Source organism: Triticum aestivum, chromosome 5A (assembly GCF_018294505.1).
Source record: "Triticum aestivum cultivar Chinese Spring chromosome 5A, IWGSC CS RefSeq v2.1, whole genome shotgun sequence".
NCBI lineage: Eukaryota > Viridiplantae > Streptophyta > Magnoliopsida > Poales > Poaceae > Triticum > Triticum aestivum.
The window spans coordinates 397,014,525-397,086,613 of NC_057806.1; positions in this window are offsets into that span (position 1 = coordinate 397,014,525).

Here is a 72,089-nt window from a genome sequence, read left to right on the forward strand (position 1 = left end):
ACTTTGGGGCACTCTTTGAGGTCCTATGTGTTGGTTGAATAGATGAATCTGAGATTGTGTGATGCATATCATATAGTCATACCCACAGATACTTGAGGTGACATTGGAGTATCTAGGTGAAATTAGGGTTTTGATTGATTTGTGTCTTAAGGTGTTATTCTAGTACGAACTCTAGGGCTGTTTGTGACACCTATAGGAATAGCCCAACGGATTGATTGGAAAGAATAACTTTGAGGTGGTTTCGTACCCTACCATAATCTCTTCGTTCGTTCTCTGCTATTAGTGACTTTGGAGTGACTCTTTGTTGCATGTCAAGCGATAGTTATGTGATCCAATTATGTTAGTATTATTGAGGAAACTTACACTAGCGAAAGTATGAACCCTAGGCCTTGTTTCTTATCATTGCAATACCGTTGACGCTCACTTTTATCACTTGCTACCTTGCTGTTTTTATTATTTCAGATTACAAATACCTTTATCTACTATCCATATACCACTTGTTTCACCATCTCTTCACCGAACTAGTGCACCTATACAATTTACCATTGTATTGGGTGTGTTGGGGACACAAGAGACTCTTTGTTATTTGGTTGCAGGGTTGCTTGAGAGAGACCATCTTCATCCTACGCCTCCTACGGATTGATAAACCTTGGGTCATCCACCTGAGGGAAATTTGCTACTGTCCTACAAACCTCTGCACTTGGAGGCCCAACAACGTCTACAAGAAGAAGGTTGTGTAGTAGACATCAAGTACCATACCGAGTTCTGGAACGTATGGCAGAAGTTTCCTACAAGTTGGAGTTACCCAAAGGATTGTCACGAGTTCACGATGTGTTCACGTTTCCCAGTTGAAGAAGTGCCATGCTGAGATGGCCGATATTCCCCTAAGAGATACAGTGCCCCTGGAAGCAATTCAGTTGGATAGTGACCTAACCTACGAGGAGAAACCCGTCAAGATTCTCGAGTTTTCCAGCCGAGTTACACGCAGCAAAGTTATCGTGTTTTGCAAAGTTTAGTGGAGCCACCATACCGAGGACGAAACCACCTGGGAACGGGAAGAAGACCTACGGAAAGACCACCCACACCTATTTTCTAGCCAACCTGAATCTCGAGGGCGAGATTCCTCTTAAAGGGGGAAGGTTTGTGACATCCCAATTTTCAATTTGGATGTTATACATAGGTCATCATATGCATATCATATTTTTTATTTGCATTTTGGTTGTGATCCCAGAAATCTTAAGCACGTAAAGGACCCAAGGAGAGAGTTGGAGATTTCATAAATTTTCATATTTGATTTTTTTTCAAATTTGAAAAGAGGATCAATTTGGTTTTAATATTTTTCCTCTCTGAATATTTCCAATATTAAAAATAAAAGAGAGAAGATAATACAACTTCTTCATAAGAGAGGAATATTGGAGGAAACTTTTTAAAATCAAATATATATTTTACTTGAGATTTTATTTGAATAAGAAAAATGTGCATTTTTGAAAATTGCATTTTTAGGCCAGAAAAATGTTCACTTTATTCTAAATATTTTATTTAGACACTGAAAATTGTTTTTGGCATTCTTAGAATTTTTTAATATTTTATTAGGATTTTTATTCGGGCGGAATCTTATTTAAAAAAACCTTTTCCCGCCCGACTGGGCCGAAGGCCCAGCCGAGTTGGCTGGCCCGCCTCGCGCCACCGCCTTCCTACGCTCGCCGCCGTGCAAGGCACGGACGCCAAGGGGAGTCCGAGCCAGACTCCACCCCGCGCCGCCCCCTTCTCCAAGCCGCCCCCGGCCCTTTATATGCGCCACCCCTCCATCGCCTCCACCCCGTCCCACCACCACTGCAGCCGCCCGCCGCCGCCACTGCAGTCCCGTCGCTGCCGCTTCTGGCCGCCGCCTGCCACTTGCGCGCGCCGCCCCGCCTCGCTGTTGGCCGCCGCCGCCGGAGATCTCGCCGGATCTCGCCGCCGCCCAGTTTTTTTTGGTTTTCATTTAGATCGGTTTTTTCGAGTTCGTTAATTAGTGAATGTTCACTCGAACGTCTCTGTTAGCGAACGTATTCGCTCGTTTGTCCCTGATAGCGAACGTTCGTTTGATATTCTTTTTATTTTATTTTATTTTCGGCCAGGGACCTATCCGTGATTATTTTTATCAAAGATTAGCCCTGATCTTCAAACGCTCACAACTTTTATCTCGCTCATCCAAATCTAGTGAAATCACTGCCAAAATCTTCGTCTCGAACCCCTCTTTCCAGTTAACCAACTTGAACATGGTTTTGAAAATTTAAAATTTGGTTGCAAATAGATTTTAATTCAAACTTATTTTGATCGTAGTTTGGGTTTCGTAGCTCCGTTTTGATTGATTCTTTTTTCATATCAAAACTCTTGAGTTGTGCTTACAGTTTGGACTGTCTCATCTGAGCTTTACCCTTGCATCTTATGCTTGAGTGCTTATGTATGTTATTGTCTGTTTGCGATAGAGTTTCCGGAGTGCGAAGCGTGCTACTACGAGTCACTGGGGTTTTTAGATCGTCAGCAAGGCAAGTAACACTTTGATCATACCCCTTTATTACCCAGTTTTATTCATTAGTTCAATCCTCCAACATTGCATGGTTAGGATTTGTTAACATGTGGGTTTTGGGAAGTAGATGATAAGATAGAACCTATTGTCCTTTATTACAAAACCTTGGGAGTTACTTCTACATTATGCTTATACTTCTATGCTATGCTCATAGACGTGGATTGGTTGAGTGTATCTATGACAGATGTGAGAGTTGTTAATTAATGGTTAACTTAAGGTGGCTACTTCAAATACACATCTGGGTGGATTGGTTGAGGCACCCTGGAGCACCCAGTGGTTGTCTGGGCACCTGGAGCAATCCAGCGCTGTCCTGGGATATCCTGGAGTACCCGTGTGATCATCCTATGGTTCGCCACCCAGGCTCAAAGGGATCATAAGATTATTCATGCTAGAAACTTCTGTGTGTAGCCACAAGCCATTATGGACTCTGGCATAGTTGAGTAAGTTGTGGGAATCCTTTTCGTGATGGGCTAGCAGATGTAGGGGATTGTAGGTGTACCGGCCTATCTATCGGTTAAGGGGACCTCTTCGGAAAGACTGTGTCTCAGTCATCCGTTTCTCAAACACCATGTAGTGCAAGAAATACAACGGAGAAGATCGAGTCTTGTGGGGAAAAGTGTGCAAACCTCTTTAGAGTGTATAAACTAATCATGGTTAGCCGTGTCCACGGTTATGGACATCTTGAGTATCTGGTACTTGAATTTTTGATTTGATCTCATCACTCTTAATTAATTTTGTTGGGTTATTAATATTGTTTAATTGGGATTGAGTTGGAGGAACCTTCTCAATATTTAACAACCAACTTGTTAGTTAAATAAAATATATTCCTTTGCAGTAGGGAAAATCTGGCTTTACGCAAAAATGATAACCATAGAGCCTCCACCAGCCATATTTGCATGTAGTGATAGCAGTTATCTTGTTCATTGCTCTACAGTGTTATTTTGCCAGCATATTCCATGTGCTGACCCATTTCGGGTTGCAACGTATTATGTTGCAGACTTTTCAGACGAAGAGTAAGGTGCGCTAGGTCGTCGTCGTGCACTCAGCTATGCCGTTGGAGTTGATGGACTCATTTTACCTTCGAAGCCTTCAGCTGTTATCTTCATTAGATAGCCTTCAGCCATATTACGGTAATAAGTTCTCTTTTGAGACACTCGATGTAATAAGTGTGTGATTGAACTCTATTATAGATCCTTCAAGTAATGTGTCTGTCAGCATTACCGATCCAGGGATGACACTTATGCACAGAGATTTCACCGTTTGAGGTCGGATCGCTACAAGATGGTATCAGAGCACACGCTGACTGTAGGACGCGACCACTAAGATAAGCCATAGGTCACTCTTCTCTACTCATTTCTGTCTCTTCTCCACTTTCCACTCTATAGATGGCGGACCCAAGGAACAAGTTTGCTCAACCGGATGAAGACGCACCTTTTGGACGACACTTGAAGGAAACCACTAGATACCCGAACATCGGAATGCCAAGCTTCACCGGGACCTACACCGCCACTCTACCAGAAGAAGAGCGCTGGACCATTCGAGTACATGTTCCAGGAAGGACATTCGCGCCAGTTACTGAGCCCATAGAGTTTTCCTTTGGTGCACCAACCTGGAGTCTAGGAAAGAGCATGGCAGCCCACATCGCCATGGGACGCATTGGTGAAGTATACAACAAGGATCTTAAGGACACCATCTACCAGATATGTGGACGCCGAGATGAGCAATTGGAGATGATCAGCACCAGGAGGGACAAGTCCATTGCAGCCTACATACAGGAGTTAAACCAACACATTCATCGTCAGGACAACCAAATGTGCGCCAGCATGATAGATCTGAAGAACGTGATGACCGGGAACATGGAACTTGAAGAGGAACTTAAGTCTACACGCGATGGATATGAAGAGGAAATTGCAGTACTACTGGAGAAGAATGAAGATCTAAAGAAGAAGCTAGGAGTATTCATAGGAGACCCTGCGCCAGGAGGTGACGACCACCCCGAAGACTACATAATCATCGACGACACTGACTCAGACCCTGACAGTGATGATTGAAGGAAAGATGCCCTAGAGGCAATAATAAAGTTGTTATTTATATTTCCTTATATCATGATAAATATTTATAATTCATGCTAGAATTGTATTAACCAGAAACTTAATACATGTGTGAATACATAGACAAACAGATTGCCACTAGTTTGCCTCTACTTTGACTAGCTCATTGAATCAATGATGGTTATGTTTCCTAACCATAGACATGAGTTGTCATTTGATTAATGGGATCACATCATTATAGAATGATGTGATTGACGTGACCCATCCATTAGCTTAGCATGATGATCATTTAGTTTGTTGCTATTGCTTTCTCCATAACTATAAATGTTCCTATGACTATGAGATCATGCAACTCCCGAATACCGGAGGAACACTTTGTGTGCTACCAAACGTCACAACATAATTGGTTGATTATAAAGGTGCTCTACAGGTGCCTCCGATGGTACTTGTTGAGTTGGCATAGATCAAGATTAAGTTTTGTCACTCCGATTGTCAGAGAGGTATCTTTGGGCCCTCTCAATAATGCACATCACTATAAGCCTTGCAAGCAATGTAACTAATGAGTTAGTTGCGGGATGATGCATTACGGAACGGGTAAAGAGACTTGCCGGTAACGAGATTGAACTAGGTATTGAGATACCGACGATCAAATCTCGGTCAAGTAACATACCGATGACAAAGGGAACAACGTATGTTGTTATGCGGTTTGACCAATAAAGATCTTCGTAGAATATGTATGAGCCAATATGAGCATCGAGGTTCCACTGTTGGTTATTGGCCGGAGATGAGTCTCGGTCATGTCTACATAGTTCTCGAACCCGTAGGGTCCGCACGCTTAACGTTCGGTGACGATCGATATTATGAGTTTATGTGTTTTGATGTACCGAAGATTGTTCGGAGTCCCGGATGAGATCAGGGACATGACGAGGAGTCTTGGTCATGTCTACATAGTTCTCGAACCCGTAGGGTCCGCACGCTTAACGTTCGGTGACGATCGATATTATGAGTTTATGTGTTTTGATGTACCGAAGGTTGTTGGGAGTCCCGGATGAGATCACGTACATGACGAGGAGTCTCGAAATGTTTGAGATGTAAAAATCGATATATTGGAAGGCTATATTCAGACATCGGAAAGGTTCTGAATGGTTCGAGTATTTATCGGAGTACCAGAGAGTTACGGGAATTCGCCGGGGAGTATATGGGCCTTATTGGGCTTTAGGGGGTAGAGAGAGAGAGCGGCTGCCTAGGGCAGGCCGCGCGCCCCCAAGGCCTAGTCCGAATTGGACTAGGGGAAGGGGCGGCACCCCCTCCTTCCTTCTCTCCTACTCCTACTACATGGAAGGGGGGAATCCTACTCCCGGTGGGAGTAGGACTCCCTAGGGCACGCCATAGTAGAGGGTTGGCCCTCCCCCTCCTCCACTCCTTTATATACGGGGAGGGGGCACCCCATGAACACACAAGTTGATCATTCATCTTTTAGCCGTGTGCGGTGCCCCCCTCCACCATAGTCCACCTCGGTCATATCGTAGCAGTGCTTAGGCGAAGCCCTGTGTCGGTAGCTTCATCAACACCGTCATCATGCCGTCGTGCTGATGGAACTCTCCCTCGAAGCTCTACTGGATTGTGAGTTCGTGGGATGTCACCGAGCTGAACGTGTGCAGATCGCGGAGTTGTTGTACGTTCGGTACTAGGATCGGTCGATCGTGAAGACGTACGACTACATCAACTGCATTGTCATAACGCTTCCGCTTATGGTCTACGAGGGTACGTGGACGACACTCTCCCCTCTCATTGCTATGCATAACCATGATCTTGCGTGTGCGTAGGAATTTTTTTGAAATTACCCCCAACAGTGGCATCCGAGCCAGGTTTATGCGTAGATGTTATATGCATGAGTAGAACACAAAGGAGTTGTGGGCGTGGGTATATACATATTGCTTGCCATCACTAGTTGATTCTTGATACGGCGGTATTGGTGGATGAAGCGGTTCAGACCGACATTACGCGTACGCTTACGCGAGACTGGTTCTACCGACGTGCTTCGCACACAGGTGGCTAGTGGATGTCTGTTTCTCCAGCTTTAGTTAAATCGGATTCAATGAACATGGTTTTTTTTGAAGATCAAAAAGCAATCACCATACCGTGTTGTGGTTTTTGATGCGTAGGTAAGAACGGTTCTTGCTCAGCCCGTAGCAGCCACGTAAAACTGGCAACAACAAAGTAGAGGACGTCTAACTTATTTTTGCAAGGCATGTTGTGATGTGATATGGTCAAGATGTGATGAGATATAAGTTGTTGTATGAGATGATCATGTTTTGTTGAAGTTATCGGCAACTGGCAGAAGCCTTATGGTTGTCTCTTTATTGCATAAGATGCAAGCGCCAAACAATTGCTTTACTTTATCGCTATGCGATAGCAATAGTAGCTAGAGCAATAGTTTGCGAGACGACCATGTGACGACACATTGATAGAGATCAAGATGATGGAGATCATGGTGTAATGCGGTGACGATAGAGATCATGACGGTACTTTGGAGATGGAGATCAAAGTCGCAAGATGATCATGGCCATATCATGTCACATATTTTGATTTCATGTGATGTTTATCCTTTATGTATCTTATTTTGCTTAGTTCGGCAGTAGCATTATAAGATGATCTCTCACTAAATTTCAAGGTATAAGTGTTCTCCTTGAGTATGCACCGTTGCGACAGTTCGTCGTGTCGAGACACCACGTGATGATCGGGTGTGATAAACTCTACGTTCACATACAATGGGTGCAAGCCAGTTTTGCACACGCGGAGTACTCGGGTTAAACTTGACGAGCCTAGCAGATGCAGATATGGCCTTGGAACACTGGAGACCGAAAGGTTGAGTGTGAATCATATAGTAGATATGATCAACATAGTGATGTTCACCATTGAAAACTACTCCATCTCACGTGATGATCGGACATGGTTTAGTTGATTTGGATCACATGATCATTTAGATGACTAGAGGGATGTCTATCTAAGTTGGTGTTCTTAAGTAATATGATTGATTGAACTTTAATTTATCATGAACTTAGTCCTGATAGTATTTGCATATCTATGTTGTAGATCAATAGCTCGTGATGAAGGTCCCCGTTTATTTTTATATGTTCCTAGAGAAAAACTAAGTTGAAAGATGATAGTAGCAATGATGCGAACTGAGTCCGTGATCTGAGGATTATCCTCATTGCTGCACAGAAGAATTATGTCCTTGATGCACCGCTAGGTGTACCACCCGCACCGGCAACTGCAAACATTTTGAATGCCTGGCAGTCGCGTGTTGATGACTACTCGATAGTTCAGTGTGCCATGCTTTACAGCTTAGAACCGGGACTTCAACGACGTTTTGAATGTCATGGAGCATATTAGATGTTCCAGGAGTTGAAGTTAATATTTCAAGCAAATGCCTGAATTGAGAGATATGAGGTCTCCAATAAGTTCTACAGCTGCAAAATGGAGAATAGTTCTATCAGTGAACATATACTCAGAATGTCTAGGTACTTCAATCACTGGAATCAAGTGGGAGTTAATCTTCCAGATAAGATAGTGATTGACAGAGTTCTCTAGTCACTATCGCCAAGTTACTAGAACTTCGTGATAAACTATAATATGCAAGGGATAAAGGAAACGATTCCTAAGCTCTTCGCGATGCTGAAATCGACGAAGGTAGAAATCAAGAAAAGCATCGAGTGTTGATGGTTGACAAGACCACTAGTTTCAAGAAAAGGGCAAATGGAAGAAGGGGAACTTCAAGAAAAATGGCAAGCAAGTTGTTGCTCAAGTGAAGAAGCCCAAGTCTAGACCTAAGCCTAAGACAAAGTGCTTCTACTACAAAGGGACTGGTCACTGGAAGCAGAACTGCCCCAAGTATTTGGCGGATAAGAAGGATGGCAAAGTGAACAAAGGTATATTTGATACACATGTTATTGATGTGTACTTTACTAGTGTTTATAGCAACCCCTCAGTATTTGATACTAGTTCAGTTGCTAAGATTAGTAACTCGAAACGAGAGTTGCAGAATGAACAGAGACTAGTTAAGGGTGAAGTGATGATGTGTGTTGGAAGTGGTTCCAAGATTGATATGATCATCATCGCACATTCCCTATACTTTTGAGATTAGTGTTGAACCTAAATAAATGTTATTTGGTGTTTGCGTTAAGCATGAACATGATTTGATCATGTTTATTGCAATACGGTTATTCATTTAAAGTCAGAGAATAGTTGTTGTTCTGTTTACATGAATAAAACCTTCAATGGTCATACACCCAAGGCGAATGGTTTATTGAATCTCAATCGTAGTGATACACATATTCATAATATTGAAGACAAAAGATGCAAAGTTAATAATGATAGTGCAACTTATTTGTGGCACTGCCGTTTAGGTCATATTGGTGTAAAGCGCATGAAGAAAATCCATGCTAATGGGCTTTTGGAATCACTTTATTATGAATCAGTTGATGCTTGCGAACCATGCCCCATGGGCAAGATGACTGAGACTCCATTCTCCGGAACAACGGAGCGAGCAACAGACTTGTTGGAAATAATACATACTGATGTATGCAATTCGATGAGTGTTGAGGCTCATGGCGGGTATCGTTATTTTCTTACCTTCACAGATGATTTGAGCAGATATGGGTATATCTACTTAATGAAACATAAGTCTGAAACATTTGAAAAGTTTAAAGAATTTCAGAGTGAAGTGGAAAATCATCGTAACAAGAAAATAAAGTTTCTGCGATCTGATCGTGGAGGAGAATATTTGAGTTACGAGTTTGGTCTTCATTTGAAATAATGCGGAATAGTTTCACAACTCACGCCACCTGGAACACCACAGCATAATGGTGTGTTTGAACGTCATAACCGTACTTTATTGGATATAGTGCAATCTATGATGTCTCTTACCGATTTTCCACTATCGTTTTGGGGTTATGAATTAGAGATAGCTGCATTCACGTTAAATAGGGCACCAACTAAATCCGTTGAGACGACACCATATGAACTGCGGTTTAGCAAGAAACCTAAGCTGTCGTTTCTTAAAGTTTGGGGCTATGATGCTTATGTGAAAAAGTTTCAACCTAATAAGCTCGAACCCAAATCAGAGAAATGTGTCTTCATAGGATACCCAAGGAGACAGTTGGGTACACCTTCTATCACAGATCCGAAGGCAAGATATTTTCTTGCTAAGAATGGATCCTTTCTAGAGAATGAGTTTCTCTCGAAATAAGTGAGTGGGAGGAAAGTAGAACTTGATGAGGTAACTGTACCTGCTCCCTTATTGGAAAGTAGTTCATCAGAGAAATCTGTTCCTGTGACTCCTACACCAATTAGTGAGGAAGTTAATGATGATGATCATGAAACTTCAGATCAAGTTACTACCGAACCACATAGGTCAACCAGAATACGTTCCGCACCAGAGTGGTATGGTAATCCTGTTCTGGAGGTCATGTTACTTGACCATGACGAACCTACGAACTATGAGGAAGCGATGATGAGCCCAGATTCCGCGAAATGGCTTGAGGCCATGAAATCTGAGATGGGATCCATGTATGAGAACAAAGTATGGACTTTGATTGACTTGCCCGATGATCGGTGAGTCATTAAGAATAAATGAATCTTCAAGAGGAAGACAGACGTTGATAGTAGTGTTACTATCTACAAAGCTCGAATTGTCGCAAAATGTTTTCGACAAGTTCAAGGTGTTGACTATGATGAGATTTTCTCACTCATATTGATGCTTACAAGTCTGTTCGAATCATGTTAGCAGTTGCCGCATTTTATGAAATCTGGCAAATGGATGTCAAAACTCTATTCCTTAATGGATTTCTTAAAGAAGAGTTGTATATGATGCAACCAGAAGGTTTTGTCGATCCTAAAGGTGCTAACAAAGTGAGCAAGCTCCGGCAATCTATCTATGGACTCGTGCAAGCATCTCGGAATTGGAATTTATGCTTTGATAAAGTGATCAAAGCATATGGTTTTATACAGACTTGTGGTGAAGACTGTATTTACTAGAAAGTGAGTGGGAGCACTACGACATTTCTGATAAGTATATGTGAATGACATATTGTTGATCAGAAATAATGTAGAATTTTCTGGAAAGCATAAAGGAGTGTTTGAAAAGAGTTTTTCAAAGAAAGACCTCGATGAAGCTGCTTACACATTGAGCATCAAGATCTATAGAGATAGATCAAGACACTTGATAAGTTTTTCTCAATGAGTACATACCTTGACAAGACTTTGAAGTAGTTTAAAATGGAACAGTCAAAGAAGGAGTTCTTGCCTGTGTTGCAAGGTGTGAAGTTAAGTAAAGACTCAAAACCCGACCATGGCAGAAAATAGAAAGAGAATGAAAAGTCATTCCCTATGCCTCAGCCATAGGTTCTATAAAGTATGCCATGCTATGTACCAGACCTATTGTATACCCTGCCCTGAGTTTGGCAAAGGAGCACAATAGTGATCTAGGAGTAGATCACTAGACAAACGGTCAAAATTATCCTTAGAGGACTAAGGAAATATTTCTCGGTAATGGAGGTGATAAAAGAGTTCGTCATAAAGAGTTACGTCGATGCAAGCTTTTTACATCGATCTAGATGACTCTAAGCATTGATCTGGATACATATTGAAAGTGGGAGAAATTAGCTAGAGTAGCTCCGTGCAGAGCATTGTACACATAGAAATTTGCAAAATACATACGGATCTGAATGTTCCAGACCCGTAGACTAAACTTATCTCACAAGCAAAACATGATCACTCTATGGGTGTTAATCACATAGCGATGTGAACTAGATTATTGACTCTAGTAAACCCTTTGGGTATTAGTCACATGGAGATGTGAACTAATCACATAAAGATGTGAACTAGATTATTGACTCTAGTGTAAGTGGGAGACTAAAGGAAATATGCCCTAGACGCAATAATAAAGTTGTTATTTATATTTACTTATATCATGCTAAATGTTTATTACTCATGCTAGAATTGTATTAACCAGAAACTTAATACATGTGTGAATACATAGACAAATAGATTGTCACTAGTTTGCCTCTACTTGACTAGCTCGTTGAATCAATGATGGTTATGTTTCCTATCAAAGACATGAGTTGTCATTTGATTAACAGGATCACATCATTAGAGAATGATGTGATTGACTTGACCCATCCGTTAGCTTAGCACGATGATCGTTTAGTTTGTTGCTATTGCTTTCTCCATAACTATACATGTTCCTATGACTATGAGATCATGTAACTCCCGAATACCGGAGGAACAGAACACTTTGTGTGCTACCAAACATCACAACATAACTGGGTGATTATAAAGGTGCTCTACAAGTGTCTCTGATGGTACTTGTTGAGTTGGCATAGATCAAGATTAGGATTTGTCACTCCGATTGTCGAGGAGGTATCTCTGGGCCCTCTCGGTAATGCACATCACTATAAGCCTTGCAAGCAATGTAACTAATGAGTTAGTTGCGGGATGATGCGTTACGGAACGAATAAAGAGACTTGCCGATAACGAGATTGAACTAGGTATTGAGATACCAATGATTGAATCTCGGGCAAGTAACATACCGATGACAAAGGGAACAACGTATGTTGTTATGCGGTTTAACCGATAAAGATCTTCGTAGAATATGTAGGAGCCAATATGAGCATCTAGGTTCCGCTGTTGGTTATTGACCGGAGATGAGTCTTGGTCATGTCTACATAGTTCTCGAACCCATAGGGTCCACACGCTTAACGTTCGGTGACGATCCGTATTATGAGTTTATGTGTTTTGATGTACCGAAGGTTGTTCGGAGTCCCAGATGAGATCAGGGACATGATGAGGAGTCCTGAAATCTTCGAGACGTAAAGATCAATATATTAGAAGGCTATATTCGGACACCGGAAAGGTTCTGAGTGATTCGGGTATTTATCGGAGTACCCGAGAGTTATGGGAATTCGCCGGGGAGTATATGGGCCTTATTGGGCTTTAGGGGAGAGAGAGGGACTGCCTAGGCAGATCGCGCCCCCCCCCCCAAGGCCTAGTCCGAATTGGACTAGGGGGAGGGGCGGCGCCCCCTCCTTCCTTCTCTTCTCTCTTCCCCTTCCTTCTCTCCTACTCCTACTACATGGAAGGAGGGAATCCTAGTCCCGTGGAAGTAGGACTCCTAAAGGCGCGCCATAGTAGAGGGCCGACCCTCCCTCTCCTCCACTCCTTTATATACGGGGAGGGGCACCCCATGAACACACAAGTTGATCATTGATCTTTTAGCCGTGTGTGGTGCCCCCCTCCACCATAATCCATCTTGGTCATACCGTAGCGGTGCTTAGGCGAAGCCCTGCATCGGTAGCTTCATCAACACCGTCATCATGCCATCATGCTGACGGAACTCTCCCTCGAAGCTCTATTGGATCGTGAGTTCGTGGGACGTCACCGAGTTGAATGTGTGCAGATCGTGGAGGTGTCGTACGTTCGGTATTAGGATCGGTCGATCGTGAAGACGTACGACTACATCAACTGCGTTGTCATAATGCTTCCGCTTACGGTCTACGAGGGTACGTGGACGATACTCTCCCCTCTCGTTGCTATGCATCAGCATGATCTTGCGTGTGCATAGGAATTTTTTTTGAAATTACTGCGTTCCCCAACAATGATGATTATGAAGACGAAGCTGGAGCAGACATCATGGAGACTTCTTTCGATCAAAAATTTTAGTCGACAACCATTTTATTGGTAGTATTTCCCCATGTATATAGTAGTAGTCTAAGTATTTTGTAACGGTAGCTAGATCGATTGTATGCCCTTGTTTGAATTGAGTGGTGTGAAATCATGTGTTTGTCTCATGTGCATATGGGTAGTAATTTTCTCTTTAGACCCCACTCTATTCTAATCTCTCCCTCTAAAACCATCAGATGCCTCCGAGACGTGACCCCGGATTTGTCTTCCCACCGGAGCTCACTCAGTTGATCCAACAGCAGAATGCCTTGATGCAGCTACTAGTCCAGAACAAAGGCAGCAACAATAGCAGCAGCAACAACAACAACAACAACAACAACAACAACAACAACAACAACAACAACAACAACAACAACAACAACAACAACAACAACAACAACAACAACAACAACAACAACAACAACAACAACAGCAATAGCAACAGCAGCAATAGCAACAACAGCAACAACAACAACAACAACAACAACAACAACAACAACAACAACAACAAACAACAACAACAAACAACAACAACAACAACAACAACAACAACAACAACAACAACAACAATAGCAGCAGCAACAACAACAACAACAAACAACAACAACAAACAACAACAACCCAACACCATCACCTCCAGTTGAAAACTTAGCCCGTTTTCTGAGGTTGAATCCGCCGGTGTTTTCCAGTAGCACCAAGCCAATTGTAGTTGCTGACTGGCTCCGCAGGATTGGAAGGGAGCTGAACACCACATGTTGCACAGATGCGGTGAAGGTGCGTTTTGCCGCACACCAACTGGATGGACCCGTAGCCTCATGGTGGGAGAATTACGCAACCACTTTTCCCATAGCCAATGTCACATTGGATCAGTTTCAGCAAGCTTTCCGTACTGCCCATGTCTCAACTGTAACAATGAGTATGAAGAAGCGTGAGTTTTGCAACTTACGCCAGAGAAATCGTACTGTAGGGCAGTACATGGATGAGTTTAGCAAGTTAGCCCGCTATGCCCTAGATGATGTGGCCACAGATGCCGCGAAGCAGGAGAAGTTTATGGAAGGGCTGAATGATGAGATGAGCATGTAGTTGATGGTGCTAACATTTACTAACTACCAGGAGTTGGTAGACCTGGCCCTTATGATTGAAAGCAAACAGCAGCAGATAGAGAGCCGCAACGGAAGTATGGACAGGGGAAGTACAATTCTGGAGCTCAATAGAAGCCTCGCCTTACCCCTAACTCGGGAGGTTACACCCATAACCATGGAGGCCATACTCATAATGGAGGAAGCACACATAACCATAGTGGCCCTAGGAATGGGAATGGGAATGGAGGAAGTAGTAGCCAAAACCGTTCCAACCCCTCTATACCCGCCAAGAAGGATCTAAGTCACATTACTTGTTTCAAGTGTGGGAAGACTGGACACTATGCCACCGAGTGTCCCAAACCAAAGAATGGAAACATCAATGGAAATGGAAACTCTAGGAAGAATCCCAACCCTTTCAATAGGGGACAGGTGAACCACGTTAACGTGGAGGAGGTTGAAGAACAGCCAGATGCAGTTATAGGTAAGTTTTTGATTAAGTCATTTACTGCAATCGTTCTTTTTGATACTAGTGCATCGCATTCATACATTTTGAGGGTGTTTGTGGATAAGTATAAGTTGCCCACAAAAGTCCTTAAGACACCCATGTTAGTAAGCTCGCTAGGAGCGGAGTATATGGCAAGCAGGGGATGTTTTCAGATGCCATTGACCATAGGTAGGCATGTTTTCCCCTGAGACCTGATAATTTTGGAGTCACAATGATTGGATGTGATACTAGGCATGGATTGGCTATCCATGTATGGATGAAATATCGACTGCGCCAGTAAGTCAATTCTACTCACCACCCCAGAGGTTAAACGGATTAAGTACGTATCACGACATGCACCAAGGAGGACCCAAGTAAATTCCCTCTCAGGAGTTGTTCAGGAAGAAGTGCCTGTTGTGAAGGATTACCCGGATGTATTTCTAGAGGAATTACCAGGCATGCCACCAGATCGAGACATAGAATTTTTAATAGAGCTATTGCCAGGCTCCGGACCAATATCGAAGAGACCATATCGGATGCCCGCTAATGATCTGGAGGAAATTAAGAAGCAGATTAAGGAGTTATTGGAGAAAGATTGTATCCTACCAAGTTCATCACTGTGGGGAGCCCCAGTGCTCTTAGTTGAGAAGAAGGATGGATCTTTGAGAATGGTTGTTGATTATCAGGCATTGAATGAAGTGACGGTCAAGAACAAATACCCACTACCGATGATCAATGATTTGTTTGACCAGCTGCAGGGAGCCAAAGTATTCTCCAAGATCGATCTTCGATCATGATACCACCAACTGAAGATCCAAGAACAGGATATACCTAAGACAACTTTTATCACAAGGTATGGGCTATATGAGTACACAGTCATGTCATTTGGATTGACTAATGCCCCTGCCTATTTTATGAGTATGATGAACAAGGTGTTCATGGAATTCTTGGATAAGTTTGTTGTGGTGTTCATTGATGATATTTTGGTATACTCGAAGAATGAAGAGGAACAATAGGAACATCTGCAATTACTTCTCGAGAAGCTCAGGGAACATCAGTTATATGCTAAGTTTAGCAAATGTGAGTTTTGGTTGAAGGAGGTTGGATTTCTTGGACATGTTATATCAGGAGAAGGTATAGTAGTAGACCCTACCAAGGTTCAGTCTGTCACTGAGTGGTTGGCACCCACCTAAGTTGGAGAGATCTGCAATTTTCTAGGACTCGTGGGATATTACAAGAGGTTCACCGAGAATTTCTCCAAGATTGCGAAACCCATGACAGAGTTGTTGAAGAAGGAAACCAAGTTCAAATGGACCGAAGATTGTGAGGCCAGTTTTCAGGAGTTGAAGAAACGTTTGGTTACAGCCCCAGTGCTGATTCTTCCGGATATACACAAGGATTTCCAAGTGTGTTGTGATGCTTCTCGCTTAGGACTTGGAGGAGTACTTATGCAGGACGAAAGAGTTGTTTCATATGCCTCACGACACCTTCGACCTCATGAGTTGAATTATGCCACCCATGATTTGGAGTTAGTAGCCATAGTGCATGCACTCAAGACAGGAGACATTTCCTGATTGGAAATAGATATGATGTGTACACGGATCACAAGAGTTTGAAGTACATTTTCACGCAGAAGGAGTTGAATCTCAGGCAAAGGAGATGGTTGGAGCTCATAAAGGATTACGTTGAAGTTGCATTACCATCCAGGAAAGGCCAATGTCATAGCATACGCATTGAGCCGGAAGAGTTATGTCAATACCCTCGTAATTGGAGGATTACCGCAGGAGTTAGTTGACGATCTTAAGGAACTTCGTTTGGAGATAGTTCCAAGAGGTTTTTTTTTGCAGCAATGGAGGTTCAGTCTATGTTATTGGGAAAGATTCAAGAAGGTCAGAAGGATGATAAGGAAATCGCTGAGATAAAGGAGAAGATGAGCAAGGAAAAAGCCAAGGGTTTCCGTGAGGATGAGCACGAGACTTTATGGTTCAAGGATCGTATATATGTGCACAATAATGTGGAGATCAGGAAATTTATACTTTAGGAAGCTCATGACTCACCATACTCAATTCACCCCGAAAACACCAAGATGTATTTGGATTTGAACGAACATTTCTGGTGGACAGGTATGAAGAAAGATATTGCCGAGTATGTAGCTGTATGTGATGTATGTCAGAGAGTGAAGGCAGAACATCAGAAGCCAGCAGGATTGTTACAGCCTATGCCGATACCCGAATGCAAGTGGGACAAGCTTGGCATGAATTTTATTACCGGATTACCCAGGACCAGATCAGGATATGACTCAATCTGGGTAGTAGTTGATTGCTTGACCAAAGTGGCTCACTTTATCCCCGTGAAAACCACATATACAAGCGCGAAGTTGGCCAAGATATATATGACTAGGATCGTATGTCTGCATGGAGTTCCGAGGACCATCGTATCAGATAGAGGGACACAGTTTACTTCGAAGTTTTGGAATCAGCTGCACCAGACTTTGGGTACTAGGCTAGAGTTCAATACAGCCTTTCATCCGCAGATAGATGGACAAATAGAGAGAGTTAATCAGATTTTGGAGGACATGTTAAGAGCTTGTGCGCTAGATTATGGATCTAGTTGGGACGATAATTTTCCCTACACAGAGTTCTCATACAACAACAACTATCAGACTAGTTTGAAGATGGCCCCTTTTGAAGCTTTGTATGGAAGGAGATGCAGGGCACCGTTGATGTGGGATGAAGTTGGAGACCATCAGTTGTTTGGACCAGATTTGATCAAAGAGTCTGAAGAGAAGGTTAAGTTGATCCGAGATAGACTGCAGGTAGCTCAGTCCAGGCAGAAGAGTTATGTCGATACTAAACGCAAGGAGGTAGTCTATGAAATTGGAGATCGAGCATATCTTCATGTATCACCACTCAGAGGAGTTAAACGATTTGGAGTTAAGGGAAAATTAGCCTTGAGATTTGTAGGACCATACCGAGTTCTGGAACGTATGGGAGAAGTTGCGTGCAAGTTGGAGTTACCAGAAGGATTGTCAGGAGTTCACTATGTGTTTCACGTTTCCCAGTTGAAAAAGTGTCGTGCTGAGATGGCCAATATTCCCCTAGAGATACAGTGCCCCTGGAAGCAATTCAGTTGGATAGTGACCTAACCTATGAGGAGAAACCCGTCAAGATTCTCGAGTTTGCCAGCCGAGTTACACGCAGCAAAGTTAGCAAGTTTTGCAAAGTTTAGTGGAGCCACCATACCGAGGATGAAACCACCTGGGAATGGGAAGAAGACCTACGGAAAGACCACCTACACCTATTTTCTAGCCAACCCGAATCTCGAGGGCGAGATTCATCTTAAGGGGGTTAGGTTTGTAACATCTCAATTTTTAATCTGGATGTTATACATAGGTCATAATATGCATATCATATTTTTATTTGCATTTTGGTTGTGATCCCAGAAATCTTAAGCAACTCAAGGACACAAGGGAGAGTTGGAGATTTCATAAATTTTCATATTTGATTTTTTTTTCAAATTTGAAAATAGGATCAATTTGGTTTCAATATTTTTCCTCTCCGAATATTTCCAATATTAAAAATAAAAGAGAGAAGATAATATGACTTCTTCAAAAGAGAGGAATATTGGAGGAAAATTTTTAAAATCAAATATATATATCTTATTTGGATTTTATTTGAGATTTTATTTGAATTAGAAAAATGTGCATTTTTAAAAATTGCATTTTTAGGCCAGAAAAATGTTCAATTTGTTCTAAATATTTTATTTAGATGGTGAAAATTATTTTTGGCATATTTAGAATTTTTTTATATTTTATTAGGATTTTTTATTCGGGCAGAATCTTATTAAAAAAATCTTTTCCCGCCCGACTTGGCCGAAGGCCCAGCCGAGCAGGCCGGCCCGCCTCGCGCCACCGCCTTCCCACGCTCGCTGCCGTGCGAGGCACGGACGCCGAGGGGGGCCCGAGCCGGACTCCGCCACGCGCCGCCCCCTCCTCCAAGCCGCGCCCCCGCCCCCCGGCCCTTTATATGCGCCACCCCGCCGCCACCTCCACCCCGTCCCACCACCACCGCAGCCGCCCGCCGCCGCCACCGCAGCGCGCCGCCGCCGCTTCTTGCCGCTCGCGCGCACCACCGCTCGCCGCCGCCACCGCCCCTAGTGTTGTCCCGCCTCGCCGTTGCCCGCCGCCGCCGGAGATCTCGCCGCCGCCGGTATTTTTGAACCGGTAAAACCGCCGCCCGGTTTTTTCGATGTTTGGATCGATTTTTTTTAGTTTGTTAATTAGCGAACGTTCACTCGAACGTCTCTGTTAGTGAACGTATTCGCCCGTTTGTCCCTGATAGCGAACGTTCGTTCGATAGTCTTTTTTTATTTTATTTTCGGCCAGGGACCTATCCACGATTATTTTTATCGCAGATTAGCCCCTGATCTTCAAACGCTCACAACTTTTTGCTCGCTCGTCCAAATCCAATGAAACCAACGCTAAAATCTTCGTCTCGAACCCCTCTTTCCAGTTAACCAAGTTGAACATGGTTTTGACAATTTAAAATTTGGTTGCAATCTGATTTGAATTCAAACTTCTTTTGATCGTAGTTTGGGTTTCGTAGCTCTGTTTCGATTGATTCTTTTTGCAAATCGAAACACTTCAGCTGTGCTTTCAGTTTGGACTGTCTCATCTGAGTTTTACCCTTGCATCTCATGCTTGAGTGCTTATGTATGTTATTGTTTGTTTGCGATAGAGTTTCCGGAGTGCGAAGCGTGCTACTACGAGTCACTAGGGTTTTCAGATCATCGGCAAGGCAAGTAACACTTTGACAATACCCCCTTATTACCCAGTTTTATGCATTAGTTTCAATCCTCCAACTTTTCATGGTTAGGATTTGTTAACATGTGGGTTTTGTGAAGTAGATGATAAGGTAGAACCTATTGTCCTTTATTTCAAAACCTTGGGAGTTACTTCTACGTTATGCTTATACTCTATGCTATGCTCGTAGACGTGGATTGGTTGAGTGTATCCATGACAGATGTGAGAGTTCTTAATTAATTGTTAACTTAAGGTGACTACTTTAAATACACATCTGGGTGGATTGGTTGAGGCACCCTGGAGCACCCAGTGGTTGTCTGAGCACCTGGTGCAATCCAGCGTTGTCCTGGGATATCCTAGAGTACCCATGTGATCATCCTATGGTTCGCCACCCAGGCTCAAAGGGATCATAAGATTATTCATGCTAGAAACTACCATGTGCAGCCACAAGCCATTATGGGCTCTGGCATAGTTGAGTAAGTTGTGGGAATCCTTTCCATGATGGGCTAGCAGATGTAGGGGATTGTAGGTGTACCGGCCTATCTATCGGTTAAGGGAACCTCTTCGGAAAGACTGTGTCTCGGTCATCCGTTTCTCAAACACCATGTAGTGCGAGAAATACAACGGAGGAGATCGAGTCTTGTGGGGAAAAGTGCGCAAACCTCTGCAGAGTGTATAAACTAATCATGGTTAGCCGTGTCCCCGGTTATGGACATCTTGAGTATCTGGTACTTGAATTTTTGATTTGATCTCATCACTCTTAATTAATTTTGTTGGGTTATTAATATTATTTAATTGGGATTGAGTTGGAGGAACCTTCTCAATATTTAACAACCAACTTGTTAGTTAAATAAAATACATTCCTTTGCGGTAGGGAAAAACTGGCTTTACGCAAAAATGATAACCATAGAGCCTCCACCAGCCATATTTGCATGTAGTGATAGCAGTTATCTTGTTTGTTGCTCTATAGTGTTATTTTGCCAGCATATTCCATGTGCTGACCCGTTTCGGGCTGCAACGTATTATGTTGCAGACTTTTCAGACGGAGAGTAAGGTGCGCTAGGTCGTTGTCGTGCACTCAGCTATGCCGTTGGAGTTGATGGACTCATTTTACCTTCGAAGCCTTCCCTTGTTATCTTCATTAGATGGCCTTCAACCATATTATTGTAATAAGTTCTCTTTTGAGATACTTGATGTAAGAAGTGTGTGATTGAACTCTGTTATAAATCCTTCAAGTACTGTGTGTGTCAGCATTACCGATCCAGGGATGACACTTATGCACAGAGATTTGACCGTCTGAGGTCGGATCACTACAATCTGTAATCAAGTGGTGCGGTGAGACTACCAACAACAGCACAATGTCATATCCTACTATGTCTCAACTATGAACAATGTCATATTATATTAATGTTATTTAAATCATGTCTCTTTATTTACCAATCTGAAATGGTATAAATTGACAGTACACTCACCATTCATGCTTATACGTTGTTTAGAACTATATCTATGCTTGTGTTCTTGATCTGTAATCCAATGATGTGGTGAAGCTGGCCGCTCCTGCACAATGCCATTTCCTGCCGTCTTAACTATGGACAATGCCTATTATGTTAATGCTATTTTAAACCGTGTCTCTTTGTTTCTGATAAAGAAATGAGATGAATTAATAGCATTGATGCTTATATGTGCAAAACCTGTTATCTACCTACTTGTTTCTCTTTCAGGGTGACAACACTGCTGCTAGGAAGAACTGCCACAATGATAGTGAGACGAACCCATTGTTTGTCCCTCTAACACATATTCCAGAGGAGAAGGCAACACATCTTGACGGTAGGGATACAACCACGAAGTCACATCTTGATGTAGTGTCAAACTTACTCAGTGACACAAGCTCGATGAAGTCGCCGCCTGAATCTGTTTGACTTCTTCAGTCTGAAATTCAAGCAGAAATACATGCTTCCACTCAAATCCAACTGAAACTCCAATCTCTATGCAAGATTAACCATAAGTACATGATGTTTATTGATGCCATGTAGTTTAAGTTGGTGGATATGAGCGCCAAAGAAGTGCAGTCTCATCAGGTTACTAAGCTGCTTGCGCTGCAGGTCCTGGGCCAGGCTAACCTTTCTTGAACTGTGTTGAAGTGATGTTAGTTCTGTCTATTATTTTGTCTGCCTGTTAACTTCCACTGGTGGCGACCTGCCCAGTTTATGTAATCTGTAGTCTGGTTGCCTTTTATTATCACTGGCGGCGAACTTTGATGTTGATGGGATATAATATGCTGTAATTTCTTTGTTGTATAGTCTAGGTTTATTCTTCGTCACGATGTTGTAATTTATTTGTTGTTTCTGTTGTCGTTGCTCTAAGAAAAGGTCGTAATATTCGATCGGTGCGCAATGAGCCAACATGTTAGGTTTATAAAATAATAATTTTTGTACTAAAACTGGCCAGTCGCCAATCGCTAGTACGTGCCGAACCATGGGCTTACAATCATCTTGGGCCATTAGTTTGGTCTAGTCTTAATCTGGCCCACTGTTAGTTTCGGGCCTTCAAAAGGACGAGTAAACCGCTTGCCTTAACTGGGCCCAAAAATTAAATAGGCTTTTAACAGATGGAAATGTTTTTGGGCCTTGGCTGACCCAATTACATGATGGGCAGGAAGCAGGCCGGATGTATAACGGGCCCAAATTAGGCCCAACACTCTCAAGGGCCTTTAACGGGCCTAAAGGCAGTTTGGGCTAGAATGTATCCACGAAGACTACGGACCGTTAAGAGGCCGAAAGTAAGTACGAACCATAATTAGGTCCAGGTGCAACTCGGGCCTTTAAATGGCCGAAAGTGAAATCGGGCCGAAAGAGGCCCATATATAGACAGGGCCGCTGATAGGCCGAAACTAGTATCGGGCCGAACTGTTAAACGGGCCATTAAGAGGCCGAAGAGCAAATCAGGCCGCCAATGGGCCCAATGGCACAGTAGCTGTTAAAAGGGTCGTATCTGTTATGGGACATAATTTTGCCAAAGAAATAAAAGTCAGTTAACATGCTGGATCAGGTGTGGACCGTAATTTGGCCCAAACTATTGAAGACTTTTAACGGGTCGGATCTGACATGGGCCGTAAACTGGGCCCAGAATATTGCAGTCATTTAACGGCCCATATCTGATGTGGGCTATAATTTGGTCCAGAAAATGTTAGGCTGTTAACAGGCCGGCCCATTAGATCTGACAAATCTTGTGGGCCTGTTCCTGGGCCAGCTTTTAGACCTATATGGGCCTTTATTGGGCCGTCCCACGTGTCAACGTTTCATTGGCGATTCTTGTCAAATGGACGGTTGACATCTGTCCCAACGCTGAGCTGACACGTGGTTCATCGGCGAATGAGAATTTTACACGTGGAAAATCGCCATTGGTCTGGGCTGTTAACGGGTTATCGGATCGAAACTGGAACCCAATAGCTTAACGGTGACCCGTTACGATGGATGTCACATGTCTGTCACCCTTGACGAAAGCACTTCTATGGCGCGCGATTTATCGTCAGGGAAGTGAACACTTACGTGATGATAATTTTGGTAATGTCATGGAACACTTCTACGACAGCACATGTATGACTATCTTGATTCTGTCATAAAATCATCATGGATGTACATGAATGACAGAAAATGTGACCTACTGTGACAAACATGTATCATCACGAAAGTGTATTTTTTGTAGTGGGTCATCCACTTGAGGGAAAATTGCTACTGACCTACAAAACTCTGCGCTTGGAGGCCGAACACGTTCTACAAGAATAAAGTTGCATAGTAGACATCAAAACCCTTAGTTATCATGAGTTGTAACCCCCTGGAGGAGACTATGATGGTGGCATGCATGGCAAGAAGTCTACCACCAGTAGACCGTGTAATGTACCCGGCTCAGCTAGCATAATCGTCAGCAGTGGCTCAAGTATCCGGTATATACTATGCTTATGCGCTTGTGTGCTAGAAACATACCAATGGGGATTCCAGACTCCTTGAGAATGCCTTTTTCTGTTGTTTCACTAGTCATCACAATCCCTACACTACATTTACTTTTATGTTATTTAGCTACGAGTCACAACACTACTCAACAATCATTTATATCCGCCCCCACTCTGCTTTAAGTCTGCAATTATTTGCGGGCACAAAAATATATAAATCTATACAGGAGGCAAAAGTTTGATTCCTGTGCTCCCTATTGAATTGATACTCTTACTTCGAAAAGGCTACAACTAAACCATATGCACTTGCAGGTTATCATAAAGCAGCTCACGGGAACATGGTATTGAAGATCCAAAAGAGAAAGAACCATCTAGTTACTGCTATGCATCCTAAGGTCCTATGGTAACTATTCACACATGGTCATGGAGGTAGCAAGGTTGATGAAGAAGCCTACGACAATGGATTCCCCCTCCGACAGAGTACCAGAACAACCATCCAGATTGGATCTCCCTCATAACAAAAGCTTGCGGCAACGGAAAAATTTGGATAAAGATATCCGAGAGGGTTTCTCTATTTATAGGAATTTATGCTGGTGGAATGGACGAAAGGCAGTAAGTGTGGGGCCCACACGTCTATGGGGCACATCCTAGGCCCTAGTCGTGCCAGGTGGCCTTGTGGGGCCCCCTTGCCTCTTCTCGTTGCCTCCTGATGCTTCCTGGAACCTTCGTACCCCTAAAAATTGTATTAAATATGCAAGGTATTTTGACCTCCATAGATATGGATTTATTGTAAAACCAAAAGGATGTAGAAAATAACCACTGGCACTGGGCACTAGATTAATAGGTTAGTCCAGAAAATAATATAAAATGCTATAAAATGTATACAAACGTGATAATATATTAGCATGGAATAATCAACAATTATAGATACATTTGAGACGTACCAAGAAGCAACTTTCTTATTGGGCATACATATGAAAGAACAACAGAACACGCCTAGAAAACATCCATATCAGAGGTGGAGAGATCTCGAAAGAGAATTTCTTCACTACACGATCCTCCATTCCATCATAGACAACACAACCAGAGTGAGAGATTACAAATTGTAACACGGGGGTTTGTAAACTCTATTCATACTTTGATCCGGAGGTTGAGATAACTTCAATCATTCATCGCATTATGGCAATGTATGATATTAATGACATGGTTTCCCTTTGAATAATCTCTATATTTGGTTGTCACCCTTCTCTCATGTGTGAGTAATTCCCTAGGGCATGGGAGATGTAGGAGATTGGTGAGATGCTTTTTTGCTTAATACGTATGTTGATATTTGTGAGATTACTTCTATAATTATGTATTAGGGTGATTATCTATGGTGAGCGCTATGCTTGTTGTCCAATTTAAGGGACGAGACAACATAATCACAATACCTACGGAGGTAACAACTTATTGTTTGGCAAATCCACGACCTCCTGGTGACAAGTGTTGATATTAATGAGGAGTGAATATAATAAAAGGATAATGGGGAATCATGATGATTAATATGCAGGTACGGTCTAGCGACCCTAATTATTGAGCCGTCCGTTGGTAATGGTAACGGTAGGCAGGGCAACAGAGTCAACGAGCCAGACATACGACTTTGGATATTCCAGGGTAACTCGCCTACCAAACATAGAATCCAAGGAGAAGAATCACATGAATAGGTAACTCCATGTTGTCGTTGCACTAGCACATTCGTTATTCACCACCAACTCAAACTCTCGTGCCTAAATTCTCGATTACAGGAAAATCATAGTTTATTTTCTGTCCTTTACTTTCGGTCCTTTATTTGTAGCTTTAGTTTTAGACTTTTTACTTCGCCCCACAAATACTCATCTATCGCTATCACCATAATTCTTACAGATACCAGAATAGTTAATTCAGTGAGACTTATGACACCTCGTGTTTGACCGAGACACTCTCATAACACTTGCCTCCCGCGCCTCGTTGGGAACCATGTTAAGGACGGAGAATTAACCTAGCTAGATTGATTTTAGTCAAGAGGTATAAAGCATTTAGTTTATTTTGTGACATAACTAGTGTAAACCCGTAGAAAATGGGAGCACATTTTTTTGAACAATTGTACTGTATCAAGTCCTGAGCAAGCCTGATGGAGGTTTGGGGCACGGCTTTATCTCGCTCGCAGCGACACGTATCACCTCATCGCCACAAGGGGACGCTATAATTAGTCGCCTGGTCAGGACTTGTCGCTTCGTTTGCTTCTCTCCTTCTTTGGTTTTCGCTTGTTTATATTTCATCCTTTTTACTTTTATCTATGTTTCCAAAATATTCTAAATACTATTACAGAAATTAATTTACTGAAACTTTTAAAAGTGTTCATCGCACATTTAAATATTCTTCATGCCGTGCGAAAATAATATTCGTGCAACTTTAAGAGATGTTGATAACATCCAACAAAAATGTTCATGACAGTAAAAAATGTTTTATTTTTCCCAAAAAAATGTTCGTGGCATTTTCAATTTTTTTTTACAAAATGTGAAAAATAATGTCCACGTAAAAGCAATGTTTCGTACCATTTGAAAAAAACTGTAAATGGTATTTAAAAAAACCTTCATGCGTTTTAACAATATTTTCATCTCATGTCACTAAAAATTTTTTATACAATGAAAAAATAAAAAAAAATGTTTTGTACCAAGAAAAAAATGTAGGTGCCATGTACAAAACAAGTTCACATGTTTCGAAGATATGTTGCTGACATTTAAGAAAAATCTTTATACAATGTAAAAGTTGTTCACGTCATTTTTCAAAAAATGTTTCATACCACTAAATAAAATGTTCAATGTGTGTTTAAAAAATGTTTAACATGCATTTGAAAAATATTTGAACATATACTTGAAGAGCATAAAAGGAAGAAAACTAGAGAAAGCAACGGAAAAAAACACAAAAAAGTACCAGTACAAAACCTTTCCAAAACCGCTTTATGAGCTAGCCCGCTAAGGCGGGCATGCCCTAGCGCCGAGACGCGAGGTGGAGCTAGGTCGCACAGATAGAGATCTTGTATTGGACACCCGCTGCCATCCAGTAGAGCAGGGGACGCCATAACAAAGTTATTGATGCTCTGGCCACACTCTAGCGCACTCAATTTGTGGCTTATGCTTTGCTTTATTTTTTCTGTTTGATTTTCCCCCTTTTTCTTCAAAAAGCCGAGCGCTGGACTTTTTAAAGAGATCCAAATAAAACCCTATTTTAAGGAATGCAACAAATTATATTTGTTCCTTTAAAAAAGTTCAGTGTGCACTAGAAAAAATGTTCACCATATATAAAAAATTGTTCATCATATATTAAAAAATATCCAAGGTGTATTTGAAATAATTTTCACCGTATATAAAAAAGTTAGTCAGTTTTCCAAAATTGTTCATTAGAACTTGTTTACCGTGTATTAATATAAGAAATAGAAAAAAGAAAACAAGAACAAAAAAAGGCTGAAAGAACCGAAAAGATAAAAAACAATAAGCAATAAATAAAGCAACAAAAAACAAACGAAAAATCCCAAAGCAGTGACCAAATGCACTGTGCGCGCTGCCCAAACTTTGTCGGGTCACTTGCGAGCTATAGCATCGCTAGTTGTCAAAGAAATTCAGCCCAGTTCAAAGGAGAGACGATGTTTCTCTCATTATCTGGCCGAGCGTAAGGGAGCTCCTAATCGGCGTTGTAACCGCAGGTTGCATATACGTGCGCTAACATGCGCACAAATATGGGTCGGCCTATGTAGAAGATCGCCCGATCCCACCTTGCCAGTTTCCCCTCCTGGTCACTAAATCGATTTGTCCGGTTGTGGTTGACCAGTTAACCTGTCGACCCTTGACTTTGGAAAAAGAAAGGAAAAATCACAAGAATAGGAAAAAAATTGTGAGAATTCAAATATGTTCACGGATTTCAGAAAGGAAGTTCACAAACTTAAAAAAAAGTAAACAAATTTGAGGAAAAATTCAATGATTTTATAAAAATTTCATCGAATTTGAGAAAAAGTTCACAAAACTTACAAAAAATCATAGAATTTGAATAAAAAATCATCAATTCTGAAAAGTTCATATAATTTGAAAAAAAATCATCCATTTGAAAAGAAATTCAGCAAATTTTGAAAAAGCTCATCGATTTTAAAATAAAGTTCATTGAATTTAGAAGATTTCATCGATTTCGAGGAAAAAATCCATTGAATTTGGAAAAGGCTCATCAAATTTTAAAAGGTTCATCAAATTTGAAAAAATCATTGATGTTGAAAAAAAATGTTCATTAAATTTGAAAAAGAGCTCATCAAATTCAAAAAACATCAAATTTCAAAAAAGTTCAATGAATTCGAAAATAGTTCATCAAATTTGAAAAAAGTTCATCGAATTTAGAAAAAGTTCATCCAACTTGAAAAAAGTTCAACGAATTTGAAATAGTTCATTCATCTTGAAAAAATAAGAAAATGCAAAGAAAAGGATGAAAGATTAAAGAAAAGAAATAGAAAAACAAAAAGAAAGAAAACCACACAGAAAATCGGTCCAGGAAAAAACCGCATTGAAAATGAAAAGAAAACCGGCTAGAGGCTTCCCATAACTGGGGCTTTCGCGTACTTGGGAAAGTATAAAGAAAAAAAGTTTCTATGCGCAAGTGTTGTGATGTCTTGGTGGTTCGGTTGTTTTTCTCTGAACGTATATGTCGTGAGTACGAAACCTTAGCTTGCAACTTTTTGCTTTAAATCAGGAAAAAAAAGGTAATGGCCCGATCCAGCTCGGAGAAGGGGTGTGCCCGTGGGGAAAAACTCCTTTACGGGCGCATAAGGTGCGATACAGGGTTTGCCCGAGCCTAATCCTACCTCGATGGCTTGACATAGCCTAGAGGAGTCCGTCGTGGGAATATATCTGGTGGACCCACACTTGTGGTGGTACCGGTGCACTGGATGGCATATAACATTTTTTTCGAAAATCTAGAAAAAAAATTAACACATTGACTTAACATCAATGTTTGTTGTCAAAAAAAATCGTATCAAAATTTGAAACATGTATTGACATACAAAATGACAAATTTGAAATCAATGTGATGATGGGCCGAATCTAAAGCTACCTATGATATGTACTACTCAGGGTTGAATATGTCGCTTTCTTTTCCGAAATATGTTTTGAATTTTGACTTGAAATTTTGTGGCAACCTACATTGATGTTGTGTGTTTGTGCTATTTTTAAAAGAGTTTTTGAACAATTTAAAATGTTCAACATGAGTTCACCCGTTCACCAGATATTCTTCCATCAGTCACAGGTTGGCAAATCTAAGTTTTCCCTAAAGGGAGCCGGTAGTGGGCTGGCCCGTTAGCCATGCGGTTTCATCACGCCCACATTACACGTGTTTTTTCTTCCTTTATATATTTTTAAAGTAATAAATATATACATGATGAAAACATAGTTTAGTTAATTTTATTAAAATTATCCATCCCACTTCGCACATTTTAAAAAATCATGAAGTTTAAAAAATTAACTACCGGCTAATATACATTTTTAGAAAATATAAAAAGCACGTGTGAATAAATCACGCAGTTAATCTAAAGCTCCATTTTTAGAAAATGTTTGTGCCATCCTAGAAAAATGTATGTATATCATTTATAAAATGTTCACACGTTTCAAAGAGTGCACATCACATTTAAAAATGTTATACCGTGTAAAAAAATGTACGTGTAATTCAATATAATTGTTGTATGTATATCATTTATAAAATGTTCACACGTTTCAAAGAGTGCACATCACATTTAAAAATGTTATACCGTGTAAAAAAATGTTCGTGTAATTCAATATAATTGTTCGTATCATTTAAGAATGTACGTTACATTTATCAAAATGGTCAAGCTTTTGAAAATATATTTATGAAAATTTGTTTCAAAATATTTATACAATGTTAAAATATTGTAGAATGCTTAAAAAATATTTCGCAACATTCTAGAAATGTTTGAACGTGTATTTGAAAAACAAATCTTATATATATATATATATATATATATATATTTATATATATATATTTATATATATATATGCCGGGAAAGAAAACCCGTGTGTTGCAACGGGAAAGAAAATAACACACGTTCTTAACCCAATAACCATGACTCAAGACCTTAATAGGTCCGCGTCTTTTAGTTTCACATGGCATCATATTTGTATTTCCTCTATACTCACACATTCGCTCAAAAAAAAAAGCCCGTGCATTACAACGGGAAAGAAAATAACACACACTCTTAACCCAATGACCATGACTTAAGACATTAATAAGCCCACGTCTCTTAGTTTCACATGGCATCACATTTGTGTTGCCGACAGTGACCTCTGTGCTCACACAATAAAAACACGTTTGAATGTGGTTAGTCTTAATGTCTCTCTTTTTTATGCGCGCGCACGTGCGCACACTCGCTTGGAATAAGATAAAAAGTATGTTGTTTTTTCCCGCAAGGTTTCTCATAATTGTGTGTGCATGGTTCTCGATGTTTTTTTCTCTCACTCTGGTTTTAATAGATATTTATTTGCAATTCAAATCACCGATGGTACAAAAAAATAGACCGTACACTATATATTAAGTTTGCACCAAAAATTATATTTTAGAAATATTTAACAGCTAAAAATAACTTCATTTTTAGATTCTACATATTTTTCTAATCAAGTTTCATATATAACATGTTAAAATTTAAGTTACGATTTAAAAGATATGAATAATTTTATTTTACATAAACTGTAGATTGATTAACCGAAACGTCAAGAGGTTTTCTGTTAAAACTAAAAAAACGTTTCGGCTGACTTATATATGGACGGCGGGTTGATTGTCTAAACCGTCAGGGGGTTTTCTGAGAAAATAAGAAAAAACGGTTTGGTTGTAACTTAAACGTGTACTGCGGGTTGATTTATAAAAAACTAAGGGGTTTATTTGTAAAATGGCATGACGGACGACCAGAAACAGTCCGTGCTTTATTAGCAGGTAAGATAAGAGGTAAGATAAGCCCTAAAAAAGGTAAGAGGTAAGATAAGATATATATAGGGTCGCGTTATTCGTCACCCTGGATGAGAAATAGTTATTCTTCATCCCTCTCTATTTTGACGTCAATGCACAGTATTTTAGGTTCCGTAATTTTTTTCTTATTTCATACGTAAAAAGAGAATGTAAGAAAATATATACTCGTCGTAAAAAATATTTTATGTTACATAAAATTAGGAACGTAAAACATACGTAAAATGCGATATTTCTGGTCTTATAACGTATTTTTTTGTTTTCTTATACCAAATTTACACAGTGAATCAATATAAATATAATTATTTTTATTCCGGATGTAATTTATTTATGAAGTGGTCATAAGATTATCTCGGGTGAAAAATAACTTATTCTGCATCCTGAGTAATGAATAGTATCAATATATATATATGTGTGTGTGCGTCTATATATATATTTTTTTCATTGTATATGGAAAATGTACAATATATTTTAAAAATAAGACATCAAAACATATTTTTTAAATATTGAGCTTGTATAAAAAACCAATGTATATAAAAAATGTATTATGTGTGTGAAAACATAAGACATGTGATTATTATTTTTAAACCTTAGGAAAAAAGGGCCGCACTAGGCGCCGGCCGGCACATCCGGATCAGCCGGCTCAACAATCGGTTGATGCCCCACCAGCTAGTGACGTGTCAGCCATTATTTGTGTAAGCGCGTAGGTACATTCCTCTCACAAAATTACTACATTTTCAAGATAAAACAGCAGCTTGAAGAACGTTTTATATCATGGGACGGAGAAAATAGCTTCTAATCATGTTTTTTTTAGTCGGTCGAACCGTGAGGTTGTTGGATGTGTTGCATAGAGAGCTACCTTTCAACTTGTGTGGAGCCGCGAACCAACCTGTGATTGAGATGGTTAGGTGGACAGTGGTATCCCCAACCCATCAGGGTTCAAATTCTGGTGCTCGTATTATTTCTGAATTTATTTCAGGATTTCCGGCGATGCGCTTTCAGTGGGAGGAGACGTTCCCGTCGACGACGAGACGTCTACGGTGACTTCGTAAATCTCAAGATGATATGTCGGCTCAGTCTCTCAGAGGTGCTCATAGGGGTAGGGTGTGCGTGTGTGCGTTCAGAGATGAGTGTATGCGCGTGTATATGAGCGCTTGTGTCTGTACTGATGCTAAAAAAACTTATGTGGAGCCCACCACTACCCATCGTACCATCACTCCCTTTTCTTCCTAGAAAAAGCAAATTACTATATATATTTTTTAACTTGGAACTCTGGCGTTTCACTAAAAGCAAATCACTATTTGACACAACAGGGTACACATGCAAAAGTCAACGCATAGTGCAACCACACGCCAATTAGCTCATGAAGCTGCCTTTGCGACAAAAAAACTGTCATTTGCAACATGACTTATGCTGTGTTTAGGAAATATTGTGATATTACCCATGTTGCACTAACTGGTAAAATAATATAACATTTGCAACATGACCCATCTTGTGCTCGGGAGGTTTGCGACATATGACCTATGTTGCGTGAGGTTGTAAGATTTTTTTTTGAAACATGAACAATGTTGCACTTAGGAGATTTTCAACATAAGTTGTGTTGCACGAGCTTGTAGGATAGAAAAATGTTTGCAGCACTACCAATGTTGCGCTTGGGAGGTTTGCAACATGACCCATGTTGCACGAGGTCGTAAGATAAAATAATATTTGCAACATGATCAATGTTATGCTTGGGAGGTTTGCAATATAAGCCATGTTGCGCGAGCTCGTAAGATAGAAAAATGTCTGCAACATGACCAATCTTGCGCCAAGTTGTAAGATAAAAAAATTTACATAACCAATGTTGCGCTCAAGAGGTTTTCATCATAACACATGTTGCGTCAGCTCGTAGGCCAGGGCAAATGCCGGCAGACGTCGCGCCCCCGAGGGTGACAACGCTCAGCCTGGCAAGGACGTTGGGGGCTATCAAGAGCCTCGCGGGGTGGTGGCGTGCATCCTCGGCGGGTCCCAGGCCCCTCCCTCCAACCGCCACTTCAAGCAGTTCACCCGTGAGGTCAACGCAGCCCTCCCAGCGGCCGAGTCCGTCCGGCGCCTCAAGTGGTCGGAGTACCCCCATCGGCTTCGACTCCAGCGATCACCCCAAGTCCACCAGAGCTGTGGGCGTTGTCCCTCTACTGTGCACTCCCACCATCAGCAACATCACCGTCACCAAGACACTCATCGACAGAGGCGCCGACCTGAACATGATCTCTGTGGAAACCTTCAAAAATCTCCAAGTGCCCTACGACCGCATGATGCCCGCTAGGCCCTTCACGGGAGTGATGGATGGCTCCATGCTACCTCTGGGGCAGGTGCGCCTTCCCGTCACCTTCGGCACCCGCAAGAACTACCGCACCGAGTTCATCGACTTTGACATCACCCACATTGGCCTGCCATACAATGCCATCCTTGGCTCAACGTCGCTCGCCAGGTTCATGGCGGTGACGCGCCACGCCTTCGGCCTCGTCAAGATGCAGGGTTGTGGTGGCACCCTCACTATCCACTGCGACGAGCAGGAGGTGCTGCGCACCCTCGAGCGCGCATACAAGGCGGATGCCATCGCGTACCCCGCTGATGAGGATGAAAGTGTCCCCGCAAGGAAGAAGCCACTGTTCTCACGGGAGCAGTACGAGACAAAGAAGGTGTTGGTGGACAAGAGCGGCTCTGGCCCCTCCCTCGCCATCGGCTGTGCCCCCTCCCCAATTAGGAAGGCACGCTTGTCAACTCCCTCCAGGCATATGCTAGCATGCGCGATATACCAAGGGAGGCGATCGAGCACCACTCGGCCGCTTAGCGGAACGCACGACCCGTCCAGGAAGAAGCATGACACCAGGTGCACGAGAAGCAAGAATTCACCGTTCAAGGAGTGAAAGGGTTCCAAATCGATGCCACCTTCAGAGCCCTCAGGGGTCGCTTAGCTAGTCTTCTCGTCATGTTCACCCCCCGCCCTCGTGGCCCTCGGGGTGGAGCGGGAGAAACAAGTTCCCGCCAAAAGGAAGCCCGCCACGGCAACACCTGCCGGGTTCTCCCCCGCTGGGTCCATCAACCTCGACGTTGAACACCGACCCCACCCAAGGGGTAGCTTCAGGAGGCCTCGTACACTCTGTTCCCCCGCCTCCCGAGTGGCTGGGAGCAGACGCCACGTTCGCGCAACCTACGACGGAGGAGGGTGTTCCAGTGCCAAACACTTGGTACATCCAACATCTCCATAAGTTCTATTTGTGCCCCTCGAATACGAGCGAAATGGAGTTGTACACGCTCTGGAGCTCTCTCCACCCACGCTGCCTCCGGCACGTGAGAGCTCCCGCCCACCACGCGGAAGCCCCATGCTCCGCGCTGATGGAGCGATCATCTGAGGGCGCCCCACGGGCTGCAACAACCTCAAGCCGACCCGTGCCGGACACGACATCCCTTCTTTTTCTCTGTCAGATGTGTATCTGAGGGCACCCCATGGGCTGCACCAACCTCAAGCTGATCAGTGCCGGACACGACAACCGCATCTCTTTTTACTTGTAATGGAATTTGTTATGTCGCTTCAGTAATGTCGGCGTTTTGGGAACGGGGGTCCCCAAACTTGACTGCTTGTGGCCCACGGCGTGGCTCCTCTAGCAGCCTGGTACGACCCATCTTCACCAGCAAACACTCAAGACCCTCGTGAGGCGGACGACACAAGACCCCTCAGGGACAGCCTCGCTAGGCCGGCACGCGAGGAGCGGAGAGATCAAGGTGAGGGGCACCTCGTGAGATTCCCATGACGTGAGCCATGACGAAGAAGGCTAGGCGGGTGCCAGGCGGGCGCAGAGCACCAGTTGCCTCTTTGGCGCTAAAGGAGTAGGCGCAGGCGAGGAGTCCCGAGGCATCAGGCAAAGGTTTCCATATCGGTGCAACAAGACCAAGACCAGCAGGGCGGTAGGACGAAGGTCACCAGCGGAGCCCACGACGGTGTCACCACCAGAGCCTTTGGCAGGCGAAGATCACCTTTTGTCAGGATAGCTTGTACTAGCTGTCCCCCTTCAAATTGGCCGTTGTGGGATCCCTTCCCGCCTAATATTTGGGAAGAGGACTAGGGCCTCTATAAATAGGACTAGCCTCCACCATAGGAGGGAGAAAAAGAAGGAGAGCTGGGATTGGATCCATTCCACCCTCATACACACTAGCTCACCGAGCTTAAGAACACCTCTCCTCAGGAGGATGTTCTTCCCTTGTACTTGTTCATCCTCGGCCTACAAGGCAATCCACCACACCACACTGGAGTAGGGTAGTACACCACATCGGTGGACCGAACCAGCATAAACTCTTGTGTCCCTTGTTCTTCGGGTTCGGCGAGTTAGGTTTTGAGATCGTTGCGAGAGCGTGAGCTGGGGGAAAGATATTCATGCGCACCCCAATGTTCGAACCTCAAGGGTTTTGCTGGAACCCAAAATCTGACATTTGGCACGCCAGGTAGGGGGTGCACTGAAGCTTTCCTTCCGTCGATCCACGCTCCACCGCCTCCACGCTTTGTCCCCATGGCAGGCGTTGCTCCTCCAGCTGGAGCGACGGGCACCCACGACGGTGCTAGAGGGCTTAGAGCTTTCACCCCCACCTTGCGGCGGGTGCAGTGGCCACGCAAGTTCAAGCCAAAGATGCCGCCTTGCTATGATGGCGCGGCGGATCCGTCGGCCTTCCTGCTGACATACGAGGAGGCCACCCTGGAAGCTGGAGGTGACGACAAGGTCATGGCCAACTGGTTCTCCATGGCCCTCGCTGGCGTGCCGCGCGCCTGGCTGCTCACCCTCCCAGAATCCTCAGTGGCGTCTTGGGAGGAGCTGCGCGGCCTCTTCGTCGCACGCTTTGCAGCACAAATGCCCATCACAGTCGCAGCCCTCCTCGGCGGCTCACAAGCATCGCCCTTGGACCGCCACACCAAGCAGTTCTTCCGCCAGATCGGCGCCACCTCCACATAGCAAGGAGCTCCCCCAGGTTGGGCGGCGCCCAAGGCCGACCTCACCTTTGACTCGAGGGACCACCCCGTCGCCACCACTAGCTCGAGCGTCCTCCCAATGCTTTGCACGCCCACCATCTGCAACGTAGCCATCACCAAGACCCTCATCGATGATGGGGCCGACCTTAATGTGCTCTCCATAGAAACTTTCGGGTTGCTCCATATGCCGCATGAATGGCTTCGCCCCACCAAGTCCTTCTTCGGGGTCAGCGGCGGCTCCGCCAGCCCCCTAGTGCAGATCTGCCTTCATGTGACCTTCGGCACCCGCGACAACTACCGCACCGAGCTTATCGACTTCGACATCGCCCGTATCGGCCTCCCGTACAACGCCATCCTCGGGTACCCGGCCTTGGCCCAGTTCATGGCGGCTACCCATCCTGCTTATAACCTCATGAAGATGCCTAGGAGCAACGACGTCCTCACCATGGCTGGAGACACCAAGGAGGCTCTGACGGCACTCAAGCTTGCCTTCAAGGCTGCCGCGACAGCACGCCCGGCCAACGAGGCAACTCCTGGAGCCAAGGAGGCCGCACCAGCAAAGAAGAAGCAGTTGTTCACTCAAGATAGGGCCAGACGAAGCAAGTACCGGTCGAGGAAGGTGGACCCTCAGGAGTCACCTTCACCATAGGTGCCAACCTTGACCCGGATCAAGAGGAGGCATTGGTGAGGTTCCTACGCGCGAACAAGGAGGTATTTGCCCGGGAACGCAAGCAGCTGGTAGGGGTCCCGAGGGGGGTGATCGAGCATCACCTAAGGGTGTGCCCCAATGTGCGCCCTGTGAAGCAGAAGGCGTGGCGGCAGTCCACGGAGAAGCAGTCCTTCATCGTCCAGAAGACGCGCAAGCTGGAAGTAGCACACATCATTCGCGAGGTCCGATACCCGGAGTGGCTGGCGAACGCCGTCGTCGTGCCAACGAAAGGCGGAAAGGAGCGCATGCGTGTCGACTTCACCAACCTCAACAAGGCCTGCCCCCAAGACCCGTTCCTTCTTCCGCGCATCGACCAGATTGTCGACTCCACCGCCGAGTGCGACATGCTGTGTTTCCTAGATGCGTTCTCGGGCTACCACCAGATCAAGATGGCAGTGGAGGACGCGGAGAAGACGGCCTTCCTGACCCCATGCGGGGTGTACTGCTACAGTTGCATGCCGTTCGGGCTGCGCAACGAAGGTGCGACCTTCCAACGGCTAATGCACATCGCCCTAGGTCAGCAACTCAGGAGAAACGCTGAAGCCTACGTCGATGATATTGTGGTAAAATCTCGGGAGGCAAGAACTTTGATTCAGGATCTGGAGGAGACCTTCGCAAGCCTGCGCCAGGTGGACCTGCGACTCAACCCAGAGAAGTGCGTGTTCGGTGTACCCTCCGGCAAACTGCTGGGCTTCCTTGTGTCCCACAAGAGGATCGAGGCTAACCCGGAGAAGGTCAAGGCGATAGAAGATATGAGCCCACCGCAAACTCTCAAGGAAATGCAGAAGCTTGCGGGCCGCGTGACCTCGCTAGGGCACTTCATCTCCAAGATGGGGGAGCGCGCCTTGCCATTCTTCAAGCTGATGAAGAAGAAGGGCCCGTTCGAGTGGACCCCGGAGGCCGACCTGGCGTTTCAAGACCTCAAGAGATACCTGACCAGCCCTCCGGTGATGGTGGCGCCTCGTCCCCTCGAGCCCCTAGTGCTTTACCTTGCCGCCACTCCCTACTCCGCCAGCGCGACACTAGTGGAGGTCCGGGAAGAGCACCAGGCCAAGGGCCCACCGCACCGTGCCACACCTCCAGCCGGGGCGATACGGCACCAGGAGGATACCGCAGAGGCTGCGACAACATCAACAAATGATCATGCCAGGTAGGGCAGCGTCCTCGAGCCTGCAGAGGCCCCAATGGATGACCAGGATCCTGAGGTCCCATCACCTCAGGAGACGTCCCGACAACCGGCAAACACGGGCTCCATCGATGCTCCCGCCCTCGTCGAGCACCCAGTGTACTTCGTCAGCACGGTGCTGCGGATGCGAGGGCGTGATACCCCATGCTATAGAAGTTTCTGCTCATGCTCCTGGTGGCCTCATGTAAGCTGCGCCATTACTTCCAAGGCCACCCGATCAAAGTCGTCTCGGCTTACCCATTAGAGAGGGTGCTCCAGAGCCCTAATGCCGCGGGAAGGGTCGCCGAGTGGAATATCGAACTTCAGGCATTTCAGCTCAAGTTCAGCACAACCAGGGTCATCAAGGGGGCCACCCTAGACGACTTCATGGACGAATGGACCGACGCCCTGGAACCTGAAGATGGCAGGAGCCTGTCTCTCTTGCCAGGAAGTGAAGCACCGGATGGTTGGGTCATGTACTTTGACGGTGCATTCGCGCGCCAAGGCGCAGGGCTGGAGCCATGCTCATCTCGCCCATCCAAGATAAGCTCTACTATGTCGTACAGCTCTGCTTCCAGCGGGGAGAGAAGGTCTCCAACAACATTGCGGAGTACAAGGGGTTGATCGCCGGTCTCAAGGCAGCGGCGGCCTTGGGAGTGAAATGTCTCATCATCAAGGGCGATTCCCTACTCCTCGTCAACTTCTCCAATAAGGTGTATGAACCAAGGGACGAGCACATGGAAGCATACCTCGTGGAGGTGCGTAAGATGGAGAAACAATTCTTGGGCCTAGAACTGCAGCACGTCCCACGCGACACCAACAAGGAGGCTAATGAAATCGCCAAGAGGGCATCAAGGCGGTTACCCCAAGAACCTGGTGTCTTCGAAGAGCGACTCTTCAAGCCTTCGGCGACCCCTACGGCTGCAAAGACTACATCACCTTGAGAAGAACTCCCTCAGCCACCAGCCTCGGGAGCCCCCGCTTGCGGCCTGGCCTCAGGAGCGCACCTGCTCCTGGCGCTCGAGCCTCAGTAGGGGTGCTGGACCGAGGAATTCAAGGCGTATCTGGTGCATGGGACGCTGCCGGAGAAGGAGGAAGACGCGGAGCGTGTGGCCCGGCAGGCTACGACATACTGCATCCAGGACGGTGAGCTGTACAGAAAATGACCAAATGATGTTTCCTTGAGATGCATCTCCAGGGAGCAGGGGAGTGATCTGCTGGCTGACATACATGGTGGAGACTGCGGGCATCACTCCTCGTCGCGTACCCTGGTTGGCAAGGCGTTCCGCAGCGGGTTCTACTGGCCCACGACACTCAACGACACGACCGAGCTGGTAAAGTCCCGCGAGGCCTGCCAATTCCACGCCAAGCAGATCCATCAGCCAGCTCAGGGCCTCCGGACCATCCCGCTCTCGTGGCCATTTGCGGTCTGGGGGTTGGATATCCTAGGCCCATTCCCTCGAGCTCCTGAGGGCTACCGCTACCTCAATGTTGCCATCGACAAGTTCACCAAATGGGCAGAGGTGGAAGCCGTCCGCACCATCCTGGCCGGGTCCGCAGTTAAGTTCATCAAGGGCCCCGTGAGCCGGTTCAGGGTCCCTAACTGCATCATCACCGACAACGGTTCGCAATTCACTAGCAATCTCTTTAGGACATATTGTGCTAACCTTGGAACGCAGATCTGCTACGCTTCGGTGGCACACCCCAGGAGCAATGCCCAAGCCGAACGCGCCAACACGGAGGTCCTGAGAGGCCTCAAGACCAGGACCTTCAAGAAGAAGCTCGAGGCCTGCAACAGGGGCTGGCACGACGAGCTCCAGTCCGTGTTGTGGTCCATCAGCACCACCGCCACCAAGCCAACAGGCGAGACCCCTTTCTTCCTCGTCTATGGATCATAAGCGGTTCTCCCTCACGAGGTCAGGCATTGCTCCGCGCGGGTCCTGGCGTTTGATGAGATGTAGCAGGAGGCCATGCGGGGGATGGACCTTGTGCTGGGGGAGGAACGCCGCCGTGAAGCCTCGCTCCGAGCGGCAAGATACCAGCAGGCGTTGCGACAGTACCACTGTCGCAGCGCGATACGTCGCCAACGTATCTATAATTTTTTATTGTTCCGTGCTATTATATTATCTGTTTTGGATGTTAATGAGCTTTATTATACACTTTTATATTATTTTTGGGACTAACCTACTAACCCAAGGCCTAGTGCAAATTGCTATTTTTTGCCTATTTCAGTGTTTCACAAAAAAGGAATATCAAATGGAATCCAAACGGAATGAAACCTTCGGGGCAGTTATTTTTGGAACAAACGTGATCGAGGGGACTTGGAGTAGACGTCAAGAAAGAAACGAGGTGGCCACGAGTCATGGAGGCGCACCTGCCCCCTGGGCGCGCCCCCCACCCTCGTGGGCCCCTCACAGCTCCACCAACCTACTTCTTCCTCCTATAAATATCCATATACCCCGAAAACATCCAGGAGCACCACAAAACCCTATTTCCACTACCGCAACCTTCTGTACCCAAGAGATCCCATCTCGGGGCCTTTTCCGGAGCTCCGCCGGAGGGGGAATCGATCATAGAGGGCTTCTACATCAACACCATAGCCTCTCCGATGATGTGTGAGTAGTTTACCACAGACCTTCGGGTCCATAGTTATTAGCTAGATGTCTTCTTCTCTATCTTTGGATCTCAATACAATGTTCTCCTCGATCTTCTTGGAGATCTATTTGATGTATCTCTTTTTGCGGTGTGTTTGTGGAGATCCGATGAATTGTGGGTTTATGATCAAGTTTATCTATGAACAATATTTGATTCTTCTCTGAAATCTTTTATGTATGATTGGTTATATTTGCAAGTCTCTTCGAATTATTAGTTTGGTTTGTCCTACTAGATTGATCTTTCTTGCAATGGGAGAAGTGCTTAGCTTTGGGTTCAATCTTGCGGTGTCCTTTCCCAGTGACAGCAGGGGCAGCAAGGCACATATTGTGTTGTTGCCATCGAGGATAAAAAGATGGAGTTTATATCATATTGCTTGAGTTTATCCCTCTACATCATGTCATCTTGCCTAATGTGTTACTCTGTTCTTATGAACTTAATACCCTAGATGCATGCTGGATAGCGGTCGATGTGTGGAGTAATAGTAGTAGATGCAGAATCGTTTCGGTCTACTTGTCACCGACGTGATGCATATATACATGATCATGCCTAGATATTCTCATAATTATGCACTTTTCTATCAATTGCTCGACAGTAATTTGTTCACCCACCGTAATACTTATGCTATCTTGAGAGAAGCCACTAGTGAAACCTATGGCCCTCGGGTCTATCTTTTATCATATAAGTTTCCAATCTATTTTATTTTGAAATCTTTATTTTCTTATCTATATCATAAAAATACCAAAAATATTTATCTTATTATCTCTATCAGATCTCACTCTCATAAGTGACCGTGAAGGGATTAACAACCCCTTTATCGCGTTGGTTGCGAGGTTCTTATTTTTTGTGTAGGTATGAGGGACTTGCGTGTAGTCTCCTACTGGATTGATACCTTGGTTCTCAAAAACCGAGGGAAATACTTACGCTACTTTGCTGTACCACCCTTTCCTCTTCAAGGGAAAAGCAACGCTATGCTCAAGAGGTAGCAAGAAGGATTTCAGGCGCCGTTGCCGGGGAGATCTATGCACAAGTCAAGACATACCAAGTACCCATCACAAGCTCTTATCCCTCACATTACATTATTTGCCATTTGCCTCTCGTTGTCCTCTCCCCCACTTCACCCTTACCGATTTATTCGCCCTCTTTTTCTGTTTGCCTCTTTCTCGCTCGCTTCTTGTGTGCTTGTGTGTTGGATTGTTTGCCGCGATGGCTTTACCAAAAGGTGGTAACCCTCACCATAGAAGGTTGGAAGAAATTAAAAACAACATTAGAATTTTTATGTCCTTGCAGTTTGAGCATAATAATTTCTTCAGAAACGAGCTTAAAGAACAAAAAAGTTTTATGGGGTACATGAATAAAGAGCTCGATGATATGTCTAAAGAATTTTATGGTCTGAAATGTCAGTTTGCTCATCTTGAAAACTTAATAGCCCAAATTTCGGATAAGCAGGCCACCTTAGTTAATAAGATGGCCGCCAAACCGGAAGAATTTGATGATAATGGATGAAGATCTAAAAGTGATTGATGTGTCTCCTATTAAATCTTTGTTTTGCAATATGAATCTTGAGAATGATGGGACTAGAGATGAGTCAACTTTAGTTAAAAGGCGTCCCAATGATTCGGAGTTGTTAGATCTTGATGCAAAAATTGGTAAAAGTGGGATTGGAGAGGTCAAAACTTTACATAGCAATGAATCCACTATTTTTGATTTCAAGGAATTTAATTATGATAATTGATCTTTGATAGATTGCATTTCCTTGTTGCAATCTTTGCTAAATTCTCCGCATGCTTATAGTCAAAATAAAGCTTTTACCAAACATATCGTTGATGCTTTAATGCAATCTTATGAAGAAAAGCTGGAATTACAAGTTTCTATTCCTAGAAAACTTCATGATGATTGGGAACCTACTATTAAAATTAAAGATCATGAATGCTATGCTTTATGTGATTTGGGTGCTAGCATTTCCACGATTCCAAAAACTTTGTGTGATGTGTTAGGCTTCCGTGAATTTAATGATTGTTCTTTAAATTTGTATCTCGCGGATTCCACTATTAAGAAACCTATGGGAAGGATTAATGATGTTCTTATTGTTGCAAACAGGAATTATGTGCCCATATATTTCATTGTTCTTGATATTGATTGAAATCCTTCATGTCCTATTATTCTTGGCAGACCTTTCCTTAGAACGATTGGTACAATTATTGATATGAAAGAAGGGAATATTAGATTCCAATTTCCATTAAGGAAGGGCATGGAACACTTTCCTAGAAAGAAAATTAAATTACCTTATGAATCTATTATGAGAGCTACTTATGGATTGCATACCAAAGATGATAATACCTAGATCTATTCTTGCTTTTATGCCTAGTTAGGGGCGTTAAACGATAACGCTCGTTGGGAGGAAACCCAATTTTATTTTTGTTTCTTGCTTTTTGGTTCTGTTTAGGAATAAATAATTCATCTAGCCTCTGTTTAGATGTGGTTTTATGCTTTTAATTAGTGTTTGTGCCAAGTAGAACCTTTGGGAAGACTTGGGGGAAGTTTTAGCGATCTTGCTGTAAAAAACAGTAACATTAGCGCTCACGAGATTTGCTGCCATTTTTTACTGGAGAGTGCGATTAGGTTGATTATTTTTTCAGATGATTAATAGAAAAATTCCTCAAGTCCACCAATTTATTTCAGAATTTTTGGGGTTACATAAGTATTCGAACCCTACAGATTACTACAGACTGTTCTGTTTTTGACAGATTCTGTTTTTCGTGTGTTGTTTGCTTATTTTGATGCATCTATGGCTAGTATCGGAGGGTATGAACCATATAGAAGTTGTAATACAGTAGGTTTAACACCAATATAAATAAATAATGAGTTCATTACAGTACCTTAAGTGGTGGTTTGTTTTATTATACTAACGGAGCTCATGAGATTTTCTGTTGAGTTTTGTGTTGTGAAGTTTTCAAGTTTTGGGTAAAGATTTGATGGATTATGGAATAAGGAGTGGCAAGAGACTAATCTTGGGTATTCCCAAGGCACCTCAAGGTAAAATTCAAGGCAAAATCCTAAGCTTGGGGATGCCCTGAAAGGCACCCCCTCTTTCGTCTTCTTCCATCGGTAACTTTACTTGAGGCTATATTTTTATTCACCACATGATATGTGTTTTGGTTGGAGCGTCTTGTATGATTTGAGTCTTTGCTTTTCAGTTTACCACAATCATCCTTATTGTACACACCTTTTGGGAGAGACACACATGAATTTGAATTTATTAGAATACTCTATGTGCTTCACTTATATCTTTTGAGCTAGATAATTTTGCTCTAGTGCTTCACATATATCTTTTAGAGCACGGTGGTGGTTTTATTTTATAGAAATTATTGATCTCTCATGCTTCACTTATATTATTTTGAGGGTCCTTTAGAACAGCATGGTAATTTTCTTTGGTTATGGAATTAGTCCTAATATGATAGACATCCAAGATGGGTAGTATACAAAAACTATCATAGAAAGTGCATTGAATACTATGAGAAGTTTGATACTTGATAATTGTTTTGCGATATAAAGATGGTGATATTAGAGTGTGCTAGTTGAGTAGTTGTGAATTTTAGAAATACTTGTGTTGAATATTGCAAGTCCCGAAGCATGCACGTATGGTATGTTGGGGAACGTAGTAATTTCAAAAAAAATCATACACACACGCAAGATCATGGTGATGCATAACAACGAGAGGGGAGAGTGTAATCTACGTACCCTCGTAGACCGACAGCGGAAGCGTTATGATAACGCGGTTGATGTAGTCGTATGTCTTCACGGCCCGATCGATCAAGCACCGAAACTACGGCACCTCCGAGTTCTAGCACACGTTCAGCTCGATGACGATCCCCGGACTCCGATCCAGCAAAGTGTCGGGGAAGAGTTCCGTCAGCACGACGGCGTGGTGACGATCTTGATGTTCTACTGTCGCAGGGCTTTGCCTAAGCACCACTGCAATATTATCGAGGACTATGGTGGAAGGGGGCACCGCACACGGCTAAGAGAACGATCTTGGAGATCAACTTGTGTGTCTAGGGGTGCCCCCTGCCCCCGTATATAAAGGAGCAAGGGGGGGGGGGCGGCCGGCCCTAGGAGGAGGCGCGCCGGAGGAGTCCTACTCCTACCGGGCGCAGGACTCCCCCCCTTTCCCTAGTTGGATTTGGACTTGGGGGGAAGGAGGAAAGGGAAGAAAGGAAAGGGGGGCGCCGCCCCCCTCCTAGTCCAATTCGGACTTGGGGGGGGGGTGGGGTGCGCGGCAGCCCCTAGGCCTCCTCTCCTCTTCCTCCACTAGGCCCATTAAGGCCCATTAGGTTACCGGGGGGTTCCGGTAACCTCCCGGTACTCCGATAAAATGCCGATTTCACCCGGAACACTTCCGATGTCCAAACATAGGATTCCAATATATCAATCTTTATGTCTCGAACATTTCGAGACTCCTCGTCATGTCCGTGATCACATCCGGGACTCCGAACAAACTTCAGTACATCAAAATATATAAAGTCATAATGAAACTGTCATCTTAACGTTAAGTGTGTGGACCCTACGGGTTCGAGAACAATGCAGACATGACCGAGACATGTCTCCGGTCAATAACCAATAGAGGAACCTGGATGTCTCATATTGGCTCCCACATATTCTACGAAGATCTTTTATCGGTCAGACAGCATAACAACATACTTTGTTCCCTTTGTCATCGGTATGTTACTTGCCCGAGATTCGATTGTCGGTATCTCAATACCTAGTTCAATCTCGTTACCGGCAAGTCCCTTTACTCGTTTCGTAATACATCATCTTGCAACTAACTCATTAGTTGCAATGCTTGCAAGGCTTATGTGATGTGCATTACCGAGAGGGCCCAGAGATACCTCTCCGACAATCGGAGTGACAAATCCTAATCTCGAAATACGCCAACCCAACATGTACCTTTGGAGACACCTGTAGAGCTCCTTTATAATCACCCAGTTACGTTGTGACGTTTGGTAGCACACAAAGTGTTCCTCCGGTAAACGGGAGTTGCATAATCTCATAGTCATAGGAACATGTATAAGTCATGAAGAAAGCAATAGCAACATACTAAACGATCGGGTGCTAAGCTAATGGAATGGGTCATGTCAATCACATCATTCTCCTAATGATGTGATCCCATTAATCAAATGACAACACATGTCTATGGTTAGGAAACATAACCATCTTTGATTAACGAGCTAGTCAAGTAGAGGCACACTAGTGACGTTTTAGTTTGTCTATGTATTCACACAAGTATTATGTTTCCGGATAATACAATTCTAGCATGAATAATAAACATTTATCATGATATAAGGAAATAAAATAATAACTTTATTATTGCCTCTAGGGCATATTTCCTTCAGTCTCCCACTTGCACTAGAGTCAATAATCTAGATTACACAGTAATGATTCTAACACCCATGGAGCTTTGGTGCTGATCATGTTTTGCTCGTGGAAGAGGCTTAGTCAACGGGTCTGCAACATTCAGATCCGTATGTATCTTGCAAATCTCTATGTCTCCCACCTGGACTAGATCCCGGATGGAATTGAAGCGTCTCTTGATGTGCTTGGTTCTCTTGTGAAATCTGGATTCCTTTGCCAAGGCAATTGCACCAGTATTGTCACAAAAGATTTTCATTGGACCCGATGCACTAGGTATGACACCTAGATCGGATATGAACTCCTTCATCTAGACTCCTTCATTTGCTGCTTCTGAAGCAGCTATGTACTCCGCTTCACATGTAGATCCCGCCACAACGCTTTGTTTAGAACTGCACCAACTGACAGCTCCACCGTTTAATGTAAACACGTATCCGGTTTGCGATTTAGAATCGTCCGGATCAGTGTCAAAGCTTGCATCAACGTAACCATTTACGATGAGCTCTTTGTCACCTCCATATGTGAGAAACATATCCTTAGTCCTTTTCAGGTATTTCAGGATGTTTTTGACCGCTGTCCAGTGATCCACTCCTGGATTACTTTGGTACCTCCCTGCTAGACTTATAGCAAGACACACATCAGGTCTGGTACATAGCATTGCATACATGATAGAGCCTATGGCTGAAGCATAGGGAACATCTTTCATTTTCTCTCTATCTTCTGCATTGGTCGGGCATTGAGTCTTACTCAATTTCACACCTTGTAACATAGGCAAGAATCCTTTCTTTGCTTGATCCATTTTGAACTTCTTCAAAATTTTGTCAAGGTATGTGCTTTGTGAAAGTCCAATTAAGCGTCTTGATCTATCTCTATAGATCTTAATGCCCAATATGTAAGCAGCTTCACCGAGGTCTTTCATTGAAAAACTCTTATTCAAGTATCCCTTTATGCTATCCAGAAATTCTATATCATTTCCGATTAGTAATATGTCATCTACATATAATATCAGAAATGCTATAGAGCTCCCACTCACTTTCTTGTAAATACAGGCTTCTCCAAAAGTCTGTACAAAACCAAATGCTTTGATCACACTATCAAAGTGTTTATTCCAACTCCGAGAGGCTTGCACCAGTCCATAAATGGATCGCTGGAGCTTGCACACTTTGTTAGCTCCCTTTGGATCGACAAAACCTTCCGGCTGCATCATATACAACTCTTCTTCCAGAAATCCATTCAGGAATGCAGTTTTGACATCCATCTGCCAAATTTCATAATCATAAAATGCGGCAATTGCTAACATGATTCGGACAGACTTAAGCATCGCTACGGGTGAGAAGGTCTCATCATAGTCAATCCCTTGAACTTGTCGAAAACATTTTGCGACAAGTCGAGCTTTGTAGACAGTAACATTACCGTCAGCGTCAGTCTTCTTCTTGAAGATCCATTTATTTTCAATTGCTTGCCGATCATTGGGCAAGTCAACCAAAGTCCACACTTTGTTCTCATACATGGATCCCATCTCAGATTTCATGGCTTCAAGCCATTTTGCGGAATCTGGGCTCACCATCGCTTCTTCATAGTTCATAGGTTCATCATGATCTAGTAGCATGACTTCCAGAACAGGATTACCGTACCACTCTGGTGCGGATCTTACTCTGGTTGATCTACGAGGTTCAGTAGTATCTTGTTCTGAAGTTTCCTGATCATCATCATTAGTTTCCTCACTAATTGGTGTAGGTGTCACAGAAACTGGTTTCTGTGATGTACTACTTTCCAATAAGGGAGCAGGTACAGTTACCTCATCAAGTTCTACTTTCCTCCCACTCACTTCTTTCGAGAGAAACTCCTTCTCTAGAAAGTTTCCGAATTTAGCAACAAAAGTCTTGCCTTCGGATCTGTGATAGAAGGTGTATCCAATAGTTTCCTTTGGATATCCTATGAAGACACATTTCTCCGATTTGGGTTCGAGCTTATCAGGTTGAAGCTTTTTCACATAAGCATCGCAGCCCCAAACTTTCAGAAACGACAACTTTGGTTTCTTGCCAAACCACAGTTCATAAGGCGTCGTCTCAACGGATTTTGATGGTGCCCTATTTAACGTGAATGCGGCCGTCTCTAAAGCATAACCCCAAAACGATAGCGGTAAATCAGTAAGAGACATCATAGATCGCACCATATCTAGTAAAGTACGATTACGACGTTCGGACACACCATTACGCTGTGGTGTTCCGGGTGGCGTGAGTTGCGAAACTATTCCGCATTGTTTCAAATGTACACCAAACTCGTAACTCAAATATTCTCCTCCACGATCAGATCGTAGGAATTTAATTTTCTTGTTACGATGATTTTCAACTTCACTCCGAAATTCTTTGAACTTTTCAAATGTTTCAGACTTATGTTTCATTAAGTAGATATACCCATATCTGCTTAAGTCATCTGTGAAGGTGAGAAAATAACGATATCCACCACGAGCCTCAACATTCATCGGATCACATACATCTGTATGTATGATTTCCAACAAATATGTTGCTCTCTCCATAGTACCGGAGAACAGTGTTTTTGTCATCTTGCCCATAAGGCACGGTTCGCAAGTACCAAGTGATTCATAATCAAGTGGTTCCAAAAGTCCATCAGTATGGAGTTTCTTCATGCGCTTTACACCGATATGACCTAAACGGCAGTGCCACAAATAAGTTGCACTATCATTATCAACTCTGCATCTTTTGGCTTCAACATTATGAATATGTGTGTCACTACTATCGAGATTTAATAAGAATAGACCACTCTTCAAGGGTGCATGACCATAAAAGATATTACTCATATAAATAGAACAACCATTATTCTATGATTTAAATGAATAACCGTCTCGCATCAAACAATATCTAGATATAATGTTCATGCTCCACTCTGGCACCAAATAACAATTATTTAGGTCTAATACTAATCCCGAAGGTAGATGTAGAGGTAGCGTGCCGACCGCGATCACATCGACTTTGGAACCATTTCCCACGCGCATCGTCACCTCGTCCTTAGCCAATCTTCGCTTAATCCGTAGTCCCTATTTCGAGTTGCAAATATTAGCAACAGAACCAGTATCAAATACCCAGGTGCTACTGCAAGCATTAGTAAGGTACACATCAGTAACATGTATATCGTATATACCTTTGTTCACCTTGCCATCCTTCTTATCCGCCAAATACTTGGGGCAGTTCCGCTTCCAGTGACCAGTCTGCTTGTAGTAGAAGCACTCAGTTTCAGGCTTTGGTCCAGATTTGGGTTTCTTCTCCTGAGTAGCAACTTGTTTGTTGTTCTTTTTGAAGTTCCCCTTCTTCTTCCCTTTGCCCTTTTTCTTGAAACTAGTGGTCGTGCTGACCATCAACACTTGATGCTCCTTCTTGATTTCTACCTCCGCAGCTTTCAGCATTGCGAAGAGCTCGGGAATAGTCTTATTCATCCCTTGCATATTATAGTTCATCATGAAGCTCTTGTAACTAGGTGGAAGTGATTGGAGAATTCTGTCAATGACGCAATCATCTGGAAGATTAACTCCCAATTGAATCAAGTGATTATTATACCCAGACATTTTGAGTATATGCTCACTAACAGAACTGCTCTCCTCCATCTTGCAGCTATAGAACTTATTGGAGACTTCATATCTCTCAATCCGGGCATTTGCTTGAAATATTAACTTCAACTCCTGGAACATCTCATATGCTCCATGACGTTCAAAACGTCGTTGAAGTCCCAACTCTAAGCCGTAAAGCATGGCACACTGAACTATCGAGTAGTCATCAGCTTTGCTCTGCCAGACGTTCATAACATCTGGTGTTGCTCCAGCAGCAGGCCTGGCACCCAGCGGTGCTTCCAGGACGTAATTCTTCTGTGCAGCAATGAGGATAATCCTCAAGTTACGGACCCAGTCCGTGTAATTGCTACCATCATCTTTCAACTTTGCTTTCTCAAGGAACGCATTAAAATTCAATGGAACAACAACACCGGCCATCTATCTACAATCAAACATAAACAAGCAAGATACTATCAGGTACTAAGTTCATGATAAATTTAAGTTCAATTAATCATATTTCTAAAGAACTCCCACTTAGATAGACATCCCTCTAATCCTCTAAGTGATTACGTGATCCAAATCAACTAAACCATGTCCGATCATCACGTGAGATGGAGTAGTTTCATTGGTGAACATCACTGTGTTGATCATATCTACTATATGATTCACGCTAGACCTTTCGGTCTCTGTGTTCCGAGGCCATATTTGTATATGCTTGGCTCATCAAGTATAACCTGAGTATTCCGCGTGTGCAATTGTTTTGCACCCGTTGTATTTGAACGTAGAGCCTATCACACCCGATCATCACGTGGTGTCTCGGCACGAAGAACTTTCGCAACGGTGCATACTCAGGGAGAACACTTCTTGATAATTAGTGAGAGATCATCTTAAAATGCTACCGTCAATCAAAGCAAGATAAGATGCATAAAAGATAAACATCACATGCAATCAATATAAGTGATATGATATGGCCATCATCATCTTGTGCTTGTGATCTCGATCTTCGAAGCACCGTCATGATCACCATCGTCACCGGCGCGACACCTTGATCATCATCGTAGCATTGTTGTCGTCTCGCCAATCTTATGCTTCCACGACTATTGCTACCACTTAGTGATAAAGTAAAGCATTACAGCGCAATTGCATTGCATACAATAAAGCGACAACCATATGGCTCCTGTCAGTTGCTGATAACTTGGTTACAAAACATGATCATCTCAAACAATAAAATTTAGCATCATGTCTTGACCATATCACATCACAACATACCCTGCAAAAACAAGTTAGACGTCCTCTACTTTGTTGTTGCAAGTTTTACGTGGCTGCTACGGGCTTTAAGCAAGAACCAATCTTACCTACGCATCAAAACCACAACGATAGTTTGTCAAGTTGGTGATGTTTTAACATTCGCAAGGACCGGGCATAGCCATACTCGGTTCAACTAAAGTTGGAGAAACTGACACCCGCCAGCCACCTATGTGCAAAGCACGTCGGTAGAACCAGTCTCGCATAAGCGTACGCGTAATGTCGGTCCGGGCCGCTTCATCCAACAATACCGCCGAACCAAAAATGACATGCTGGTAAGCAGTATGACTTATATCGCCCACAACTCGCTTGTGTTCTACTCGTGCATATAACATCAACACATAAAACCAGGCTCGGATGCCACTGTTGGGGAATGTAGTAATTTCAAAAAAATTCCTACGCACACGCAAGATCATGGTGATGCATAGCAACGAGAGGGGAGAGTGTAATCTACGTACCCTCGTAGACCGACAATGGAAGCGTTATGATAACGCGGTTGATGTAGTCGTATGTCTTCACGGCCCGATCGATCAAGCACCGAAACTACGACACCTCCGAGTTCTAGCACACGTTCAGCTCGGTGACGATCCCCGGACTCCGATCCAGCAAAGTGTTGGGGAAGAGTTCCGTCAGCATGATGGCATGGTGACGATCTTGATGTTCTACTGTCGCAGGGCTTCGCCTAAGCACCACTACAATATTATCGAGGACTATGGTGGAAGGGGGCACCGCACACGGCTAAGAGAACGATCTTGGAGATCAACTTGTGTGTCTAGGGGTGCCCCCTGCCCCCATATATAAAGGAGCAAGGGGGGGGTGCGGCCGGCCCTAGGAGGAGGCGCGCCGGAGGAGTCCTACTCCTACCGGGAGTAGGACTCCCCCCTTTCCCTAGTTGGATTAGGACTTGGGGGGAAGGAGGAGAGGGAAGAAAGGAAAGGGGGGCGCCGCCCCCCTCCTTGTCCAATTCGGACTTGGGAGGGAGGGGCGCGCGGCAGCCCCTAGGCATCCTCTCCTCTTCCTCCACTAGGCCCATTAAGGCCCATTAGGTTACCGGGGGGTTCCGGTAACCTCCCGGTACTCCGGTAAAATGCCGATTTCACCCAGAACACTTCCGATGTCCAAACATAGGCTTCCAATATATCAATCTTTATGTCTCGAACATTTCGAGACTCCTCGTCATGTCCTTGGTCACATCCGAGACTCTGAACAAACTTCGGTACATCAAAATATACAAACTCATAATGAAACTATCATCGTAACGTTAAGCGTGCGGACCCTACGGGTTCGAGAACAATGCGGACATGACCGAGACATGTCTTCGGTCAATAACCAATAGCGGAACCTGGATGCTCATATTGGCTCCCACATATTCTACGAAGATCTTTTATCAGTCAGACCGCATAACAACATAGTTCGTTCCCTTTGTCATCGGTATGTTACTTGCCCGAGATTCGATCGTCGGTATCTCAATACCTAGTACAATCTCGTTACCGGCAAGTCTCTTTACTCGTTTCGTAATACATCATCTCGCAACTAACTCATTAGTTGCAATGCTTGCAAGGCTTATGTGATGTGCATCACCGAGAGGGCCCAGAGATACCTCTCCGATAATCAGAGTGACAAATCCTAATCTCGAAATACGCCAACCCAACATGTACCTTTGGAGACACCTGTAGAGCTCCTTTATAATCACCCAGTTACGTTGCGACGTTTGGTAGCACACAAAGTGTTCCTCCGGCAAACGGGAGTTGCATAATCTCATAGTTATAGGAACATGTATAAGTCATGAAGAAAGCAATAGCAACATACTAAATGATCGGGTGCTAAGCTAATGGAATGGGTCATGTCAATCACATCATTCTCCTAATGATGTGATCCCATTAATCAAATGACAACACATGTCTATGGTTAGGAAACATAACCATCTTTGATTAACGAGCTAGTCAAGTAGAGGCACACTAGTGACGTTTTAGTTTGTCTATGTATTCACACAAGTATTATGTTTCCAGATAATACAATTCTAGCATGAATAATAAACATTTATCATGATATAAGGAAATAAAATAATAACTTTATTATTGCCTCTAGGGCATATTTCCTTCATGGTAATCGTTGTGTAACAAATTTGAAACATGAGGTGTTATTTGATTGCCTTCCTTATGAGTGGCGGTCGGGGATGAGCGATGGTCTTTTCCTACCAATCTATCCCCCTAGGAGCATGCACGTAATGCTTGGTTTTCGATGACTTGTAGATTTTTGCAATAAGTATGTGAGTTCTTTATGACTAATGTTGAGTCCATGGATTATACACAGTCTCATTCTTCTATCATTGCTAGCCTCTTCGGTATCGTGCATTTCCCTTTCTCACCTTGAGAGTTGGTGCAAACTTCGCCGGTCCATCCAAACCTCGTGATATGATACGCTCTATCACAGATAAACCTCCTTATATCTTCCTCCAAACAGCCACCATACCTACCTATTATGGCATTTACATAGCCATTCCGATATATATTGCCATGCAACTTTCCACCTTTCATTTATGACATGCTTCATCCTTGTCATATTGCTTTGCATGATCATGTAGTTGACATCGTATTCGTGGCAAAGCCACCATGCATAATTTTTCATACATGTCACTCTTGATTCATTGCTCTTCACGGTACACCGTCGGAGGCATTCATATAGAGTCATATTTTGTTCTAGTATTGAGTTGTAATCATTGAGTTGTAAATAAACGGAAGTGTGATGATCATCATTAATAGAGCATTGTCCCCCCAAAAAAGAGAAAGGCCAAAAAAAGAAAGGCCCAAAAAAAGAAAAAAAGAAGAAATAAAAAAGGGACAATGCTACTATCCTCTTTTTCCACACTTGTGCTTCAAAGTAGCACCATGATCTTTATGATAGAGAGTCTCTTGTTTTGTCACTTTCATATACTAGTGGGAATTTTTCATTATAGAACTTGGCTTGTATATTCCAACAATGGGCTTTCTCAAATGCCCTAGGTCTTCGTGAGCAAGCAAGTTGGATGCACACCCACTTACTTTCTTTTGTTGAGCTTTCATACATTTATAGCTCTAGTGCATCTGTTGCATCGTAATCCCTTCTCCTTGCATTGACATCAATTGATGGGAATCTCCCTAGCCCGTTGATTAGTCGCGTCGATGTGAGACTTTCTCATTTTTTGTCTTCTCCACATAACCCCCATCATTATATTCTATTCACCCATAGTGCTATATCCATGGCTCACGCTCATATACCGCGTGAAAGTTGAAAACGTTTGAGATTACTAAAGTATGAAACAATTGCTTGGCTTGTCATCGGGGTTGTGCATGATGAAAGCATTCTTGTGTGAATAAAATGGAGCATGACCAAACTATATGATTTTGTAGGGATAAACTTTCTTTTGCCATGTTATTTTGGGAAGACATGATTGCTTAGTTAGTATGCTTCAAGTATTATTATTTTTATGTCAATATTAAACTTTTGTCTTGAATCTTTCAGATCTGAACATTCATGCCACAATAAATAAAATTACATTGAGAATTATGCTAGGTAGCATTCCACATCAAAAATTCTGTTTTTATCATTTACCTACTCGAGGACGAGTAGGAATTAAGCTTGGGGATGCTTGATACGTCTCCAACGTATCTATAATTTTTTATTATTCCATGCTATTATATTATCTGTTTTGGATGTTAATGGGCTTTATTATACACTTTTATATTATTTTTGGGACCAACCTACTAACCTAAGGCCCAGTGCAAATTGCTGTTTTTTTGCCTATTTCTGTGTTTCGCAGAAAAGGAATATCAAACGGAATCCAAACGGAATGAAACCTTCGGGAGAGTTTTTTTTGGAACAAACGTGATCCAGGGGACTTGGAGTAGACGTCAACAAAGAAACGAGGTGGCCACGAGGTAGGGAGGCGTGCCTGCCCCCTGGGCGCGCCCCCACCCTCGTGGGCCCTCGCAGCTCCACCGACCTACTTCTTCCTCCTATATATATCCATATACCCCGAAAACATCCAGGAGCACCAAGAAACCCTATTTCCACCGCCGTAACCTTCCGTACCCAAGAGATCCCATCTTGGGGCCTTTTCCGGAGCTCCGCCGGAGGGGGAATCGATCACGGAGGGCTTCTACATCAACACCATAGCCTCTCCGATGATGTGTGAGTAGTTTACCACAGACCTTAGGGTCCATAGTTATTAGCTAGATGGATTCTTCTCTCTCTTTGGATCTCAATACAATGTTCTCCTCGATCTTCTTGGAGATCTATTTGATGTAACTCTTTTTGCGGTGTGTTTGTGGAGATCTGATGAATTATGGGTTTATGATCAAGTTTATCTATGAACAATATTTGATTCTTCTCTGAAATCTTTTATGTATGATTGTTTATCTTTGCAAGTCTCTTTGAATTATCAGTTTGGTTTGGCCTATTAGATTGATCTTTCTTGCAATGGGAGAAGTGCTTAGCTTTGGGTTCAATCTTGTGGTGTCCTTTCCCAGTGACAGCAGGGGCAGCAAGACACGTATTGTATTGTTGCCATAGAGGATAAAAAGATGGGGTTTATATCATATTGCTTGAGTTTATCCCTATACATCATGTCATCTTGCCTAATGCGTTACTCTATTCTTATGAACTTAATACCCTAGATGCATGCTGGATAGCGGTCGATGTGTGGAGTAATAGTAGTAGATGCAGAATTGTTTCGGTCTACTTGTCGCGGACGTGATGCCTATATACATGATCATGCCTAGATATTCTCATAACTATGCACTTTTTTATCAATTGCTCGACAGTAATTTGTTCACACACTGTAATACTTATGCTATCTTGAGAGAAGCCACTAGTGAAACCTATGGCCCCCGGGTCTATCTTTTATCATATAAGTTTCCAATCTATTTTATTTTGCAATCTTTATTTTCCTATCTATATCATAAAAATACCAAAAATTTTATCTTATTATCTCTATCAAATCTCACTCTCGTAAGTGACCATGAAGGGATTGACAACCCCTTTATCACGTTGGTTGCGAGGTGCTTATTTGTTTGTGTAGGTACGAGGGACTTGCGTGTAGTCTCCTACTGGATTGATACCTTGGTTCTCAAAAACTGAGGGAAATACTTACGCTACTTTGCTGCATCACCCTTTCCTCTTCAAAGGAAAACCAACGCAATGCTCAAGAGGTAGCACAGCGTCCGCTCCAGGACGCTCGAGGTGGGTGATCTCGTCCTGAGGCGGGTGCTCTCCAGGGACGGGCTGCACAAGCTCTCGCCCTTGTGGGAGGGCCCGTTTAGGATCGCCCGCGTCTCCAGGCCTGGCGCCACGCGCCTAGAGACGCAGGATGGGATCCCCATCCAGAACGCCTGGAACATCCGGCACCTCCGGAAGTTTTACCCATGAAGCAAGGCCCGGTGCCTTTGAAGGTCTCCGCTCGTGACACTCTCACGTAATAATGAGTGGGGTTGTACACGCCTCGTAGTCTCAGTTGTGCCGCCCTCGGGCCTCGGGGGCTCCCTCCCACGTCCTAGTGGCAGCACCTAGCTCCGTGCTGGTGAGAAGACTAGACTAGGTGCCAGACGCGACTGTTCATTTGCTTTCTGAAGTTGGCTTGCCCCTTTAACTTTATTGAAATTTGGAGTTCTGGTGTTTCTCGTTTCTTTGGTTGAACCCCCTCTTCTTTCCGATTCATCCCTTGATCCTTTGTTTCTTCGCCAGGGAGGGCGGCAGTTGCCCGATGCTCTCCCTCGCACGCCCTGCGAGGGGGGCTAGATAGGCAGTATGCGCGTGCGCACTTCCCTGGTCTCCACGAGGCATCCTCGTCTGAGCTTGTGATCGGCGCATCCCCCTTTTTAGTCCATGCCCCATGGGTACCGCGACGCGGTGCGTTTGGCCATAACCAGCCCATACCTGAGGCTTTGCGCAAGAAAGGCTATGGATTTCTTAACGGATTTTTGCAGCTTCGCGATGTCACCCAAATCAACAGCGGGGAAGCCCCACCAGGTACCCAGAGACGCGTGCCCTCATGAGGTCAAAGCTGCCCCGGACGAATCGAGCTAAGTCACTGCTCCACACCCGTATAAGGCATAGATATCACAGCACAACCCAGAAATAATAAACGCACCATAAAAGCAACATAAGCACCACGGTTCATTACACACCCTCGTAGGGCCCCAAATTCGTTTCTGACAATGCAGGGGAAAGGGAAGGAGAGGACAATCAAAAGTGGCTCCTACGACGCGGCTGCTCATGAGGGTCGGCCTAGGACTCAGCTAGAGCCTTCCTCACTCTTCACCGGGGCGCGATGGCGGGATGACCCGCCACCATCCTCGAAGCAGGCCCGACGGCGTGGCGGCTGGTCGTAGCCGCCGCTGCTGGAGCTTTCGCCGGAGGAGGAGCTGCCGTAGTTGGGTGAACCGTGGTCGCCGCTGAGGGGAAGGTCGCACTCGTGCTCGTCGCTGCCATCGCCAAGGCCAAGCACCTCGCCACTGTCATCGTCGTCTTCAGGGCAGCATCCAGCATGGCGACCGTCTTCCCTGAACACCCTCACAAAGAGGGTCGCTGCGCCGTCGTACTTGAAGTGGAGGGTGCACCGCCTGCCCAGGCCATGCACGCGGGCAAATGTCTGCCAGCTGCAGGCCAGGGCTAGTTGCCTGCGGTGGAGATCTCCACCGCGACCCACGAGGCCTTGCTACAGCAGCCGTCCGCCTGCAGCTAGAGGCCGTCGGGACCCGAAGCCGCCAGCTCTCCGGGAAAGAAGCGTGGAAGCTAGAGCCAGGTGCCGGTTGGGTTCTCCAACGATACAACGAACTCCGGCAACACCTCCGCCGAGTGGAAGCATGGTCGGGGAGGCCTGGCAACCACGGCGTGCCTCCCCTGGTTGATGGGACCGCCATGCCCCAAGCGACTTCCACTGGGAGAAGAAATGCCGCCTCGGACGCCCGGAGCGGCACCGGACCCCGAAGAGATCCGTCCACGACCACGGGAAGCCGCAGCAGGGTTCGAGGCATGCTTACGAGGGCGACCACGCCCCCTCTTGGGCGGGGGAGAGCCAGGCCCCTCTTGACGAGTCTTTCCCTTCTCCGTGGCAGAGAACCTCTTCATCGGTGCCATGGATGTCGCTGCTAGCAGTGAAGCAAGGAAGAAGGAGCAAGCGGAAGAGGAAGAGATGGGTGACGGGGGCTCCGTCCCCTCCCCATTTATAGTGGGAGAAGGCCAACCGACGACCCCCACAATCACAGGTAATGATGGTTTTTCTGCATGCACCAGGGACTCGTCAAGTCAGGCAATTACCAAGGTAGCATGGGGAAGCGGAGACGCCCATGACCCGTCAGTCACCACGCGTCAATCATGGTCATAGGCGGTTGGGGCCCTTGGTGCTCTGCACTTGCCCCTTGGCTTCGCCTCGAAGCCAAGTCCGAGCGCGCCTTGGGCCCGGGGGCTACTGTCGGCGTTCTGGGAACGGGCGTCCCCAGACTTGCCTACCCGCGGCCCACGGCGTGGCTCCTCTAGCGGCCTGGTACGGCCCATCTTCACCAGCAAACACTCAAGACCCTCGCGAGGGGCCAAGCCTCGTGAGGCGGATGACACAAGACCTCCTCAGGGGGAGCCTCACTAGGCTAGCTCGCGAGGAGTGGATAGATCAAGGTGAGGGGCACCTTGTGAGGTTCTCGTGATGTGAGCCATGATGACTAAGGCCAGGCGGGTGCCAGGCGAGCGCCAGCGGGCGCAGAGCACCAGTTTCCTCGTTGGTGCTAAAGGAGCAGGTGCAGGCGAGGAGTCCCGAGGCATCAGGCAAAGGTTTCCATATCGGTGCAACAAGACCAAGACCTGCAGGATGGTAGGACGGAGGTCATCGCGGAGCCCACGATGGCATCACCACCAAAGCCTTTGGCAGGTGAAGACCGCCTTTTGTTAGGATAGCTTGTACTAGTTTTCCCCCTTCAAATTGGCCATTGTGGGATCCCTTCCCGCCTAATATTTGGGAAGAGAACCCGGGCCTCTATAAATAGGACTAGTCTCCACCATAGGAGGGAGAAAAAGAAGGAGAGCTAGGATCGGATCCATTCCACCCTCATATGCACCAGCTCACTGAGCTTAAGAACACCTCTCCTCAGGAGGCTGTTCTTTCCTTGTACTTGTTCATCCTCAGCCTACAAGGAAATCCACCACACCACACTGGAGTAGGGTATTACACCACATCTGTGGCCCGAACCAGTATAAACTCTTGTGTCCCTTGATCTTAAGGTTCGGCGAGTTAGGTTTTGAGATCGTTGCGAGAGCGTGAGCTGGGGGGAAAGATCTTCACACGCACCCCAGTGTTCGAACCTCAAGGGTTTTGCCGGAACTTGAAATCCGACAAGTAAAGCTTCAGTTTCCATACATGATCTGTTTCGTTGCACCTTGCCTCATGAGCCGGGAGCACTCGCAACCTCCCTCATGAGCCTTACACAAGCAGGGGCTGAACACGTTGTTTGTGCTCGGGTCAGTCCCACCAGCGCCAAAAAACCCAAGCAACCAGGCTCTAGCTCGCAAGCATTCTCCCGTGCATGCCACCACACCAAGGCCCTTGGTATCTTGTCTCCTCGTGTAAATCCCATGAGCAAGCTGACAAACACGCGTGGCTCCCTTGTTGTGAACTCTCTGTGTGCGGTTACCTCAGGAGTTGGTCACTCTGGAGGCCTCGCGAGGTAGCTCAAGGGCAGGACACTCCCTTGAGCCTCAGGATGCTTCGCAGTCCCTGCCTCGAGAGCTAATCCGCAACGCCCATCTCAGTTGGAGACCTCGCAAGCGGAAGCCGCACGAAGTGCACCCTGCAGGCGGCGGCCCACCAGGCGCTACCCTCCGCAAAAAGCTAAGTCTAAACACCTCGCGAAGCCGCTCTCACCATCTACCAAGCCTCCTCTCTGGAAGCCTCATGAGGGCCAATGTTTTTCCCTTGCGTGAACCATTTTCTCGTCAAAAGGGGAGGCTCCCTGAGCATTGCGCCTTGGGAGACCTCGCTGGCTCCCGGTGCCCCTCACCTCTCGGATTTATCCAGGCATCGCAACCTAGCATGCTAGTGATGACGGTGGCTTGCTCGAAAGCTGGGTCCTGACGACGTAGGGCATAAAGGCAAGCAAGAAAAGGAGGGACATGCCTCAGGGGAAAGCTTCACCAGGGCACAAGCATACATTTGCCGCAAATTGTAATGAACTTAAGCAAAAGTCATTGTATTCACACCCCCATGGGGCCATGGTTAACTATGAGCAGGATAATGAAGAAAGGGCCTAAGAGGACACGTCGCCACCATCGTCATTGCCGTCGTCATCGTCGCCTTCCTCAGCCCCGCCTTGGCTTTCTCTGTTGTCGTGGGCGAACTACACGTGCAACGTGTTCACGTGGTCCTCCACCGCCTTCCCGAGGCTACCATGGAATTCCCTTGGGACGGGAGCTATCACCACCTCGAAGTCGAAATTAGGGTCAGCATGGAGGAGTTGGCTGAAGACGCGCGTCGTAGCCTGGATAAGGAGATTGCGGCACTCCTCCTCGACGATCCCGTCCATCCTCTTGGCACTGACCTCGAGCCGCTCCACGAGCTTGGTGAAGAAGTCAAGGTAGAGGCGTCGTGTATCTCAAGGGGTCTGGGGACGTCCTCCTTGCAAATGGAGCCCAAGGCACGGCAGGCTCGGAGCTCAAGGGCATGGAACATCTAGGAGTAGTGTTCATACTGCCACCCCTGCGCTTGGGCCGCCTCGTCCCTCGCATGCTCCACGATGACAGCAATTCCCCCACCTGCTGCTGGAGGGAGGCTAATTCCTCCTCGGCGTTGCCCTGGTCCCTCAGCGCGGTACCTCGCTGATTTTGTACTTCGGTCAACGTCTCTTTAAGGCATGTGATCTTGTGCTGGAGTGCCTCGCGTCGCGCCTTGAAGCGGTCGTCTTGTAGCTTCAGTCTCTTCCCATGTTCCTCAGCAACCGCCTTGCGGTTCTGCGCGACCCTCCTGTCGGCACCCTCCTGGATCTTCTTCTCCTTGGCCGCCAAGTTGGCGTTGGGCCTTATCTAGGCACTGGACTAAGGAGCCCTGGCGGTAGCTACCTCACGGTCCAGCGCCTCGAGCCGCTCGTGCTTCCGGTCCTGCGCAGACACTGTCCGTGCGAGCTCCCGCTCGCAGATCTCAAGGCCCACCTCACAGGCCGCCAGCTCATCTTCACGGACGGAGATGACGTCTTTCCGTGCCTGGATCTGCCATTCTAGCGCAGCGTTCTGATCCTAGAGCTCTTGTCTACGGGCCTCCGCCGCCTCACACCACCGGACTACCGCCTCGGCCTCTCAAAAGGCGTGCTCGATGGCCTTCTTTGCCTCAGCGATGGCTTTCTCACCCCTCGCGCGGGCGGGCTCGTTCTGACGATGGCCCTACTTAGTAGCAACTTCAAGTTGATGCCTGATAACCCACAAGTATAGGGGATCACAACAGTTTTTGAGGGTAGAGTATTCAACCCAAATTTATTGATTCGACACAAGGGGAGCCAAAGAATATTCTCAAGTATTAGCAGTTGAGTTGTCAATTCAACCACACCTGGATAACTTAATATCTGCAGCAAAGTATTTGGTAGCAAAATAATATGATAGTAGTGGTAACGGTGGTAAAAGGTAAGGGTAGCAAAAGTAATATTTTTGGTGTTTTATAGTGATGATAACAATAGTAACGGAAAAGTAAATAAGCGAAGAACAATATATGAAAAGCTCGTAGGCAATGGATCGGTGATAGAGAATTATGCCGGATGCTATCAATCATGTAACAGTCATAACCTAGGGTGACACAGAACTAGCTCCAGTTCATCAATGTAATGTAGGCATGTATTCCGAATATAGTCATACATGCTTATGGAAAAGAACTTGCATGACATCTTTTGTCCTACCCTCCCGTGGCAGCGATGTCCTATTGGAAACTAAGGGATATTAAGGCCTCCTTTTAATAGAGTACCGGACCAAAGCATTAACACATAGTGAATACATGAACTCCTCAAACTACGGTCATCACCGGGAGTGGTCCCGACTATTGTCACTTCGGGGTTGCCGGATCATAACACATAGTAGGTGACTATAGACTTGCAAGATAGGATCAAGAACTCTCATATATTGATGAAAATATAATAGGTTCAGATCTGAAATCATGGCACTCGGGCCCTAGTGACAAGCATTAAGCATAGCAAAGTCATAGCAACATCAATCTCAGAACATAGTGGATACTAGGGATCGAACCCTAACAAAACTAACTTGATTACATGATAAATCTCATCCAACCCATCACCGTCCAGCAAGCCTACAATGGAATTACTCACACACGGCGGTGAGCATCATGAAATTGGTGATGGAGGAAGGTTGATGATGACGATGGCAACGAATTCCCCTCTTCGGAGCCCCGAACGGACTCCAGATCAGCTCTCCCGAGAGAGTTTAGGGCTTGGCGGCGGCTCCGTATCGTAAAACGCGATGAATCCTTCTCCTTAATTTTTTTCTCCCCGAAAGTGAATATATGGAGTCAAGGTTGAGGTCGGTGGAGCATCAGGGGGCCCACGAGGCAGGGGGCGCGCCTGCCCCCACCCTCGTGGACAGGTGGAGGCCCCCCTGACGTGTATTCTTCTTCCAGTATTTTTTATATATTCCAAAATAATTCTCCGTTGATTTTCAGGTCATTCCGAGAACTTTTATTTCTACACAAAAATAACACCATGGCAATTCTGCTGAAAACAACGTCAGTCCGAGTTACTTCCATTCAAATCATGCAAGTTAGAGTCCAAAACAAGGGCAAAAGTGTTTGTAAAAGTAGATACGACGGAGACGTATCAACTCCCCCAAGCTTAAACATTTTCTTGTCCTCAAGAAATTTAGTCGATAAACTGAAAGTGATAAAGAAAAACTTTTACAAACTCTGTTTGCTCTTCTTGTTGTAAATATGTAAAGCCAACATTCAGGTTTTTAGCAAAGATTATGAACTAACCATATTCACAATAACATTTAGGTCTCATGTTTACTCATATCAATGGCACAATTGACTAGCGAGCAATAACAATAAATCTCAGATGACAACACTTTCTCAAAACAATCATGATATGATATGACAAGATGATATCTCACTAGCCCTTTCTGAGACCGCAAAACAAAAATGCAGAGCACCTTTAAAGATCAAGGACTGACTAGACATTGTAATTCATGGTAAAAGAGATCCAGTCAAGTCATACTCAATGTAAACTAACAGTAATGGATGCAAATGACAGTGGTGCTCTCCAAGTGGTGCTTTTTAATAAGAGGATGATGACTCAACATAAAAGTAAATAGATAGGCCCTTCGCAGAGGGAAGCAGGGATTTGTAGAGGTGCTAGAGCTCGGTTTTGAAATAGATATGAATAATATTTTGAGCGCTATACTTTCATTGTCAACATAACAACCAAGAGATCTCGATATCTTCCATGCTACACACATTATAGGCGGTTCCCAAACAGAATGGTAAAGTTTATACTCCCCCTCCACCAACAAGCATCAATCCATGGCTTGCTCGAAACAACGAGTGCCTCCAACTAACAAGAGTCCCGGGGGAGTTTTGTTTGCAGTTATTTTGATTTGATTTGCATAAAGCATGGGACTGGGCATCCCGGTGACCAGCCCTTTTCTCATGAGTGAGGAGCGGAGTCCACTCCCCTTGAGAATAACCCGCCCAGCATGGAAGATACAGACAACCCTAGTTGATACATGAGCTATTCGAGCATACAAAATAGGATGTTTATTTGAAGGTTTAGAGTTTGGCACATACAAATTTACTTGGAACGGCAGGTAGATACCGTATATAGGCAGGTATGGTGGATGATACGTCCATTTTGCATCATGCTTTTATATCGATATTTATTGCATTATGGATTGTTATTTCACTTTATGTCACAATACTTATGGCTATTCTCTCTTATTTTGCAAGGTTTACATAAGGAGGGAGAACGCCGGGAGCTGGAATTCTGGGCTGGAAAAGGAGCAAATATTAGAGACCTATTCTGCACAACTCCAAAAGTCCTGAAAGTCCACGGAACATCTTAAAATAAATAAAGAAAAATCCTCGCCAAAGATGAAGGCCAGGGAGCCCACACCCTACTCACGAGGGTGGGGGCGCGCCCCCTACCTCGTGGGCCCCCTGGTGGCTCTCCGACGCCCATCTTCTCCTATATGAAGTCTTTCGATGAGAAAAAATAAGAAGGAACTTTTCAGGACGAGACTCCGCCGCCACGAGGCGGAACCTTGGCGGAACCAATCTAGAGCTCCGGCAGAGCTGTTTTGCCGGGGATACTTCCCTCTGGGAGGGGGAAATCATCACCGTCGTCATCACCAACGCTCCTCTCATCGGGAGAGGGCAATCTCCATCAACATCTTCACCAGCACCATCTCATCTCCAAACCCTAGTTCATCTCTTGTATCCAATTCTTGTCTCAAAGTCCAGGATTGGTGCTAGTAGGTTGCTAGTAGTGTTGATTACTCCTTGTAGTTGATGCTAGTTGGTTTATTTGGTGGAAGATCATATGTTCAGATCCTATATGCATATTATTACCCCTCTGATTATGAACATGAATATGCTTTGTGAGTAATTACGTTTGTTCCTGAGGACAAGGGAGAAGTCTTGCTATTAGTAGTCATGTGAATTTGGTATTCGTTTGATATTTTGATAAGATGTATGTTGTCTAGCCTCTACTGGTGTTATGTGAACGTCGACTACATAACACTTCACCATTATTTGGGCCTAGAGGAAGGCATTGGGAAGTAATAAATAGATGATGGGTTGCTAGAGTGACAGAAGCTTAAACCCTAGTTTATGCGTTGCTTCGTAAGGGGCTGATTTGGATCCATATGTTTCATGCTATGGTTAGGTTTACCTTAATACTTTTGTTGTAGTTGTGGATGCTTGCAATAGAGGTTAATCATAAGTGGGACGAGTAAGAACAGCACCCAAGCACCGGTCCACCCACATATCAAATTATCAAAGTATCAAACGCGAATCATATGAACGTGATGAAAACTAGCTTGACGATATTCCCATGTGTCCTCGGGAGCGCTTTTCCTTATATAAGAGTTTGTTCCGGCTTGTCCTTTGCTACAAAAAGGATTGGGACACCTTGCTGCACTTTATTTACTTTTGTTACTTGTTGCTCGTTACAATTTACCTTATCACAAAACTATCTGTTACCACTTATTTCAGTACTTGCAGAGAATACCTTGCTGAAAACCGCTTATCATTTCCTTCTGCTCCTCGTTGGGTTCGACACTCTTACTTATCGAAAGGACTACGATAGATCCCCTATACTTGTGGGTCATCAGTGGACTCATATGGAACAACTTTGGGGTTTATGGAATTGGATGCACAAGCAGTATTCCCGCTTAGTACAAGTGAAGGCTAGAAAAAGACTGGGAAGCGACCAGCTAGAGAGCGACAACAACCATGAACATGCATTAAAATTAATCAACACCGAATGCAAGCATGAGTAGGATATAATGAACCATGAACATAAATATCGTAGAGGCTATGTTGATTTTGTTTCAACTACATGCGTGAACATGTGCCAAGTCAAGCCACTTGAACCGTTCAAAAGAGGATACCACCCTATCATACCACATCACAACCATTTTAATAGCATGTTGGCACGCAAGGTAAACCATTATAAGCTCCCAACTAATTAAGCATGGCATAAGCAACTATAATCTCCAATTGTCATTGCAAACATGTTTATTGATAATAGGCTGAATCAGGAACGATGAACTAATCATATTTACAAAAACAAGAGAGGTCGAGTTCATACCAGCTTTTCTCATCTCAATAAGTTCATCATATATCGTCATTATTGCCTTTCACTTGCACGACTGAATAGTGTGGATAATAATAATAGTGCACGTGCATTGGACTAAGCTGGAATCTGCAGGCATTCAATTCAAGAGAGAAGACAAGGTAATATGGGCTCTTTGTTAGATCAACAATAATGCATATGAGAGACACTCAATCATTTTAATCATGGTCAACTCCTCTCGACCCCCAAAGAATAAGAAAGGAAATAAAACTATTTACACGGGAAAGCTCCCAACAAGCAAAAGAAGAACATGAAATCTTTTTGGGTTTTCTCTTTGATTACTACTACTACAGGCATGGAAAGTAAATTAGCTAAAAGCTACAACTAATTTTTTTGGCTTTTCTTAAGTTTATCAAACACACAAGAAGAAAGCATAAAAAGGAAAATGAACTAGCATGGAGGATACAATGAAAAAGTATGAGCACCGACAACTAGCATGAGTGTGTGAACATAAATGTAATGTCGGTGAGAAATACGTACTCCCCCAAGCTTAGGCTTTTGGCCTTAGTTGGTCTATGGCCACGGCTGGCCTGGCGGATATCCAAAGTTGTAGCTAGTTGGGGTCGTACTGAGATGCAGTGGCTATTGCATCGTGGGCTGCAGCGTGGAGGCGAGCTGTCTCAGTCCTCCTCTCATACTCGTTCGCCTCTTCCCTGGTTATGACATATATCCCTTTTGCCTGAAAGTCAAAGAAAGTAGGAGCAGGGAGAGCGACGTGATAGGTGCGTCGTCTCTCAAAGATTAGTCGGTACTGGAGAAACTGATCGTTCCTCTCAACAAACCGATGACGAACCATAGCCTCATAATCTAAATAAACAGGAGGCAACTCAATATCATACCCACGTATGGGTATATCAAGAAAATTAGCTAGACGGGTTGCACAAATTCCACCAAAGAAATCTCCATTAAATCTATTATTATTCAACCTACATGCAACAATGGCTCCCAAATTATAATGTTTATCTCCTAAAACAGCACTCCTGAGAGCACTGAGGTCAGGGACACACATGTGCCATGCTTCATCCTTACCATTTATGCACCTACCTATGAAGAGAGCAAAATAATGTATAGCAGGAAAATGAATGCTCTCTATGGTATCTTGTGTTATATCTCTAGATTCCCCCACAGTTATACTAGCAAGAAAATCTCTAAACTCAGATTTGCGAGGCTCACTAGTGTTGCCCCATTGTGGAAGTTTGCAAGCAGTATTAAAATCCTCTAAGTCCATAGTATAAGAATTTTCATAAAGGTCAAATAGGACAGTTTGAGAATTGCGTGACGATGAAAATTCAAACCTTCTCACAAAGGAATCAGTGAGATAGTGGTATTGGCGGCACTTATCTGCCTCGAAGCTCTCAAGATCGGCATTACGCACATATGCGTTAAATTCTTCCTTGATTCCTGCTCGATCCATAAAGTCCTCTGACGGCCATTCACAAGCCCGCACCTGAGCTTCCCTCTGTGGTTCATCATTGTCATCGCGTATTGCGAGCCTGGGTCCTTGATTCCTTGAAGGACCACCATGGTACATTTTCCTAAACATATTTCTTCCTCTGAAAAATTTCTAAAATTTTTAGTAACTTCAAAATAAAAGTGAACCAAACTCAACAATATTGATAGCAACTACTCCTACAAGTGCCTAGAGGCAATATCATGCATCAAAACTACCTTTGACCACATAAATTTGACATGCAAGCTCAAGAACAGGGTCACCTAAGCAATAACAATTTGTAATGAATAAAGCACTAGAACAGAAACTAATTGGACCATTGGAGGAGTCACATACCAAAGAACAATCCCCCTAAGCAGTTTTATGAATGGAGCTTTGAGCAAGGATATCGAAACTGGCAGCAAGATAAGCTTGAACTCGGGTTTGAGCTGGTTGGTGATTTTTGTGGGAGGAAGAAGGAGTGTGTGGTAGCTAGAATAAGTGGAGGGGAGCCATCATGGGCCCACGAGGTAGGGGGCGCGCCCTGGACCCTCGTGGCCAGGTGCTTGCTCCCCTTGTTGTGTTCTCAGTGCCAGATATTTTCAAATATTCTAGAAAAAATCATATTTAAATTTTAGGGAATTTGGAGAACTATTATTTTCAGGGTATTATTTGTTGCATGGATAATTCAGAAAATAGACAGAAAATACTATTTTTGCTTTGTTTAATATAAATAACAGAAAGTAAAAGGAGGGTACAGAGAGTTGTGTTTTCTAAATTCATCCATCTCATGCTCATCCAAAGGAATCTACTAACAAGGTTGATCAGGTCTTGTTAACAAACTCATTTCGAATAAGATGGAACCAGAGAATTTTCGAATAAAACTAGATTATCTCAACGGGGATATGCACATCCCCAACAATAAGAATATTGTATTTCTTCTTGATAGTAGGAAGAGGAAATTCAAAACCTCCAATAGTAATTGTTGAAAATTTTCCAATAGAATTGATACTGTGGACTTGAGGTTGTTTCCTCGGAAAGTGTACCGTATGCTCATTACCATTAACATGAAAAGTGACATTGCCTTTGGTGCAATCCATAACAGCCCCTGCAGTATTCAAAAAGGGTCTTCCAAGAATAATAGACATACTATCGTCCTCGGGAATATCAAGAATAACCAAGTCCGTTAAAATAGTAATATTTGCAACCACAACAGGCACATCCTCACAAATACCAGCAGGTATAGTAGTTGATTTATCAGCCATTTGCAAAGATATTTCAGTGGGTGTCAACTTATTTAAATCAAGTCTACGATATAAAGAGAGAGGCATAACACTAACACTGGCTCCAAGATCACATAAAGCAGTTTTAACATAGTTTCCTTTAATGGAGCATGGTATAGTTGGTACTCCTGGATCTCCTAGTTTCTTTGGTATTCCACCCTTATAAGTATAATTAGCAAGCATGGTGGAAATTTTAGCTTCCGGTATCTTTCTTTTATTAGTAACAATATCTTTCATGTACTTAGCATAAGGATTCATTTTAAGCATATCAGTCAAACTCATATGCAAAAAGATAGGTCTAATCATTTCAGCAAAGCGCTCAAAATCCTCATCATCCTTTTCCTTGGATGGTTTAGGAGGAAAAGGCATGGGTTTCTGAACCCATGGTTCTCTTTCTTTACCGTGCTTCCTAGCAACAAAGTCTCTCTTATCATAACGTTGATTCTTTGATTGTGGGTTATCAAGATCAACAGCAGGTTCAATCTCTACTTCATTGTCATTACTAGGTTGAGCATCAACATGAACATCATTATTAACATTATCACTAGGTTCATGCTCATTACCAGATTATGTTTCAGCATCAGAAATAGAAATATCATTGGGATTCTCAAGGGTGTCTACAACAGGTTCACTAGAAGCATGCAAAGTCCTATCATTTTTCTTTTTCTTCCTCTTAGAAGGACTAGGTGCATCAATATTATTTCTCTGAGAATCTTGCTCAATTCTTTTAGGATGGCCCTTGGGATACAAAGGTTCCTGAGTCATTTTACCACATCTAGTCATAACTCTAACAGCATTATCATTCTTATTATTTAATTCATTAAGCAAATCATTTTGAGCTTTTAGTACTTGTTCTACTTGAGTGGTAACCATAGAAGCATGTTTACTAATAAGTTTTAGTTCACCTTTAAGATTAGCCATATAATCACTCAAGTGTTCAATCATATAAGCATTATGTTTCAGTTGTCTACCAACATAAGCATTGAAGTCTTCTTGTTTATCCATAAAGTTATCGAACTCATCTAAGCATTGGCTAGCAAACTTAGCAAGGGGGATTTTAGCTTTATCATATCTATAGAGAGAATTTAGCTTTACTACCTATGTCGGGTTATCAAGACCATGTGTTTCTTCAACAGGCGGCAAATTAAGACCATGTATTTCTTCAATAGGAGGTAAATTCTTAACATCTTCAGCTTTAATACCTTTTTCTTTCATAGATTTCTTTGCCTCTTGCATATCTTCAGGACTGAGAAATAGAATACCCCTTTTCTTCAGAGTTGGCTCAGGAGTTGGTTCAGGAATTGGATCAGGGATTGGATCAGGAAGTGTCCAATTATTTTCATTAGCCAACATATTATTCAATAGGATTTCAGCTTCATCAACAGTTCTTTCCCTGAAAACACAACCAACACAACTATCTAGGTGGTCTCTGGAAGCATCGGTTAGTCCATTATAAAATATATCAAGTATCTCATTTTTCTTGAGAGGGTGATCAGGCAAAGCATTAAGTAATTGGAGAAGCTTCCCCCAAGCTTGTGGGAGACTCTCTTCTTCAATTTGCACAAAATTATATATTTCCCTTAAAGCAGCTTGTTTCTTATGAGCGGGGAAATATTTAGCAGAGAAGTAATAAATCATATCCTGGGGACTACGCACACAACCAGGATCAAGAGAATTAAACCATATCTTAGCATCACCCTTTAATGAGAACGGAAATAATTTAAGGATACAATAATAGCGAGTTTTCTCATCATTAGTAAATAGGGTAGCTATATCATTTAATTTAGTAAGATGTGCCACAACACTTTCAGATTCATAGCCATAAAAAGGATCAGACTCAACCAAAGTAATTAACTCAGGATCAATTGAGAAATCATAATCCTTATCAGTAACAAAGATAGGGGAAGTAGCATGAGCAGGATCATATTTCATTCTAGCATTCAGAGATTTTTGTTTAAGCTTAGCTAATAATTTCTTAATATCACTTCTATCATTGCAAGCAAGAAAGTCTCTAGCAGTTTCTTCATCCCTAACATAACCCTCAGGAACAACAGGCAATTCATATCTAGGGGGAGAATCTTCATCATCACTTTCATCAATATTATCAGTTTCAATAATTTCATTCTCTCTAGCCCTATCAAGTTGTTCATCAAGAAATTCACCAAGTGGCACAGTGGTATCAAGCATAGAAGTAGTTTCATCATAAGTATCATGCATAGAAGAAGTGGCATCATCAATAACATGTGACATATCAGAATTAATAGCAAAAGCAGGTTTAGGTGTCGCAAGTTTACTCAAAACAGAAGGTGAATCAAGTGTAGAGCTAGATGGCAGTTCCTTACCTCCCCTCGTAGTTGAGGGATAAATCTTGGTTCTTGGATATTTCAAGTTCTTAATAATGATAAGCAGATATAAATCCCAAGTGACTCAAAGAATAGTGCTATGCTCCCCAGCAACGGCGCCAGAAAATAGTCTTGATAACCCACAAGTATAAGGGATCACAACAGTTTTTGAGGGTAGAGTATTCAACCCAAATTTATTGATTCGACACAAGGGGAGCCAAAGAATATTCTCAAGTATTAGCAGTTGAGTTGTCAATTCAACCACACCTGGATAACTTAATATCTACAGCAAAGTATTTAGTAGCAAAATAATATGATAGTAGTGGTAACGGTGGTAAAAGGTAACGGTAGCAAAAGTAATATTTTTGGTGTTTTATAGTGATGATAACAAGAACAACGGAAAAGTAAATAAGCGAAGAACAATATATGAAAAGCTTGTAGGCAATGGATCAGTGACAGAGAATTATGCCGGATGTGATCGATCATGTAACAGTCATAACCTAGGGTGACACAGAACTAGCACCAGTTCATCAGTGTAATGTAGGCATGTATTTCGAATATAGTCATACGTGCTTATGGAAAAGAACTTGCATGACATCTTTTGTCCTACCCTCCTGTGGTAGCAGGGTCCTATTGGAAACGAAGGGATATTAAGGCCTCCTTTTAATAGAGTACCGGACCAAAGCATTAACACATAGTGAATACATGAAGTCCTCAAACTATGGTCATCACCGGGAGTGGTCCCGACTATTGTCACTTTGGGGTTGCCGGATCATAACACATAGTAGGTGACTATAGACTTGCAAGATAGGATCAAGAACTCTCGTATATTGATGAAAACATGATAGGTTCAGATCTGAAATAATGGCACTCGAGCCCTAGTGACAAGCATTAAGGATAGCAAAGTCATAGCAACATCAATCTCAGAACATAGTGGATACTAGGGATCAAACCCTAACGAAACTAACTTGATTACATGATAAATCTCATCCAACCCATCACCGTCCAGCAAGCCTACGATGTAATTACTCACACACGGCGGTGAGCATCATGAAATTGGTGATGGAGGAAGGTTGATGATGACGATGGCGAAGGATTCCGCTCTCCGGAGCCCCGAACGGACTCCAGATCAGCCCTCCCGAGAGAGTTTAGGGCTTGGCGGCGGCTCCGTATCGTAAAACATGATGAATCCTTCTCCTTAATTTTTTTTCTCCCCAAAAGTGAATATATGGAGTCAAGGTTGAGGTCGGTGGAGCGCCAGGGGGCCCACGAGGCAGGGGGCACGCCCAGGGGGCAGGCGTGCCCACACCCTTGTGGACAGGTGGAGGCCCCCCTGACGTGGATGTGGACAGGTGGAGGCCCCCCCTGACGTGGATTCTTCTTCCAATATTTTTTATATATTCCAAAATAATTCTCTGTTGATTTCCAGGTCATTCTGAGAACTTTTATTTCTGCACAAAAATAACACCATGGCAATTCTGCTGAAAACAGCGTCAGTCCGGGTTAGTTCCATTCAAATCATGCAAGTTGGAGTCCAAAACAAGGGCAAAAGTGTTTGGAAAAGTAGATACGACAGAGACGTATCAATGCCACCCTTGGGCCAAGCACATGCGATCTCCGGCAAAACGTGCCTCCGCAGCGTGAAGCTCCGCTCCGAGCTGGTCCAGAGCGTCTGTGG